Here is a 70,389-nt window from a genome sequence, read left to right on the forward strand (position 1 = left end):
AGGTTTCTTGTAGTTTAGGATAAAATTATTTTGGCTTGCCTATCAGGGGGAAATACTGGACATATTCCTGTTTGCATGAGCTTTAAATGAACACCACTGACCTCCATACTGGTGTTGAAGGCTCTGTTGACCTTTGCCTGGATGTTCACCACCTGACCTACACTAACAGGACGAGGCAGGACACCAGAGTTAGCATGACTATGTGGGTCCGTGTGTGCTCATACGGGTTGATGCTAACCTGATGGTGTGCTCAAAGTCAATATCATCCATTGAGGCGGTGACACAGGGGCTTCCAGCATGCCTCTCAGCTGAAAATACACGAGAGATATCCTCATGAAGAGTTAGGCTTCATAAGATGTACAGCACTTAAAACACACGATTTCTCAGTTGGCTTTTTTTAAGGTTTATTGGGAGGGCTATCAGAACCGTTACTGTTTCTTGACTGATCTGTGAAAGCTGTTTATTAGCATACCTACTTTTACTGATAAAAGTAGACAAGTTGTCTGATGTGTCAGTGTGATCAGGTCCATCAGTGGGCTGTACAGAGGCATTCGTGGACTGGAGAGAGGTTAAGTAACAGTGACAGTCGTTGCTGAACCGCCAATCGGGAATGCACAGCAAACTCGATGCGGTAAAACAAAGAGAACTGTTCAGTGTCCGACAAATGTTTGCAGCCACATGACTTGTTCTTTTGGCTTTCATTTCAGGTTTGCTCAGATCCGGCTCCAGAAGAGCTTAGCTGAAATTTCTGACAACAGGAACTCCAACCTCGCTTAGACCTTGAAGCCCCACTCCAAGGAAAATTGTGTTTTTGCTGTTTTTAATGTGTTCTTGTAGCATTTTTCTCATGATGGAGGACATATATAAAATAATTTAAGATTAAAACTGTTGTCGTGATGGATCACAACTACCCCTGGCTGCAGCCTGCAGAATGGGTCATCATAGTGGAATGCTTTGATTGCAGAGGAATGTGAACACGCTGTGGAATGTTAGCCCCGCCCATGCTGAGGCCGTCTTCTTCTTTGGTGGTTTTACAAGTTTCCATGTGCAATATTGCCACCTACGGGTTTTTAAGGAGTTTTTCCTTACTGTGAAGGGGGGGTCTAAGGGCAGGAATATCAGTTTAGCTTAGTCTTTTTTGTTAAAGTTTAGTATTATCCTAATGCATTCTTTGTATTCATGATCCCTTTTTCATTGTATGTGCTAAAATAAAATACAAATATTTAATTGAATTAGGGAATTTCTACCATGATTCCGGCCTTCTTATGCCTTTTACAAGTTTCCATGTGCATGCATTAGGGAGTTAATAAATTCTGTCTGGCCTCACAGACTCAAAAAAATAACTCATTGGATGAACTCAATTTAATTGTTTTGTCAGGATTTACATCCAATAAATATGAGTAAACCCACCTCAAAGAAAATTCTTCCATGTAATGAAATATAATCGAGTTAGTCGAACTAAATTTTATCAAGAAAGGCAAAGGAAAAAAAACAAGCAACAGCGGTTTAATGCTAGATTCGAACTCAGAACCTCCGAGTTGTTATCCCGCTATCTAAGCCACTGAGCTATCACTCCGAGTTGAAACGATTTCATGCCACAGTTTCGTTTTTTACGTGGAAAAAACGAACTAAAGTTTTCACTTTTGAAAAGTCGAAGGATTTGAAGGACTAATAGTCATACCAGGCATTACATTAGATGAAGGAGTTGAACATTTTAATAGTTCAATGGTTAAAATAGGTGAAAAATTGTAGCCGTGAGACGGCAAAAAGAATAAAGAGAAACAGGAAAACAGCATTCAACAGCATGCCCCTTACTTGAACTCAATTATTTTGGATTACTGGAGTTATAAGGGAAACTATTTATACATTTTGTGTTAGGTCAATTAAATGTAGATACATTCTTTTAAAATAAATATTTTTAAATAAAACAAACAGAATTTTATTGTGTTACATGAAAGAGGGGCTTGAATCATTTTTTGAGTTATACATAAAAAAAATTGCACCATTCAAATTTTCCTCCTTCTGTTCTCTTTCTTCCTCATACAATTCACAATGTCACAAAATGTGCTCCACTGATTCTTCCCCTTTCCTGCAATCACAACTGCTGTGACAAAGGTGAATCAAATGCACGGGCTCAGCGTGGGCGGGGTTAACATTCCACAGCAGACGGGCTCAGCATGGGCGGGGTTAACATTCCACAGCGTGTTCACATTCCTCTGCGTTCAAAGCATTCCACTATGTTGACCCATTCTGCAGGCTGCAGCCAGGGCTTACTCATGGATCAGGAGCAGATGAAGGTCTCAGTTGTGACGCAGCAACTGAAATGGGCAGGCCAAAGTCTCCCCACTCTGCTCCATCCTGACTCATTCACTTGCAGACAAATAGATCTTTCATCTGAGAGGCTATCTGGCTCAAAACTGTACGACTGCATAGCTCTGATATTGCTCGCCACTTTTGTTGCACCAGTAATGTTAGCGTGGGGTTGTGAGGGGCCGTAAGCTACCGGGAAAGAGTGTAAACAAAGGGATGATGGGAAATGAGTGCAGGCTTACTCTGCACCAACAAATCAGAGGTGAACGTCTAATAAACTACCGCCGCTCTGCAGAAACTATATCCTTGAATCCGACACAGGTCTTTTGATTTTGCCTAAAAATGCCTAAATCTTTGCCGCACTTGCCTCACTGATGCTGATGTAGTTTCAGTTATTTCATTACCGCTTGGGCATTCCGTACTCCCTCTTTTTTTTTCTTTTTTTTTAAAGCCATGTTCTAATGTCCATTTTGGCACCTCTAGGGTACAACAATACCAAAAGTGAAACCAAAACTCGTCCTGGGCCCATCCTTCCCAGCCCCTGGAGCTATGCCTTGGTTTGCTTTGTGTTTAAGGCTATAAGCTCTCTGTCATGGTTTCTGTGAGCAACTATCACTGCTGCTATCTGCTCGTTCGCTCGGGATGAGGAGAATGCAGAGAACCAAGTCTACTTACTTTCGGTTCAACCAACATATTTAGTCACCTTCTGTGTTAACTTACTGAAGTCAATCCCACAGTTCCACTTTTTCTAGAAATCCGTTTTAACAGCATTATACAGTTTCAAAAGTGTTTTTCTTCTTCTCGGAATAAGAGTTTGTGCATTTAGACATGTGCATGTAAATTGTAAACGAATGTCCCAACCACTCCCATCAGATAATCTCCCTTAACCGAGGCTGGTTATGCTGTTTTGTAGTGCCACTTTCAAGCATATACACACCAGAGAGGCAGGCTGTGGAGTCCATCCATTTGAGCAGCTGGCCCACACTGAGCTCCTGTCGATGGTTGCAGTGGCAAGGCATCACTATCTGACTCATCCTAACCTCTGTGGGGTTACAACTCTCTTTTTCTTGTCTGACTATTTCATCATCTTCTTCCTCCTCCTCCTCTTCTTCTTCTTCTACTTCAAGGTCGTGTGGTCCCATGGAACTCATCCTGTCGTTTAGGAAAGGTCTTCTAAACAAAAAGGGAACAATTAAGGGCAACACTGCATCATTTTCATTGTCAGGTTGCTACACACTTTTTCTTATGTTATTTGACTGTTGGCAGAATTTAACCCTGGTTCCGAATAAGTGTAAAAAAAAAGGCAGAGTACAATATTCGGAGATTCCGATTCATCCAAATTTTTAGTTAAAAAATGTAAACTTATGTATATATTTATGTGTTTTGTTTTTGCTGTTTCCTGCCATCAGATGGGTCAAATGATTACATTTGCATTAAGTCTAATAGTAAACTTACAAGAATGGGTTTTGGACAGCAGCAGTTCAACACTAAAAAGTTACTCATCAAGTTTTACATGCATGTGACTTAAACTACAACATCTTATCTACAGTTGGCTATTTTTCCAGAGACAAATAACCAACAACCCCCCCAAACATTTCCCATAAAGCTGACCCAGTCAGAACATGCAGCTCTGCACAGAAAACAGTTTGTGCAGAGTGGCAGCCAGATCCCTGCAACCACTTCCTGCAAAGCCGTTCATCTCCAATGGTAGTTTTCATGGAAGGAGAACACTTTTCCTTTAATGTGGGATCAGCTCCAACATGCAGTAACCTGCTGAGCAGCAAGAACCTCACCCACGCACGCAAAAGACAAACCCAAAAGTCCTTCTCACTTGTTAAATCAAAGCACCGAAGTGAAACCAGTGAGCTCTCCTCTCGTTACCGCCCTGTAACTTACAGTATGCAAAAAAAAACTTCAAGCTGCAATTCCACTAACTCGCAATCAAAACATGCCAGCGCGTCCTCCTGTGTGCAGAAAAATCCCCTCTCTGTCTGTCTGTGCCACCAGAGCGCATTGAAAGACACTTTCAAAATTAAAGCCTCTGCGTTTGGGGAGCAAGCTGCTCCGACAAAATGACTTAAAACCTTAGTTTCCCTACAGGTACCAACCTGACTGCAGCGAGACGCACCGACCGAAGACAACAAGAAACATGTCACTTCAAGACTGCAGTGGGGCGTTCAAGGAAGTGTCCTTCAAAATAAAAGGCCGCGTTGAGGCTCGTGTCTCCCTTCACTCTCATACCATCAATAGTAGCAGGGCCACAGCACCTAAAGTTAGAACAGAGTTACAATACTGACTTTAATCATAATGTGGGATTTGATTTAGTTACTCCTGACAAGTGGGCTTTGCATCTCCTGGACTTTTCCCCCATGTGCACCTTCGGTTCTTACATCAGTGTGCAAGCTGAAGAAAGTCTAAGGGGCCATCCGATTGGCTGAAAGCGAGCACGCCTGCTTTGATGATGAGTTTGATTGACAGATTCATTAGCCAATGGTGACATTAGTTGACCTGCAGCGTGAAGGGGTCTCAATGGTCACTGTAGAGAAATCTCTCTCTTTAAAACTCCTACACAGATTTTATCCAGCAAAACATTATTTAACTAAATTTAAGGCTGACATAAACATTAGCTGTACTTTCTGCCAGAAACAACCTGAAACCTGCTCTCATTTATTCTGGTCTTCTGAATTCACATACAAATTTTGGAAAAACATTCACAAATTTATCACCAATTCTGTTTTTGCTGATTGACAACTTTATTATAAAAACGTACTATTTGGTTTCCATAGTTTTGATCTCAAAGTCCGTGATGCTTTTTTTTGTATAAACCTTTTATTTATGGCTAAATTTCATATTCACAAAAGCAAATTTTCCAATAAAAAACTGGATTTCTTTGTGTTCAAACTGGAACTGCAGCAATATTTAAATTTAATTGCAGCTTCACAAAATACAAAAGTTCAAAAAAACAATTAACATTTGTAAATCTTTTGGACTACTGACATAAGTTTACTCTCACATTTTCTCTTTTTATTTTCTATGTTTAGTTCTATTTTCTTTATTTTTAATTTTTATTCACTTTTGTGATTGTTACTGATACTTAAAGTTTTCCTAAGGATGTAACACGTTTATTCTGTATTCAGAATTGTAATGTACATTATATATGCATAAATGTTGATTTTTTTTGTTCTGTACATTGCAATTGTTCAATAAAAAAAATAAAATAAAAAAAAGTAGAAAAATCTCTCACAACTGTGGGGAGATTTTTATAAATGAGAGCGGGTTTGTGAATGCACATTCTAACATTTGCATGATCTGTGAGTTCATATTACAAGTGTAACTAAAAGTGATGTTTGTGAAGCATATATTATGCATTTCTGAAAAATGTATTATGTTTTTGTGAAACACAACAAGCACATTTTTGCGAAACATTTAGTGTGCATGTGTGCAACACAACATGTGTGTATTTCCAAATTAATATAGCACGTTTGCGTAAAATAACAGTTGTGAATCAGAGCGTGTGTATTTGTGAAACAGGTTGTGTGCATTTCTGATTGTTGTGACTGCATTAACTCCAGCAGGGGTCTGCAATCTGAGGCCCTGCAGCCAGATGCTGCTCATTTATTCCTCCATTGAGGCTCTTTGGACTTGAAGAAAAAGGCGAACAATTTGAATAAATAATAGTTTTTGTAGTTTTGGTTAATTTGTTGTGTCATTTCTGTTTAGATTTTAAACATGTCAGATAATTGTTGTTAAAATGTTGAATCTAAAGTCAGAGAGGTTTATTATTATAAGTTTAAAGCACATACAGTTTATTTTTATTGAAGTATACACCAAAGTTGGTGGTTATATTCAATACTAAAAGGATGAAGATCCACCAAAATCATGACAAAAATGCTAAATCTGATTTGGCTTTCTTTAATTTTTCAATTTAAATAAATCTGCTGCAGCAGAAGGAGCTTATTACTCAGGGTGTATTTTATTTTGAAAGACACCTGTATTAGTATTCTTTTATAGGTAAAAAAACAAAAAAGTTAAAATGGTTAGAAACAGGAAATTATAACACTGATATTTTAAAGCTACGTATCACAAATGAATGGCTTAATGGCTACAAAAACATAAAGCCTATTTTTTCTGAACAATAAAGTGTGACTTTGCGGTTCTTTTGGGGTTTTGATATGTAAGAAACTGTTCCAAACGGCTCTTTTAGAGTTAGAGGTTGCAGATCCCTGCTGTACAGGAAACTGGAAGTGTATGAAATCATTTGTGGACGCAAGCTAGTAACAATAAATTCATACAAAAACATTGTTTTCATAATAAATACTACCCTAAAAAATATAAAATCCTAATATCTAAATGCAAAAATTAGGAAAATGCACATATAACTTGAAAATAAGCAGGACATATTAACTTTGAGGGGAGTGAAAATAAAGAAAAACTGATTGGGAATATAAGTATTTAGAAAATAAAAGAAATTGTTGGTTTTAGGATCAAGATTTAAGTTTATTTTTTTTATATATTTAACTACATATTTAAAATTCAATATTTTTATTGTTCTGTTCTTGCCTTAGTGTAATATATTTTTCTATAGGGGCTGTCTGTAAGGCTGAACAGCTGTTTTAATGTCTTTCTGGTTTCATCCATCTGAGCTGCAGTTTTATTTTCTGCCTTTTGAGAAGTAAAGCTGCATTTATTCAAGTTTGATGGTTTCCACTCCAGCCGAGCAAAAGCACAAATCCTTCAAGCCAAGAGAATTTAGACAGTGACTCATCTCAATGTTTATTGCAACAATAAAGCATTTATTGACATTGGGTTGATATTCAGTATCAGGCAATATCATGTGTGGAAGCCTCAGATCCTTGGTGCTGACAAACAGCAGAGCTTTGAGTGAGAAATGTCATTATCAGCTCGATGAGGACGAATTCAAGTTCAGAATAAATTTGCTGAGCATTTTTCAGCCAGAATAAAGGGGATGTTTTGATCCGCCGGTCCTCAGCCTTATTTTGGTAGAAATACATTTAAGTGTCAGTATCAATAAAAGCCTTTTAGGTTTTAAATAACCGAGAAGATTCTAAAAAAAACAAAGCCCTCCAAAGTGGTGTGAAGCTGTTACAGAGCAAACAGCTGAGGTCCAGTTTGTAACGGCTCCATTTCTGATGCTTGATGCGTCCTACGCGGCTCCATGAAGGTACAGAGCCAGGAACTTCCTGAAGGCCTCAGCTTTGTATCCTGACAGACCAGCTGGGACCTGCGGAGACCGAGGCAGAAATGAATCCACCAACGTAGTTAGAACTCCATGCTGTAAAAAACCGCAGATGCAAAGACCGAACTTTGACGATTGTACCTTCACTTGCTTCTTCTTGACGAGTGGCCGAACTTTGGCAAAATCGTACAGCTCCACATCTGCGTCCAGCCACATCTGCACAGGGCAAGAAAGCATGCAGGTCAATAACGCCAGAGTCACTCGAGTCGTAGTGAACGTGGGGTTCTAAAGGCGGTTCCTTCACAGACCAAACCTAAAGGGTTCAACTTTCATTCCTACAGAAATCCAGCTGTGAAAAATGCTGGTTAATTCCTTCATACTGACCGAGCATCACTGCAGAAGACGTTTAGAAAGTTCGTTTTAGAACTGATCCTTTTTAGATCAAGGAAAAGGGTCATATTTATTACAGTTTCTCTTATTTAGTTGATGTTGAGGCTTCTGTGTAGTAGAGCCTTGGCTTCATTTTTGTGGTAAAAGGTCATGATTGTTTTTTTTTTTAACATAAGAAAATACATTTGATTTAAACTGCCTGCCTTTTGGTTTTTCCGATTCTTTATTTTCCCCCCATAACGATTTCAGATGTCTTGTTTTTTATCTCAGATGCTACTTTACATGTCAATTTGTAACTCCATAAAGTGTTGTGATCTATGATCTATTTTATAAGAAGGGTTTTAGTCACAGAAAGTCTAATTAGCTGAAGAGATTCCAATTCATCCAAATTTTTAGTTAAAAAATGTAAACTTATGTATATATTTATTTGTTTGGTTTTTGCTGTTTCTTGTCATCAGATGGGTCAAATGATTACATTTGCATTAAGTCTAATAGTAAACTTACAAGAATGGGTTTTGGACAGCAGCAGTTCAACACTTGATCAAGTTTTCCATGCATGTGACTTAAACTACAACATCTGCAACCACTTCCTGCAAAGCCGTTCATCTCCATTGGTAGTTTTCATGGAAGGAGAACACTTTTCCTTTAATGTGGGATCAGCTCCAACATGCAGCTAGAAGAACCTCACCCACACACACAAATTAAATTAATTAAACAACCTCTCTTTAAAATACAAGTAGTTTGAAATAAATATTAAAAAGCTTCTGAGAGTTTTATGTCCCACAATGAGCACCCTATCATTTGGAATTTGTTCTGCTGGTTTTGCAGATATGAACAGTCAGCCAGTAGAGTTTTCAGTGTTTTCTGCTGCCCGATTAAGACAAACAGCTGTATTTAGTTTAATTAAAGCATGGAGAAAAATGCACTTCTGCACACCTTTCATTTGGACAAACAGGAACAAATTTTTGTCACGAGTTGCAGAACTAATGACATCAGGAGAAATAGATCAGAAAGCCACATTGCTTCGGCTTTCCTACCATGTTTTCTGTTATCTGGTTTATCTTTCTAGGTATAAACATTTGACTACAATGTTTGTGCAGCAGAGAAAAGTTGGAACATCTCTGCCTCCACACGCTCCTCTATCAAGGAAGGGAGGGATAAAAAGCTCAAAGGGTTACGAATCCTCACAGCAGATGAAATATAACACAGACTGACTTCCAAACGTTGACTGAACCCTCTTTTCTCAATTTCCACTGAATTCAAGCAACGGTTTATTTGAAGATCAAGGTTGTGTGAACACACCGAGGCCGCACCGCGCCACCCTGGCGTCTGAACGCAGCGTCTATGAGACCCTCGGAGGTGGCCGGGGATAAACGGGCGAGCAACTGACCTGGTTCTTGATGCCTTCATCTTGATCGAGGTCGGTGGTGTTCAGCTGGAAAACCAGGAACTGGAAGATCCTGCCGTTAGACCCCACCGCCTGGACGGTTATGGGGCGCTGCAGGAGGCTCTGGGGCTCAGTCTGAAACAGAGACGTGGAAATGAAAAGCTTGCAGTGCTGCCAGCTCCGGCCAGCAGGTTGGCTCCCATCCTCACCCCGTAAAGTTTGTGCGCCCGAGCCAAAGCATTCCCAAAGGCGAACATGAACATCTTGGCCCTGAACTGGTCCGGCTTGAGCTTCCATTGAGGGTCCGTTGATTCCAGGAAATAAAGCGTGTGAGCGTGAGGATAAAGGTAGTCGTCTCTGAACCCTGCTTGAAGGAGGGAAGGGTAACGCAGTTAGGCCTGAAAGTGGACCAGCAGTCTGAGTCTATCAAGTCAACGGCAGAAAACGCTCGCCTGTGCAGTTCATCTCCTTGTAGACGTTGACCTTCTGCAGATCGATGGTGGGAGACACGGGATAGAAAGTCTCCAGAACATGATCAACGGTGGCGGAAATGTCCTTTTCTTCACAGACCTGTGGGAGAGCGTCCATGCTGCACTGCAGCAACCCGTTTTGACCTCGAACCTGGAACAGGTCCTCCCCTGAAACACGGAGACATGGCAGAATGGCAGCTGCATGGATCATTTATGGCTTTAAAGACCCATGATAATAGCCATGTTCTTGTGGCATTTGTCTGATACGTAAAGAAGATTATTGTTTTTTTCAAATCTCTGTTTGTATTCTGCAACAAATTTCTAATAAACCACTGTTACTTTAAGAAAACTACATTAAAAAAAAAAGTCTAAAATCAGCACAATCCTATTAAAAAACCCACTGGAGACACTTTTAAAATAGATCAAAAGATGATCGGAGTGGGTCTTTAACCAGCCGAGTCACAGAAACAAAAACCCAGAAACACTAAATCAGTTTAGTGATCCAGAAGTGCAAAATAAAGGCGATGCAACACCTCTCCTCCACGTAGCGGCAAGTGAATAGTTCTCTGCAAGAATCCTCCTCCTCTGTGCTGAAGAACTGGACTGGAGGGTCGCGCACAAATGGAGCAGATTGAGCAGCAGAGTTTTACTGTAAAAACACAGCGAGAGCAGAGGAACAAAAATATCTGTTCATTCACTCAAACTCAGAGGAAAAAAAAAAGCTTGTGTACCTAAAACCCTTCAGGGGTTTAAATTTATGTGGGAACTCCTTTTTTCATCATATATATATATATATATATATATATATATATATATATATATATATATATATATATATATATATATATCTGCTGTTAATCAGCAGAAGAAGGAATACCAACCTTAGTCATTCGACCAATTATGGACCCTTTTTTATTTCACAGCATTACCTTATCACAATAACAAAAATGCTTAATCAATAATTGAAGATGGTTATATTGATTGATTAATGATATTACTTCACTTGCTCAAAAGATGGATTCAGGATTTTTCCTAATGTAACATAATTTTGCACATATTTTTAACTTTTGATACTTGATCAATTTTTTCTAAGAAGATTTTTTAAACAGTGTTATGCCTATTTTACTGATATAGTATTTTTTAATCATATGCATGATTTTTATAATTCACATAATCTGCATATATTTTAGATAACGGATCTGCATTTGCCATGTTGATTTCTAAAATAGTTGTCTATTTTTACAAAATAATTTAAGTAATTCCTCTTTGCTTTATTGATACTTCAGGATTCTTAATTCTGTCTTATAGAAGTTATGAACCGGATAATGATACATCATATAATAAAATGGTAGAACAGGGTGGGATTATACAAGTTAGCTTCCTTTCACTCCCTTTCAAGCAATATTTAATTTTATGTTTAATTATCCTAAGTTTGATACGTCATTGTGTGAATGTATAACTGCTGATTGTAATGTTTTTGTTTTGTGTTTTTTGAGCATTCCAGCTGCTAAATGTCATAAAAAATACAAATACTACATAATATGGAAAAAATCTGTCATGTATTTATTTACCTTTTGGTTAAAATCAATGTAAATCTCAAAAAAATGAGATAAAAGTTGTTTTCTCCAAAGGAGATAACCTTTCTTCTAGTGTAAGCAGACCAGAAATAAGACTTCCTCATCTTCAACAGGGCTGTTTAAGCCTTGCCCTGAACATCTCTCACCCTGCCTGTTTAAAAGTCTCTCTGCACTGCTTTCACTTAGTGAGCTGACCTCATTCTGACTGAACAAACACACCTGATCCAGGTAAAGCACAGAGTGCTGTTCTCCAGGAACAGGACCAGGGTCAGTCCCCCTGATTTACACTGCGTTGCATCCTGCAAGCACAGCAGGAACTGCTCGAATACTGAACCCATTTCAGTTTGATTCACAATTCAATTAGACTCCTGGTCCCATAAAACATTATTTGCATTTGTCCAATTTCTCTCTATGCATAACCAGTGACATAAATTGAAATAAAGTGGAATTTTCCTTAATAAAATGTCAATATTTTAATTGAAACAGTTTTTTATGCCTGAAAAAAAAACAAGAAATTGTTAAAAAAGACAATCAAGTGATAGAATTGATGATTGGATAAATCAAACAGTTTGATTTTGAAGAATTGACGTTTTATAAAGCCAGCCCCTCCATTCAAATAATCTTTGTGCAGCCTAAAGATATAATGACAAAAGAAAAGTGTTTGAAAACACGTGAGTCATAATTGTTTTACTTTACGGTCTGTGGTTCAGACATGCATAGATGTATAGAATGAGGCTCGTTTAGTGGGGCTGGATCATCCGGGTTCATAAGGTTGATGGAAATCTCCCAATTTCTCTGTTGATTTACATCTTTCTAAGACAAACTTTAAATGCATCGGGTTACTTCTGATTTAAGGATACATTTAAAACACAATATGTAATAAAATAGTTTATTAATGTTAGTAATGGCAGCATTTTTTTTTTTTTTGGTGCTTTCTTTGCCATCTGAAGCCGTTTCATCCCAGAAAAATAAAAGCCAAAAGCAGGAGAAACAGAATGGAGAGCTCCATGTTTTCTCTGTGTGCCATTCATTCATCTTTGCCCTGAGTCCCTGTGTCTGTGACACGGACCGAAGGAGCTGGAGCGGGCCTGCTTCATACCTGTACTTCTCCTTGTCTGGGCGACTTTCCGTGGTGTCCCAGAAGCGTGCGTGCTTGATGGCGTTTTGCACACGCTCACTCTGATCTTCAACTCGGCTTTCAAGGGACTCCGCCAGAGTGAGGAGGTGAGGCGGCAAACCCGAGTTCACCTGGGTTTTGGTCAACCAAGCAGCCTGACGCACACCTGAAAAACACACAAGCTCTTCCTCAGGAGTTTGATAGCAAAGCTCCACCGAGTGTATTAAATCATTTGTTGAGTATTGATAACGATTTGAGGAGGAAAAAGAAAAATCAATCCTATAGGTGGACATTGTTTCATCTTGCCTTGAAGTAATCTGCACCCAAATAGCCCATCAAGAAAGATTCACTTTGCTGTAAAACACTAAAACTGACATATCCGATTCATCTAACTACATCAGTGTTGTATAATATTTATTTCTATGTTTGAACCTTGTTTGCATTTTCTCAAATTTGTGAAAATTTTCAATTGCTCTTTTTTTCCACTTAAAAGTAGATCACTTGGTAAAAGCTACTAAAAGATGTACCGTGTTTTAAACTTCTAAAGCTCCTTTATGCAGTTGAGTTTTTTTGTTTTTGAATTGTGTGTAAATGTAGCGAGAATAAAAGTGAAACCTCACAATAAATTTGTTTTGCCTTTAATATAAAGTAGTTTCGTGGCATTATTTTACAAAAAAGACAATAAAACACAAATTATAAATTAATGTATAAATTCCATTTTAAAGATGGATTATCTGATGATTAATTTTTTACTTAATATTTGTATATTGTTGTCATAATTTAACTTAAACCCTTTAATTGTTTGTATATTTATTCAATAAAGTTGTTTTCAAAAAGCCTCTACCTTCCAGCATGCTGGTTCTCTGGTTGAACACGTAACAGGGTTTCTGTTTGTACAGCGCCATCTCCTGGGCTGGAGGACTCTTGTAATATCCCGGGTCTTTATAGTCTTTCTCCCACGGCGGGTAAACAGGTTTAGCTAATCCCGGCACATAGTGCATCCTCTCTCCGTATGTGATTACTTCCAGTCCGGGAATCTCCACTTTTTCTCTAGGTCTACGTGGAGGGGCAATCTTGGCTGCCGAAGGGCATGTCAAAGCGAGGTGTCTCCGGGCCTGCAGGAGACAGCCTCGCTGGGAATACAGTGAAGACGCCATCTTTAGACATCGCGCTTGTCTCAAAAATATTTTACTTCCTGCCATGTCTAAAATATTTTAGCAAGACTGAAGATGTTCTGAAATACCCTGCCCGAAATCAGCATCCCCTGTCACCGGACGCCGCCATGTTTGATGTTCTTCTGCTTGTTTCTCGTCGAATCGGTGCACTACCGCCACCAAGCGGCCTGGAGGGAGAATGTTCGCTGCAGAAAAGGTGAAGGACATCCAAAAAGTACCGTAAGAGTTGGGTTGAATCATAAATATATAAATAAATAAACTACTTATTATTAATATTATTTTCTGAATTCTGTCTGCTTCTTTTAGCGGTAGCAAAACAATCAATCAATCAATCTTTATTCATAAAAAAGCGCTTTAACATTTCAATCAAAATAAACAAAACAAAACACAATACTACGATAAAAACCCAACCCACCCTTTACCTTTCCCACTCCCCTCCATTAAAACATACGACCTATGACCCCCCAACCCACAATAAAAACTGATCAAGGTAATTTCTAAAAGAAAAGTAAGGCTTGGTTCTGCTGTAAGGAAACAGTATTTGGGAATCTCTTCATACCAGGAGTCAGGTTGGCCGTAGGCGCATCGCCGCAGCCCACCCAGACCGGGACACCTAGAAAGGTAAATCATTTGCCTTCACGTAATTCTATCCCCTGCCTCCTCCTCACTCACAGCAACCACCTTCATGTTTTCCTTGAAGACATCCATGAACCTCCCCTTTAGACTACCGTGAACTTCTTTCTGGTAGCTCCAACCTCAATATAATTTTACCAACAAAATCACAAATCCTCTTCTCAATGTGTCCAAGCCACCTCAACCTGCTGCCCCCCATTAAACTCCATAACTTCCAACACGAGCTGTTCCTCTGATGGATTTCTGATTCTAACCTATTTATTAATTATTCAACCAACTAAACAAAAAATATATTTGAGGAGTTCCATTCTGGATCCTTCTGTATATGTACTTTTAGATTTTTAACATATATCTAAAAATTAATCATAAACATACATGTAAAATCTGAAAGTCAAATGTTAAGTTCTGTGTAAATAATGCATTTAATTGTTAAATCTGAATGTATATTAAAATCCTAATAGTACATTTAAATGTTCAATGTTATCTTTAAATATAAATGTTAAATATAAATGTAAATGTTAAATCCGAAATTGAATCTAAATGTTCCATTAACATATTAAATATAAATACTTTAAATGATTGGGAAATATGCTAATGTGACCACGCCCCCTGCTGCAGTCCAAGCCTGCCACAAGGAAAGTTTAGTCATGAAACCTGGAGATTTCAATCGAGCCGTTGATTCAGGAGTTGGAGCTGCGCATTAAGGTGTTGCTGCACCTGGAAATTTGATGAGTTGGAAATAAAAAATGTCCAATATCTAGAGTAGGCAGTTAAGAGCAAAGCAAATCTTTTGAACGCCTCTTTAACACAAATGTTGGGAACGTAGAATAAGGGTCTAAGGGCAGGGATACCCAGTTTAGCTTAGTCTGTTTAGCTGAGCAATCATCTTTTGTATTTTTTAACTGATCTTGTGTTTTGTGCGGTTAGTGAAGCTTGTTGAGACAACTGTGTTGTAATATCGGGCTATATAAATAAAACTGAACTGAATTGCCTGGGAGGGGAGCTGTGAAAAAATAACAGCTCCAACCCAATCGTGCAGTGGTGTTCCTGGCTAGTTCGACACCTTGGGCGAAACTCTGGACACCCCCCCCCCCCCCCCCCCGACACAAATAAATTCCAGTTATTACCCGTTGGCTTCATGAAAGAACATCAATGCAAACTAAAGAACATATTCTTCTGTTTTTTGTGGGTTGGGATTGGGAGGGGCTGCTGCTCAGAGAGCAGGTTTTTAGAGGAATACTCAGACATGCCATAAAATAATTAGATACCACTTTGTGTTATTTATAATGAGGAATTAAAATCACAATACACTTAAAAGCACAGAAATTTGATTTAGCATGATATAGGCCATTTAGAGAGTATTAATTTTATGAATGAAAACTATTTGTGTTTTTATTTATCAGGAAGCAGCAGTTTGTTTGTTCTGTGGTCTGGAATCATTAGCGGTGAGTCTAAACCCTCCGGTACCTTCCTACTAAGTTGCTGCACATATCTGCAACGCCCCTCGTTTAATTGTACAGTAGAATTTGGGATCTCTCTCTACAAACAGGAAGTGTCCATACAACCTGTTGGAATAATGTATTCATATATTTATAATACAATCCCCATTTACCAAACTTTAATGACATCATTTAGTACATACAGGTTAGAGTTGATCCCCTATCCACTGCTCGATCCCTTGTTGGAGGAGCCATTTAAAATATAGCTTATAGGCATCATGTTGGGTGGAGACAGCTCTGATTAAAGAGCAAAGACTCTGGCATACCAGCAGTTCTTTGGTTTTAGACCACAAAGCCAGTTCTGAAAAGGCATCACCGTTTTGCTGGTCCAGAGTGAAGAACCTCTTCTTGTTAGTCACGTACAGTAGGTGTTGTGGGTGTGATTACACGATCTAAGAAAGAAGAGGAAACATACAGACTCTGTCTTAAATCCCAACTTCTCAAGCCTTAACACACAGGAATGGATATGAAAATGAGCTTGATCAGTGGTGGAGACCCACATCCAGTCTTCCAAAACATGACATTTTGTGTGGTGGCATTGTGGTCATCTACTAAGATACAGGGTGAAACCAGAGTAAACCTATTTTTATCAGTGGCAGAAAGAAATGGCTGCAACCAAATAGCCCTGCAACAGACTGGGTTTACCCCACCTTTGCCCAATAGTAGCTGGGACAGTCTCCAGCAACCCTGTGACCCCAAAAGGGACATAGCAGGTTAAGAAAATGGGTGGATGGAGGAAACCAGTTACAACCATCAAGGATCTGTTGAAACTCAATACATTCTAAAAAGGATTTCACAGACAACAATCAGGAGAAGTTCAGCTTGGGACCCCAACATAAACTCTATTTGACATTTTCAGGTCTGTTCAGTGGCAATCAAGGCAACAGATAAATATCATCTGCAGGGATTTGTGCCGCACAATGTGGGAGCAGGCACACCTGCAAACGGAACTGATGTACCATAACCAGTACTTTGTAGCAGAATTGACTCAAGTTCTACAAATTTATGGAGACATCTTTAATAGGTGAGAAGTTTTTGGAAATAAAACTATTTCGCAGACATGAGGGGTCACAGATCATGTCAAAGCAAAACGTCCTTCCTGTCATCATTTAGCACCACTATGGCTAGATTCTTTTCATGTCAAATTAGGGTATTTCTACACTTCAGAATGTCACTCGTGATTCATATTTGAGAATTTTATGGCGAGGGAACATAAACAAGGGAAAAACACATCCAGTCTTCCAAAACATGACTTTTTGTGTGGTGGAAAAAAAATGGATGGATGAATGAATGAATGAATGAATGAATGAATGAATGAATGAATGAATGAATGAATGAATGAATGAATGAATGAATGAATGAATGGATGGATAGATATAGATAGATGGATGGATGGATGGATGGAATGATGGATGGATGGATGGATGTTTTCGATCCCACAGCTATTCCAAAAACAGAATTTCATGAAAGTCTACGTTGGTTGTCCAGGTGTTTATGTGGTTAGTGTGTTATCTTAACAAAGTCATAGCCATTAAAAGCTCAAGTCTCTAAGTTTGAAAGTTAAAATTAAATTGTTTTGGTCATCAAACTACTTTTACGCAGCTTGTAGGGACACAAAAACAGACAGGTGGCGTTTTTGCGTTCCTGGGGCAAAAACAGTGCAATGAAAGCTTTTTTCATAGGTGTGTTTTTATCTGGTGTATGTAAACTTCTGGTTTCAACTGTACCCTTAGCAGAAAAAGTAGTCTGTTTAAGTGTACTACAAGTATACTTAGTCTATGCTAAAAGTAAAGCAGTATACTTGATGTTTTTTTTATATACTCTCTATTTTAAACCTAAAATGTTCCAGTTTAGTCTGAGGAAGTACTCGGTTAATATGTCTCCTATACTTCATCTACACATCTATAGCAGCGGTCTGCAACTTTCAGCACATAAAGAGCCTTTTACGTGAAATTCTCACGGATAAAACATCAACATAAAGAAAAAAATTTCAATTTTTTTCTCTAAAGATTACATAATTTTGACAACTAATTTTGACAGTATCTTAATCATGAATTTGTCATCATAACAAACCAAATTTTAAATAGAGCTAACTAAGTTACCCACGCCGTGTTTTTTTAAACCTGATCTCAAAGTCCTTTGATTATTTTCAGAAATGGGAAGCCCACTTTGTTATTCCTGCTCACCATATGTATGAATAATCCTTGTGCTCAGATGACTTTATGTGGTACATGACGCTCAAAAATCTGTCAAATACTTTTTTGAATGGCTTTGATAAACTACAAAGCTGCACTGCTTGACGGATAGTTGGAGCATTATGGGTACTGTAGTCAGGAGCTCGGCAGATCCATACAGTGCTTCAACTGGTTTTAACTCTGAATGAGTTAAATCAAGTTCAACAGACTGTTTTGTTTCACTTCTAATAGTCTGAAAAATAATACTTTTTAAATTTAAATATGCTTTATTTTTCTTCAACCAAAGGGCCACAATAGAGTGATAAAACAAAAGCCACATGCGGCCCCAGAGTCTCAGGATGCAGTCCCCTGGTCTATAGCATACTTGCTATACTTAAGTACAGCATTATTAAGTATACTTAATGAAATAAACTTCTAGTGTACTACTTTTTGCCAAGGTTAGTTTTGATTTTTCCATGAAAAATATGTTAATTTAGAAATGTAACCAAATATGGGGGAAAACACAAATGTGTATAACAATGCTGTCTATAGTTCTTTTTCTGAAGAGACTAAATATAAATAAACTAAAAGGATACAAAAGTTCATATAATGACCACAAATCAGCTTTACTGTCCTGTCACGCAGATCATCCATGTGATATTCCATAAAGCTGAGTGCACGCGCACCTACCCTGAAGTGCCGTGCAGAGGCGCACGTGTACGCTAACTGCGTTACGGTCACCGACGCTGCTGTTCAGCTGGTTAGCCAAACATCCCACAGAAAAAAAAGATGAGCTGAGAAAGCCCACGGAGAAAAAAAATGATAACAATGTGTTCAAACCCGCAGAAGTGTCCAAAAAGAGACAGTTGTTTAAGGTACGTCATTTACATTTAAAACGTCGCGTAGGTAGGAATGTAAAAATGTGTTTTTGTGGCGTTTCAGACTGAGAACATGAACGGAAATTCAGCGGTAGTTCTCACTGGCTAGCCAACGAGCTGGCTAGCATGTTAGCTTCCTATCAGCTGCGACCACCAGCCATTCAATGTTGCAGGTTGTTCGTTGGACTTTTACTGAACACGAACGCCATTGCTGCCCGTTCTGTGTGGGAACTCCGTGTCCAACTTCCTGCACTTTTATATCTTCGTGTCCGTTACACGTAAATGAATTTGACTGAAGTTAGCATTTAAGCTAACCTGAGGCCAAACAGAAAGTAACTGTGGCCTTAGCACAACTTCCTGTGCTGGCTGCCTGAATTGAAAGTTCAACAACACTTTGAAGGGGTTTGTTGGTAAAAAGAAAGCAATGATCTGAACTGTTGGAGGAGATAAACGGCTGTCTAAACGGATTAGGCTACTTTAATGTTGTAATTAGCAGTCTTCATTGTTAAGGTTAGCCAAATTAGCCACTGGACCTTTGGTCTAAAGTTATAACTGGAATCATTATATTCTGTCTTTTAACACTCTGACAGCTTGTATGATTCCAAATAAAAATTATATGGATGGATAGATAGACACACACATACACACACAGGGAACTAATAATTCAGATTGATAAATGGCTGGTGGCATAAAAAGATGGCAGGTACAGCAAAACAGAGGGGAGGAAGAGCCTCTCATGCATGAGGCTTGTTTCAGGAAGTTTGTATATGAAGAAGCAGCAGCGCATACGCTCCATTGATATCAGCTGGACCCTTCTGCTTTACATTTGTTTACACATAAAGTCCTTTAAAAAAAGGCTTTTTCGTGTCACAAGCCACATTGTTCTATTTTTGGTGCGTATCCACAGTTTTTGTGCCATCAAACATGGTTAAAAATGCAGGTGTTTGATTGTTTTAAACTTAATATAAAATAGAAAAAAAATAGTTGTAATGTTTAATTTTTTTCATACTGGGACAGGGATTTATTCAGAATGTGATTTGTCTGCATTTAACTATGGAAGCGATTCTGTAGCATAATTAAAAATAAAAGTCAAAACCAGAAATACACTGACGTCATCGCCCTGCCTCCCCGCTGGAAATGCTAAGTGGAATTGAATTATGCGACAGTGTTCGCAGGGTGGATGTTAAAATGAAAATGCAATCCCCTCTTTGCATTTTTGTTTTAATTATGACACAGAATAAGCAGTTCTTTAAGTAGGAAATGAAAAAGCATTTGATGCAGTTACATTTTGAAAATAAAAAGAATTTCTGTTAATCCAATTTAATTGACAAAGTAGACAATTCTAAATGAAGTTTGCTTCTCATTTACCAGAGAACTTTTTGAAAATGAAATGTCAAATACCATTTTCATTATCATTTTAATTAAGTGACTGAATAAGTGGAGTTGAAGGACTGATGTTTCATTTTAATTTTGAGTCCAAAAATGTAGCTTCATTGTGAAAATGAAAAAGCAATTCTGGTATTGACTTTTATTTTTAATTATGCTACACAATCACTTCCATATTTATCTACATAAGGTTTCAGCTTCTGCTAGCTTTTTTCAGGGGAGAGAGGGGTCATATTTACTGCTGTCGATAAGTATTAGTTTCACACGGTGCTCCAGGTGGGATGGTGGTCACCCAATACTCACCACACTTGCGGCCATTACTTTAGAAAATGCCTATAACAGCTTTTGCTGCACATTTATGAATTGAGTGTTTCTTTTTATTTCAGCATGTTTTGTTTTTTTTTATCACAGAGTCCATACAAGGACTAAAATACGTTAAAATGGTTGCACTTTAACCCATAAAAACCCATGTTGACATCAGAAGAACGTCAGAAATGTGCTCGGTGGACCACTATGTATATCCTACATCATTTTTTTAGGTTTTGTGTACCTATGGGTAATACGCATATTGTAAAAGATGGAGAAAATTGCAATAAATGGTTACCTTAAATGTGCTAAAACAATCTTATGGCAGCTTGAAATATTTAACGAATCAAATAAACACATTTATGCATTTGACCATTCAGATGGACGCCTTCACGATGTTGACCAATCGGGTAGAGTTCTTTTGTTAGATGTTGGCCTCCTGTGTAGACTAGGGTTAACTCTTATTTAAATTACACTGTAGCAGTAAAATGGAAATTATGTTTTTGATTGTTTGCTATTTGTTCATCTATCACATGTTGCATCGTCATCGCAATATTGATCACTATTATCGCATATCGCGAGTTTTCCTCATATCGTGCGGCCCTATGCAGGCCTTATTCAAAACTTCGAAAAATATGAGTGAGTGTGGAGTCTACACAAACTTAAATGAAACACCAGTTAATGAGACCACCGTGTAGCTATTATTCATAAGCTGAGTTGTTGCAGTTCTGCGACCATTTTAATTGCACAGCCTTTTTTTGTTCCTGCTGCTTTAGCTTTATAAATACTCTTTGTAGCAGAAGCTCTAGTGTGTGTTGCAGTCAGAGGCCAAACACGTGTGCATGTATTAGCTTTATAGTGGCATGGATTTTTACTTTTTCCAAGTGTAGAGAGTGTTGCAGAGACTAAATTGAGTCTGACCTGGTTTGGATGGTGTAACTAAAGGCTTGGATCGAAGCGTTGTAGCCCGGTTCCTAAGCAAACAGCAGAACTAATGCTGGATTTATTCAAGTGCTTCACAATGGTGGGATTTATTTTGTAATTGCAACACAGATTTGTTTTACCTCCTAATGATGAGAGCCTGTAGTAGTGAAGTGTGCTTTGCTGTCATCAGCTGCTGCATCAGTTTCTGTAATTTCCTCAGGAATCTTTTAGTTTTACTGTATACATTTGACGCTAATTCAAAACAGACACGTTTCTACAGGTCACAGAATGGAAATATCAATTCACATTGTTTTTAGTAAATGAAAAATATACAGAGCTGTGCCATATGGCCCAAAAATAAAATCACCTATTTTGTTCATTCCAAATTCAATTTTAATTGATTTTTTTTCTCTCTCCTTGCTTTTATTTATTTTTAAACAAAAATGAAAACTAATGGAATATTCAACAATAACAATTTTATTTTAACCTCTCATTTGGAAATTGGCGCCAACACGAAGTTCAACTAAATGCAAACTGTAAAAATGTTTGCAGAACAACACACATTGCTATACCGTACACTGTTTTGTGAGCTACCGCTAGCTTGAGCATCTCATAAAGAGAAATGGTAGAACGCACTCGGCAGAGCATTTTTGGTAGCAACAGCCTTGAAACAGATTCTTCTGCGTGTGGTTTAATGCTCCAAGTTTGATGACACAACCCCAAAGACCGAAATCTCATTTTTGACTCACCAGACAGGTTGGCTGGTAGATTAAAACAAAAAAAAAAAAAATCTACCAACCAAAGTATTATTTCACAAAGAAAAACTGTGTTATTTAAAAAAAATGATATGACGTTAAATGTAAACAGAGAGGAAGTCATGACACAATGAAAACATCTGATAAGGAACTCCTGTATTGATTTCTAATCAATCTTTGTTCTCTGCTTTTGGTGTTTTCACACTTTGTATGAAATGTTTTATTTTCAAAATGAGGTTTCTCTCTTTTCTTGCTGAAAAACTCCTCTGAGAAAAAGTGGTTTCAGTCAGTCACCTGTAGTCTGAACCAACTGTACATGGTGGCATAAATATCACTTCATACTTCTTTGCTTGCTGTGGTTTTTTCACACCCGTGCTCTGCGAGAGACCAGCGACTGACTTTAGTCCCAACAACAGAAGCGGAAGAGAGCAGAGAGCTGGGAAAATAAAATCTCCATTGTTCTGAAAGTAAATAATTTAAAACAACAAATCACCCAGCCCTACAAATATTGATTTAGTAAAGATTAAAAAAAAAATCTATTCATCTAATTTTAGAATCAATTTTACTTTCAATTACAATGGATCTTTAAAGTTGACGTTTTTTTGGGTTTAAATCACTTTCTAGTCAAATATCAAATAAAACTAGTATTTATACAAAACCATGAATTGATTGTTAAATTGTGAACTTGAGCTTGTGCAGCGTGGCAGGAGTTCATCAGAAACTCTCGGTGCAATGGACCACAAAACTCACTGTTCGGAACGTGTCATGGTTTTAATCACAGTTCGGATCATTTTTCAGATCAGTAAGGGAAAAACAAAACAACACTAGCCTAAAAAAGCTTCACAAGAAATCTTTATATATAACATGTATAAAGTACTTCAAAACATATATATGTACACATATCACATCAAAACATTTGCTCATTGAGGACTATATATGAAAACAAAACATAAATTAAATCTTTAAACTTAAGATATTACTATATATAAAAAAATACTCAAAATGCCCATATAAACAAAAGAGTGTTATGGTGCATCTTTAATAAAAACAAAAGTATTTAAAAAAAAAAAAGCAAGGGATGTCAGAATTTTCAAATTTAAATACTTTGACCGTGTCTCGTGCTGTTTATAAAACCTTTCTCACAAAAGCCCTGAAAGCTGGTTGGGGCGATTGGGAGCACGGTAAAAATGGCGAGCAATCTCGGAGTTTAGAGCCAGATACCAGCCTCGACGAGGAAAATCAAGACATTAATGTGTCCATTTGTCTGCAAGTGGATGGATGTGAATGGAGCAGAGCAGGGAGACTTCGGCACGTCCATTTCAGTTGCTGCATCCCAACTGAGAGCTTTTTCAAATGGCTTTTTTTAACCTGCTCTTGATTCATCACAATTAAAAAAAGAAATACTCAGAAATGCAGTTTAAAACTTTAATTCTTCCAAACATGTCCTCCATGAGAAAAATGCTATTGGAACAAATGATTAACATCGAGAAAAAAAAACAGGATTTTTATTGCTCTACAATAAAGTAACATTCTTTATGCTAAGTTGTGTCTTTTTAGTCAAATCTTCATTAATCAATTTTCTTACTTTGATACAAGACTCAAAAAAAATGCATGGAGGACAACCTAATAGCCAAACTTGTGTTCTTCCACCATTTTTGGAAAAAGGAACATTTCTTTTTGAGTCTTCTGACTGTTTGCACAACGTCTGCTGATTTTGACCCTTTAACGCAGGGGTGGGTCAAACTCATTTTCACTGAGGGCCACATCAGCATAGCGGCTGTCCTCAAAGGGCCACATATAACTTATACATGTAACTAAATGTAATGAAAAATAAATGTAACTACTCCTTAATGTTAAATAACTCATCATTTATTTACTTTAACTTTTTAAAGTAACAATTACAGTAGCATAGAAACATATGTTTGCGTGTTACTCTAGCATAAATCCTTTTAAATTTTGTCAGCTTATTAAAACCCACGTAACTCCATTAATGAAGGATCAAACTGTCCAAGTGAATAAAGAAAAATACTATAAAAGTGAGCTAGAAAGAACATTTATTACACGTGTAACATTTTACTAAAAAAGCCTGCACACAGCCTTGCATCCAACTGATGGTTTGATGACAATTTGTCTGTATACACACAAAACCTGCAAACATTGAATAATTACAACAGCAGCTACACGTAAATAATATGTAATCAACTAGAGAAAAATTTTATTTTAAGAAATTAAAAAATGTTATGCTCTCGCGGGCCACATAAAATAACAGGGCGGGCCACATTTGGCCCCCGGGCCTTGAGTTTGACACGTGATTTAACCCCTTCAGACCTGGCATCCACATACATGGACATCCCATTTTGGGTTGTATTACCACAGTAGTTGACTCCTGTGACTGTATGTGTAGAGGGTTAGCTCAAATATTAGCTCTTGTCTAAAGAAGTAAAGACTCATCAGTTTTAAAAATGTTTAACGTTTGTGTCGATTTTTCTGTCTTTTTCAGGTCCTGTAACACAACATTTGCACTTATGGATGAAACTCGTATTGGGATGGTTTAGAGGACTAAGCCGCCGTGTGACACATTAGCTCCTATGAAGCAAAAGTCAAGCATTTACTTTCACAAGGTTTTTTTTTTTTGTTTTTTTTTTAACCTATTGCCATTAAACTAGATGAGCTCCTGCATTGGTTCTGCGTCAAAGGGAACCTCCAAGATACGTTTTTTTTTGGTTCTTTAACATTGGTATGGGGCCTCTTTTTCCAGCTTTTTGTATCATGTTTTCTTTTTGTTCCCTTCAGAACATAATTCCTCATCACAATCTTAAAAACGTGATGCGTCTTTCCTAATAACCCCATCTCATCTTCAATTCTGTATCTCATCTCACGGTCCCTGCAGGGATAAAGGGTGTTCTTGAATTTTGACCCTTTGTGACTAGTGAAGCCTTCAGCAAACATAACTCTGTCCCTGTAGGAAAACGTTTATGTGGCAGCAAGCAGATCCTTTTCACCTCTATAGGTGAACACTGGGCAGTGATCCTTGTGGGTTTTTTTTCTTCTCCTATTTGGTTGCATGGAATCAGCCTAATCGTGGAGAGGCCGGGCTATCACAAGCTGATGGACTTTGACAAGAGGGGAGTTGGAGGTGCGGGAGGTGGAGGGAAGGGTGAGGCAGAGGAAGGGAAAAGGATGTCTGGGAAATATAGTGGACGAGGCGCTGGCTCCAACTCTGGAGTGCTGATGGTTGGACCAAACTTCCGTGTCGGGAAGAAGATAGGATGTGGGAACTTTGGAGAGCTGCGACTTGGAAAGAACCTATACACCAATGAATATGTGGCCATCAAACTGGTAAACACCTATTTTTTCTAATATCTCTGCATCTGTTTTTGTATGTAATTTGGGGTTTATTAGATGATATGACACGTAAACACCTTTTTTTTAACCATAGCAACAAGAATCAAAAGTAGCGTGGGAGTACCGGTACTTCCGGAGTTTGCTGATTATTTTATACCAGTAGCCATCATCAGACGCAGTTTGTAATTTTGAACTCTGAACACTTTTATTTAGGGCTGGGTTGATCAAATCGATTAATCTCCCACTTAAAAAGATGTACGAGGCTTGTCATCTTCATCATAAGTATACCTAAAAAATCCAGAAAATCACACTGATTTTTTTTTTTAAAGAATTTATTTGGAAATTATGGTGGAAAATAAGTATTTGGTCCAAAATGAGTTCAACTCAATACTTTGTTATATAACCTTTTGTTGGCAATGACAGCAGTCAAATATTTTCAGTAAGTCTGACACTTATTCCTCAATTCACTGCTATAAACACATGAAAAGAAAATGGTGGCCTGGGTTTATAAGGAAAATAATGTCAAAGCTTTTTCAGACTTCATTTAAAAGTTTAGAATAGATTTTAAAGAAAGTGATCAATATTGTTTTGGTCACAAAAATTTTAATTTAATTGCTTAAAATAAACCATTTCCAAATTATAATCGAGCAGAAAAGTCCAAATGATTCTTTATTCTTTTTTTTTCCTTCTGGTTTGTATGAGGCTCAGTGAGGGAAATGTTCAAATAAATAAGTGCTTTTTGGGGGGAAATATGAAAGCTTAAAAAATGATTGCCTCTTGTATTATGCGAGAGCTTTTCTTGGGTTCTTTGCCGCTGCCAGACACTGACTTTGCTGTGATCTGTTGTAGGAGCCGGTGAAGTCACGGGCCCCACAGCTGCACCTAGAATACCGTTTTTACAAACAACTGGGAAGCTCAGGTGAAGACCCGGTTCAGTCCTTTATGCTGCTCGTGTTTCTTGCAGTGACACAGTTTCTCTTTGACTTGAGTTTCTGACAACTGTGCACAGTAAACACAGTCTGGCATTGGTGCAACCACATGAATATTTTTAGTTAATTCCTGCTCTGGTAATGAACAGTTTATTGTAGAAATGTATGATTAAGGGATTACATGTATAATTACCAGCATTTTTTTGTTCTCCTCACCATAGTGATGTTTAAAACTTTTAAACAGTTCCCTGTAGATGTTGCCTACAGCAATGTTTTGATTAAGAAAAAGAGGAAGTTGGCGAGTAAAGCCAATCTATGCCGACTGTTACAACACTAAAGATTCTCAGTGTTGTCATATTTTCACCGGAAAATGCTAAACAACAATACGACACTGAGAAAATCAACCGCGTTTGTGTGGCTTTGCCTCTGAAGTCAGACTGGAAACGCTGCTGTTAAGAAAGAACATCATCTGCTACAAAGCCTTACAGCTGTTGCTGGAGCGTCTCTCACTAGGTCCTCTGTGTAGAAACAGTCACGGATGAATTCTTCCAGCAGAAAGTTGACAATATCTCCATCTTTGTAGTAGATGCAGTGTTGCTTGGAGACACAAATGTTCTTTAAAAAAAAAAGTTTTTACATTTTCTTTATTATTAGGGGTGTAACAATTCATTTTAACAACAATTTGGTTGACGTCACAATTTGTGGTAGAATATCCAATTCAAAATCGATATTAGTTCATTTTGATCCGGTTCACTGACCTAAATTCAACCCAGAACATATTTAGACAAAACTTCAGCCAGTGTGACTCAGAGAGAAATACCTGGTACTGAACAGTTCAGGTGAAGTTTTCCAGATTCCTTGAATTTATTGCAAGATAATAAAGTGTAAATTAAATATGTGGACAAACAAACAAGTAAACAATAATTAATGGTGAATCTGTTCATATTTTAGTTTAATAAAGTTCAGTCCACTGTTGTTTTTCCCACATCAGAATAATCCAAAGGGAACATTTTTATGGTCACATGACTTTGCTAAATTCAAAGTGTTTCACACATTGGACTGGAATGATGGACTGATCAGTTCTTGCTGCGTCACGTGTGTGTTGTCTGCTGTGATGCATTTGGTCGTTCTTATGTTGCAGTGAAATAAACCTACCGTGCCTCAGTCCAAAGGGTATTTTCCAATATAATATAATTGATTTATTTCATTTTGAAACGATTTTATAGAGGTGTAGGTCAATTCGATCAACAACTTGCCTCAGACTGATGGATCTGGTTGGATGGCAGGATTATAAATTGATTCATCGTTGAAGTGGATTAACTGTTACACCCCTAATTGTTTGGGTTGTGAAAGCTGTAGGATTCATGCTACATGTTTCTAATAAGATGTTTGACTTCTGTCTGCTGCGTATCCAGAAGGCATACCTCAGGTGTTTTACTTTGGACCGTGTGGTAAATACAACGCCATGGTTCTGGAGCTTTTGGGACCAAGCTTAGAAGATCTGTTTGACCTCTGTGAGAGAACGTTCTCCCTGAAGACTGTACTCATGATAGCCATACAACTGGTAACACCTTCATACTCTATCTTTGTTCTTTTTATTTTCTGGCTCTGAAAGTGAACTTTTTTTTTTGTCCTTTAGATAACTCGCATGGAGTTTGTTCACACCAGGAGCCTCATTTACCGCGACGTCAAGCCGGAGAACTTTCTAGTGGGCCGACCCGGCTCCAAAAGGCAGCACACTATTCACATCATAGACTTTGGCTTGGCAAAAGAGTACATCGACCCAGAGACCAAGAAACACATCCCATACAGAGAGCACAAGAGTTTGACGGGGACTGCCAGGTACATGAGCATCAACACGCATCTGGGGAAAGGTGAGGCTTCCTGCATCTGGTGGAATCGTCTTCTTCCACATAAAAAATTGATTTAGTAAATTGACACGAAGACCAATCGATCTCCCATTTGTTTTCCAGAGCAAAGCAGAAGAGACGACCTGGAAGCTTTAGGCCACATGTTCATGTATTTTCTCAGAGGCAGCCTGCCCTGGCAGGGATTAAAGGTCCCAAACCAGATTACGTCATTCCATTTTATTCCAGCCCTTTCTATGTAGCGTCAGCTTTTCCTTCAACCTTTAGCGAAAATCCTTCTATCTGGTTCTCCTCTCAGGCTGATACTCTAAAGGAACGCTACCAGAAGATAGGAGACACAAAGAGAGACACGCCAATTGAGGTGCTCTGTGAGAGTTTCCCAGGTTTGGAAACACTTTACTTATTTAGAACTACAAGAATGATCTATGTTGATTAGGTTGTCTGCCTCTAAAACATGCATAACCCACGTCTGTGTGTTTGCTGCAGAAGAGATGGCCACCTATCTGCGGTATGTACGTCGACTCGACTTCTTTGAGAAGCCAGATTATGACTACCTGAGGAAACTCTTTACGGACCTCTTCGACAGAAATGGATATGTGTTTGATTTCCAGTACGATTGGACTGGGAAGCCACTGGTTAGTATGGGTGAGGGACGACTTTTAGCCTCAGCTGAGGCTAGCATGAAAGCGGCTAAAAGTCTATTTGTATTTACCAAAAGTCAAAATTGGTTTTATTGTGATTTATTAAAATGGTAAACAACTTTAAAGTCTTTTCTTTAACTGTCATTTACTAAATGAACTTTTTAAGGAGCGGAGCCGGTTAGGTTGATATACCAGACAAATCGTGCATTTTGTGATCCAAGCACCAAATTTGACATGGATGTACCGTATTAGAAAAGCCCATTTACCTAAGAAAATCTTTAATAATACTGGCCATTTTTAAAGACGCCTAACTGTTGAAAAATATTTGATTTCTATTTGTCGCAGTCTCAACAACATGGGCCGATAATGCATAAAATGCAGGCTTTTAATTAAAGGGGTACCTACAGAATGCTAATATACTACCGTAGATATCTTAAAACCTAAGATTTTCTTGTGTTAAACATACCTTTTCTTTATAGAGGGTATTCTAAAGTACGTATATGGCAAATGTGTTACTTGTAACACTGTTTGTTTTTTTCCTTTTAAATAACTGGTTCCACTAGATCAGTAACATTTTTCTTTTTTTAAAAGCATGACAACAATGGTTCTCAATAAAGAAACAATACGAAACAATGCTAAGAGCTCAAGTAAATTTGCAAATAATTGCTCGAACTCTTTAAAGCAAATTCTTCAAAAATGTAACAATAACAATAAAGTAGTACTATGAGACGGAGCTTAAAAGATGCTTTTTTTTCCCCTGATGATTCATCTTCTTAGTTTAAACCAAAAACCCAGAATCTTGACATACTTTTTGCACTATGGACAGAAAAAGACACGTTAAAAATCAACATGTAGTAAATCCCAGAGCTTCAGAGTTGAACTATTTCTATATGGACGTCTAACGTCATTGTAACAGGAAAACAAAGTCCAGATCTTGTCCTGTAACCCCCTTGTCTTTGATTTCTGTGCCGATCCTGTTTAGCCCACTCCCATCGGTCCAGTGGCAACAGAGACTCCACTTCCAGCAAGCAGTCGAGAGAAAGCAGCACAGGCCAAAAACCAGGTATGCACTCTCACTCTGAAAGCCCTTCAGGAACTGTGTCGCTCTTTGGTTTGTAGAGGACACAAGATGATTCACTGTTTCTTATTTCAGTTCTTCTAGCAGCTCTTTTGTTTAAGAGCGGACTGTAACCCCCCTGCTTTTGAAGAGAGCAGCAGTCTTTTTATGGCATTCAGACTTGCAACAAAGACTTTTGCACCGACGGTTCTTATTGGGCCAACAGTTTTATCTGAGTCACATTTTGGAACAAAAAAAGTCCATTTTTATCCTTGGCCAGAAAGTGATCTGGAATATCATCAGTTTTCTATAATATCTGATCAAAACAAAAGCTGTAACTGCTGTGGTCATTTTTTTTCTGTCCAATGTTTAGGTTTTGCATGACTGTGTGCTTCATCACTCAGGTGTTTATAAAGAATGTTGAGATCTGATTCTTCTCAGCTTTTCCATTTTTTCAGGAATGGTCATTCCAAATGGCTATTTTACACCTAAAAGAAATACCAATGAACACATTTCTGTAATTATTTAGCTTCATTTATTTTGTATAGATCTGATCACTGGCGTGTTGTTTTTTTAACTCCTCCCAGGTGATGAGTTCAACAAATGGAGAACTGAACACGGATGACCCCACCGCAGGACACTCGAATGCACCGATTGCAGCTAATGTGGAGGTGGAAGTAGCTGATGATACTAAGTAAAGACGCACACTGGCTTCTTCTCTTGCCACACTAATTGAAAGACATAACAAAAGCATTTTGTCGGTCTTGGATGAAAACCAAAAGCTCAGCAGAGATATTCGCACACGGCTCAAATGAGATGGTAGATGTAAAAAAAAAACAGTATCTTAAGTGAAGACATTTAATAAAATACAATAGAAAGATTAAAACAGGATGACAGTGATGTGAAAACAATTTAATGCACACCAAAAATCTGAGTAATATAAAAAACATACACGTATATTAGACCTTGAAGAGAAAATGAATCCAACAGATCCGTCTTCACATTATGTCCAAAGTCCCTCATGTACAATGATGCTACAACACGTTAAGAATCGTTGTCAGTCCTCACATCAAGGCTGACATCCTTGTGTCTGCAGGAAGGCTGAGGGCATCAACTTGTTTTGCTCAAACGAAAAAAATCTCTCAAGATTCCCTCAACTGTTCCACTTCTTAAAGCCCCATTCCAATCATCTTTAATCTATTTTCCACTCATTCCCTGTGGCCTTTTAATAATAATTATGCCAAAATAAAAACTAAAAAACTGCAGTTTTCTTGGAGACGATTCACCTCTGAGTTCTGAGTAAGTCCACCCCCTCCTCCTGTCATCCATCTGTCTACACTCTGTCCCTCTAGCTTACAGCCCCTCAAACCTCCAACTTAACATTATTGGTGCAACAAAAATGTTGCGCAACATTGGAGCTGTCCAGCAGATTCCAGCTCAGACGAGGAAAATCAAGTCGTACATGGATCTAGTCGTCTAGGTGCCCATGCATCAGAATGGAGCGGAGCAGAGGGCTTGTGGGCCATCTAGTGCGTTTTCTATATAACAAATGCGCTCCTTTTTACACCGCTTTTTTTTTGTAAGCTCCTCATTTACAATGTTTTGAACAAAGAAATACTCAAAAATGACAGTTTTAAGCTTAATTTATAAATAGATATGTCTATCTATCTATATATAGATAGATAGATAAAGATAAAGATCTATATCTATATATATATAAAAAGATGGATAGAAATCTTTGTAAATGGGTCTTTTAAATATAGTAAAAAATTAAACGTTAAAAGGAAACAGATGCTGTGTTGTTCAAAAGAACATCAAGAACAGGAAATGAGAACGGTTTATAAAGTCTGTGAATGACTTGTGTTGCAGGTGCTGCTGTTTCTTCAAGAGGAGGAAGAGGAAAGCTCTCCAGAGACACAAATGAAAATAAGATGAAAGCGAAACCTCGGCTTTCGTCCTCGTTTTTTTGTCTCCCATCTATTCTTCTCCTCCAGCTTGTCATCTCTCCTCTCCTGTGATGTGGGAGGAGCAGCAGGCTAAAGAAGCATTTCCTCCGCTGATCTGCTGGTTTTTGTCGCTGTGGGCTGAGCAAACCCAGAATAATGGCTATCCATTCACCGCAGACTGGAACCCTGGGATAGAACTGAACAGCAGTGAACTTCACATATTTATGGCTGCAGAAAGGACTGAGTATGGAACTGCAGAGGCTGTGTCTGACTGAATAGATGGATTATATTAAATGCCCTTTTTTTTTTTCTTCCTTACTGACTGGCTCAGAGGAGAGAAAAGCATTTCTGAGGAGAAAAAGAACGGACTCCAAAAGCGAGGGATCGCGTGACATGCGCTCTTAGAAAACACAACACAATACTTGCTGCACAATATTGACCTCCTTATGAAGAGACTCCATGCAGTTGAGGTACAGTTTTATTTCCTCAGGTCAAAAACCCACAGTAAGCGACTCGGTCTGCACCGACTGGAGTCCCTGTAAAACTCATATACCGTTAGTGGAAAACACCAGGATCAAACATTTTACAATGTTTATGTAAAACCTTTTTGTTTTTCATATTTTAATTTGGATCTAAAGTTTTTTTCAGCACAGGTTTTGAGCTGATAAAACAATATGGAACCTTTTTATTACCTGCCCCCTCAATCTTGTTTCAAAGAGGATATTTTTTGTAGTTTTTAGTGTGTTCTTCTGTTATTTTAAGTTTATTTTTTTCTTCTTCTTTTTCTCCTGTTGGAGCTCTCCAAGTTGGATAATGACATTGGAAAAATAAACAACCAAACATAATCTGTGCTCTTTATTGAAATTTTTACTTGGAATAATTTATATATTTGCAAATTGGTTTTAATAGGCTAAAACATGGTGGGAGTAGAAGTGCTGGGAAAAACTGTGTGACTGGCTTTTCTGGAAGGAAATAAACATAACACTTTTCAGACAGAGAGCCGAAAGAAGCTTTGTGTGAATGCAGAAGGCAAAATACTGAAGTGTCATGGGTGGGTCAGATTGTCCTCGCCATATTAGCCAATTCGACTACAATTGTGCATCTTGGTCCGTTTGAATCACTTAAAAGGAACAGCTAAAGTTTCTGAAGCTGTTATTTTTTTGCATTTACACCAAAAATGCAGTGAAAACTGAATTTCTCATTTAAGGAAAGATTGCCTTTTCTGTTCAGGTTATTTAGATTTACTACAGTTGTCAAACTGGGTAAATGGAGTTAGTATGAAACTTTTCAGAGAATTGAGAATTTGTTAATCTATCTTTGAAGATCAAATATATGCTATCATAGAATTGGTTTCTAAAGACTACGTTACCAACGAAGAAGTAAGTCTAGAGGTTAGCTTAAGGAATGTATTAAATATTTTGATTATATAAGTTTTACACTTAAATTGTTTCTCGTGCAAATGAACCAAACGCACATGTGCTGACCATAATCTACACAGCGCCTCACATTTGGCTGTTTAATGGCGGGGACGTGTATCAAAAACGGCTAAACATATGGAAGGAAAAAAAATGTAAAATAAAGAAAAATAATTCATACTCAGCAAAGTAAGTATTTTTTTTTTAAAGTCATGTGATTTTACTCTTAAAAAAAGTCACATGATCATCCCCGCCTCTCAACGATGGTATCGCCTGAAAGCAGTGAGGCGCTCTGCCATTGGCTGTTTTTCTGTGTACTTCCGTTGTGACGTCAGACACCGGAGCGCCGCTCTTATAACGTGATGACGTGTATGTTGTGTGTGTTTTCTTTCGGAGCCGGTAACTGCGGGTCGTTCTGCTCCCTGGGCGTTTCGGTGGCGCTGTCATTCTAATGTTGGGTTCCTAGAGTTGTTAGAAGTTAGCCGCCGTTCGTGCTGTCGAGCGGCGCGCGCCCCCGTGAGTTAGCTTCACTTAAGTGGAGACGGACAGATGGAAGCCGTTCCAGTCAGACTAGAGAAAGGTCGGCAGAGGTGTTTTTCTTTCTTCGCTGTTGCCATTCTTCCGTTTTGATTTTGGTTCCTCCTCTTACAATAGATTCACGGTTTCTCGCTGTCACCTGATCCTGAGAGGATATGGGTACAAAGATTGAAGTCATCAATGATCATCCCGCCTCCCGCTGGAGCCCCTTGCTGCAGAGCGGCAATGCTTCAGTAGCACATTAAAGGGGGAAAGGAGCCTCTTGTCATTATTTTCCTCCTCCTTTCCTAAATCAATGAAAGTTCGCGGTGATCTTGTGTGAACTCCTCTGACTGAGCCGTCATGCCGGACAGCGTGCGGCGCTCTCTGCCTGTCATCAGGAAGCTGAGCTACGCGGTGGGTCACTTTCTGAATGACCTGTGCGCGTCCATGTGGTTCACCTACCTGCTGGTGTTCTACCACTCCGTGCTGGGCTTCTACAACACCAACGCAGGTGAGTGAGTGAGTGAGTGAGGGCGGACGGACGGAGAGCAGCGCGGTTTGTTTGGTCAGAGGTGTGAACGTGCAGCTTAACACTTTCAGTTTCTCCCATGGTGCTTTTCTCTCAGGTATAATAATCAAGCTAACAGAATAACCCCCTGGCATTTCTCATCATGATTTCCTTTTCTTCTGGTGGTGTCCAACCTACCCCAACATCCATAATGCTAGGTTTTTGGCTGGGAGTCTTTTATTTAAACATTTTAAATATTATTTTCTAAAAGTCCACCAGAATCTCCAGATGATACTCAATTCAGGACCTGTGTGTTTAATTAGTATTTGAATGTTACCAGTTGTGCATTCAGGCGTTTATTATATTGGTAGCTTTTTCTTTTCTTTTCTCTTCTTTTTTCTTCTTTTTAATTCAATCTCAGGTCTTTTGTTCTTTTTGAAATTCCAGCTGAAATCTCACAAAACTAATCATTCCATCTAATTTGTTCTAATATATTAATTTTAATGCATATATATATATATATATATATATATATATATATATATATATATATATATATATATATATATATATATATATATATATATATATATATATATATATATATATATATTATTTATTTATTTATTTATTGTTGCCGATAGATTCATAGTTGATGTTGGTTTATTTTTGAATGATCTGATTCATTGACCTAAAGTTGATCCAGGACATCTTTAGCCAAAACCTCAGCCAGTGTGACTCAGAGAGAAATACCTGGTCCTGAACACGGCAGGTGAAGTTTTCCAGATTCCTTGTATTTTGTTCAAGATAATCAAGTGTAAACTAAATATGTGCACAAGTAAACACGAATGAATGGTAAATCCATTTACATTTTAGTTTGCTAAAGTTCAGCCCACTGTTGTTTTTCCACATCAGAATAATCCAAAAAGAACATTATCACAATATTCTACCACCCTGTTTGCTCACATGTCGTTGCTAAATTCATTGGACTGGATGATCATTTTTTTGCTGCCATCACGTGTGTGTTGTCTTCTTTGATGCACGTTGTCATTTTTACGCTGTAGTAAACAAACCTACTGTGTCTCAATCCAAATGGGATTTTCCAGTATCAATTATAAAAAGTTTGATTTCATATTGAAACGACTTTTTAATGGTTTAGTTTGATTCTATGAATAAGTTGCCTTAAACAGATGAATCTAGTTTGATTAATTGATTTATCGTTTTCCTGTCATGGTCATCAGTCTCTCTTCCTTAAAGCTTTTTACATTTAATCCCATAAAAAATACATTTTCCAGTGAATGTAAACAAATGAGTGTTAATTCATTGAATTTGTAAGCGCTGACTGTCATTAATGCCTGTGTGTGTCTGTGTGTGTGATGCAGGTGTGTTGTTGCTGGTCGGTCAGGTCGCAGATGGCATCTGTACGCCTTTAATCGGCTACGAGTCGGACCAAACTCCAGGCTGTGGAAACTATGGGAAAAGGAAGACGTGGCATTTAGTTGGTGAGTTAAATGCTGAGCTGGACGAGTGACTCTTGAGCACAACCTCTCCGTGTCATGAGACGTAGAAATGATTTACTTCTTGGAATAAATTGTAGTGAATTTATAGTCAGTCATGGGAGTTTTCAGAATCAAGGACGGATGCTCTGCATGTTTATGGTTTCCTAGAGTTATGTATTTTCTGTGTAGAAACATGCTGACTCATCGTAGCTCAGGTTTTGGGCATCATTGTGGAAAACAAATCATCACATCTACAAACTCATAACATTTGATGTGCGGATCCTTCAAAGAAAAAGCCTAAACTAAGTCTGAATGTAAAAGGAATTGCAGCTTTTAGTTCAGGACAGTATTTTATTTTATTTTTCGTTGGGACATTAGTGAACATCCTAGTCCGTTTTTTTTCTACACCTTTACCCACAACTCTAATTATACTGGCTGCCATCCAGCTAGCATCAAGCGTTTTAAAGTCCTGATCATCTGTTGATCTGCTGTAAAAGTGTTCCCAATGGTCTTTTAATTATGATTATGCACTTTTTAGTCCAAATAAAAAAAAAAAAAAAGTTTTCTAGGACATAGTTTCTGCAGAGCAGCAGGAGTTCATGAGACATCAGCCTCTGAGATGTGGACAGGTTCGTTGCTGCAGAGTAAGCCTCTCCTCCTTTCCCATCATCCCTTGGTTTTCACTCTCTTCCACTAGCTCACAGCCTCTCTCAAGCTAACATTAGCGGTGCAACCAAAAAAGGTGAGCAATATCGGAGCTATCCAGATTTGATCTCAGACGAGGAAAACAAAGACGTTCACGGATCTATTTGTATTCAAGTGGATGCATCAGAATGGAGCACAGCGGGGAACTCGTGGTCTGCTAACTGTGGCTCCTACGTTGCTGCTACAAGCTTTTTCAAATGGCTTCCTTTCCTTGATTCTTGGTTAACAATGATTTAAACCAAGACATACTCAAAAACGTCATTAATCTGTATTTTCTATATAAATATCCTATATCGTCAGAAAAATGCATCAAAAACATGTGAAAAACAGCAAAAACACAATTGTCTTTCAAATCTGGACAATTCATTGTTGTCTAATTGTTAGTTTACTGTGAACATCATCCAGACAGACGCATTAATTCATGTAAAAAACTAAGGATGGCAGTCAAAGTCATTAGGTCTGCCTCCAACAAACCAGCCGTACGGAAAAGAAGAAATAGAAAACAGAAGAGCAGGGAAGCTTCACTGAAAACCACCACAGCGTTAAGTTTCCGCTTGCACAGCTTCAATACGCCTCACTGTGGATGTTTCCATCAGCAGACACACAGCGTAGTAGTTTGTTGTTTTTGTTTCCACGTGACCCGACTGAGGCAGTTCAGGTAACCTGGCTACGCTTTGAGTGGCAGCATGCACTTCTCAGAACTCACCCACGTCTGTTCCCTTTTCAGAAGAGCGGCTGTATAACGAGGGTTTAACGGCGCTTGTGTAGTAAAGTGAAAGACGACCCCGTGACTCCAGCTGATACAGAAATGATGAAGCATAGAGCTTCTGAAGCTTAACCAAGACTTTAATGTCTCACTCCGATTAAAAACTGTATATTAGGTGATTTTAACATCTGCTTGAGGCTTTATTTCTGATGATGGAGGACTTGTGTTAAGAAAATTAACTTTAAAATTACATTTCTGAGAATTTAGTTGTTGTGAATCAGGAGCAGAAAATGCTGTTTAAAAAAAAAATCACATTTGTGGCGTAGAAAATACGCTGGGCGGGCCACGACTTCCCTGCTCTGCTCCATTCTGATGCATCCACTTGCAGACAAATAGATCTGTGTTCGTCCTCTTTTTCCTCGTCTGAGCTGGAATCTGACTCCAAACTGTACGGCTGGAAAGCTCCACTGTTGCTCAACATTTTTGTTGTTGGTTAGGGGATGCGAGGAGCTGTAAGCTTGCAGAAGAGGGTTTAAACAAAGGGATGATGGGGAATGAGAGCAGGCTTGCTCCCCCGCAAGCAGTCCACCCACAATTCAGAGGTGAATTTCCAGTAAACTACTGCCGCTCTGCAGAAATTATGTCCCAGAAACTGAGACGGGTTTCTTGATTTTGTCTAAAACCAGCATCATCCTAATGAAAAGACCTCTGGGAAAACGGATCAAAAGGATCTTAAGTCGTGAAAATGCACAGGGGTCATAGTTGGAGGATAATTTGTTTAGTTGGAGAATCAGAAATCTTATCAGTCCAAATAGCATAGAAGTCTTTCCTTGTTTCTGTGTGTCCTCTTTAGGCACGCTGAGCGTGGGAATCTCCTTTGCCTTCATCTTCAACCAGTGTCTGGGCTGCACCGCTGACACGCCTCAGTGGGCCAGCCTGCTCTACTTCTCTCCATTCATCATCATATTCCAGTTCGGCTGGGCCGCCACGCAAATCTCTCACTTGTCGCTCATCCCTGAGCTGGTCTCCTGTGAGCACGATAAAGTGGAGCTCACGGCGTACAGGTAAACCTTCAGACCGCCAAGCCCACTGACTGTAGAAGAGGACTGGACTGAGTGAGAGTGATGTCATCGGTAACAGAATGAAGTCGACTCAGTCGACTTTATTTCGCGATAGCGACGCCGGCATGTTGGAGCCAGACGGTGTCTGTAAGCAGTGATTGGTCAGAGTCTTTCGAGTCACTCGGTCCAGTTCTTATGTACAGTCAATGGTTTAGCCAGGGCGGCGTGTGGTCCAGGCTCTGATTGCTCGGCTTGTGTTTTGGGAGCAGGTATGCCTTTACAGTGATTGCCAACATCACAGTGTTCGCCATGGCTTACCTGCTGTTCCACGTCCAGGGGGGAGGGGGCGACCCTCTCAGTGACTCTCTGGGACCGGCAGACGCCCCGGTCTTCAGGGTGAGGCGACCTGACCCTCATGCTGGCCGTGAGGATAAGATTTCTTTTCACACTTCAGGAGAAAAAGCAGCTCTTCCTCATTGATTTTATGTGTGACGGTAGAATCTGGCTTTGATCGTGCTCGGCATCGGCGCCCTCTTCTCCGTCTTTTTCCACCTGGGAACCACAGAGAGCAGGAAACCTGGACTGAAGGAGGAGGAGGAGGAGGCAGAGGGTGAGCGAAGGCCCCTGCTGCCATCCTCCAACACTTCTCCTGTTCTCCAGTGGAAATGTTGGCTTCAGCAGCCTTCCTTCTACCAGGTTGGGCTATCGGCTGATTGGAAGCAAAACTCCTTTATCAGCTTCCTTCTTCAGCGGCTTAAACGAAGGCGTTCCTGCGTGTCTCTGCAGGTGGCTCTACTCTACATGTCCACCAGGTTGATAGTCAATCTGTCGCAGACGTACATCTCCATGTATCTTCTCAACACTCTTCAGCTTCCTAAGGTAAAAGCTTCTTCCATTCTTCTTCTGTTAAGGCCTCTTTGCTCATTTTCCACCCATGAAAATCCGGTCCTTTGTGATACATGCGTGATCTACATGAGTCATAAGTGTTTCTTGCGTTAGTCGCAGATGTCCGTCATGGTTTTGGGTCAACTGGTCTTTACCTGAATTTAGTTTTCAGCTGTTTAAAACTTTTGGCTGGTTGAGAATTATGCAGGTTATGCATATTTTAAGTAGTTTGAATGCAATTATCACATAAATCTCACTACTCTCACTGTTTCCACGTATATTCATGTAAGACCAATATATATATACGGCTGTGTGACGCGACCTTTCGCCACTTCTCACAAAGGGTTTCTGTTCTGGTTGTGCGTCTTCCCTCTTTTGCAGAATTTCATTGCAACGATCCCGCTGGTCATGTACCTCAGTGGCTTCCTGTCCTCGTTCATCATGAAGACCCTCAGTAAACGCATCGGGAAGTCTGTAAGCAATCGAGCCAAGTTTGGGATTCAGCTTTCCATAAACAGAATCGTGGTGTACAACTTTTAAAAACAATTTTTTCTTTCACCTTTGTCTCTCTATTTTTGCCAGAATTAGCTTCTTCTTTTTTTCTTTTAAGTTTAACAAAACATTTTTAGTTTAAAGAAATGATCAGTGCTGGCAGAGTTTTTAAGTGTCGTCTCATCACTATTTTAAACGGAAATGTACTTGTTCTGTAAAAGCTCCAGTCTGTAAAAGGAAGTTAACTTGCTCTCATTCTGCTCATGTTTTTTTTTGTTTTTTTTGGATATAGAAGGAAGTGGTTTACCTGACTTGTGGAACTTCTTTCTGCAGCTCACCTACTTTGTAGGGCTGCTGCTGATCATGGGGTTCTCCTACTGGGTGCTGCTGGACGCCAGGATGGGCCAGCGGATCTACGGCGCGGCCGTGCTGCTTGGGACGGGCTCCGCGACCATCCTGGTCATATCGCTCGCCATGACCGCTGAGCTGATCGCAGACCAGACGGTGGGAGTGTGCGGCTGCTTGTGTCGAGTTTCCTCACCTCTTTGTGCGTGTGGACCTGACCCGCCCCTCTTTGTCTCTGCAGCAAAGTGGAGCGTTTGTGTACGGCGCCATGAGTTTCACCGATAAGTTGGCTAATGGGTTCGCTGTGATGGTGATCCAGGCTCTACATCCCTGCCAGTCAGTACACACACAAACAAAAGCAGAATTTCAAGTTGTCATTAGTAGTAAAAGGCTTTGGGACACTTTTGATGGGGATGCTTTAGAACCCATCCCATAATAGCTGCATTAGTGTGATGTTTTGTCATTATAAATCACTTATAGACGGGAATATTGTTGCTTCTGCAGACCAGGAGGTAGATATCCTTAAGGAAAACCGGGTCCAAACTAAATATTTTGGAACCACTTATAATTACTTTGATAAGAATAGTAGGAAAGCTTAAAAATGATCCTGGAGATAAACTTTCACTACTCCCCACCTACATAGTATTAAATATTTAAACAAGTAAGTGCATCCGAAATGCACAAATCTACGGTGGCCCACAAGTGCAAATTACACTTACAAGTCACTCAACGCAAAAGCAGATTAAATATCACGCCGAAAATGTAGAAAAGCAAAACAAATAATAAAAAAAAACCAGCATTACATTTCAGAACTTAAATAGAATGATGTTAAAAAACAAACAAGAAATACTAATAAAAGTTTAATGATTAGTACAGAGTATAATCAGTAGATTCACTTCATGCCGTCATCCAATCATTGATGTCCCATAGCAACTACCTATTCCTCTTTCGTTTCGTTTCGTTTTTTAACATTTTGATTTCTAGAAGTTAGTTTTGTTTTAAGAAAAAATTCCTTTTTCTTTTGCTTAATTTTTTTTTTCACAGTTGCTTTGATTCCCAAAATGTAATGCAGTTTTTTATTGTTTGTTTAGCTTTTTTCTTTAATCTGTTTTTGCATCATGTGATCACCCTTCAGGGCCCCCATACCAATCTGATCACCCCCCCCCCCCCCCCCTGTTAATGAAGTAAAATGTTGACCATTTTACCGTCTTCTTATCCGTTTAAGTCTCAGTCACTCATTAGAGCAGGAAGGAAGGGCCTGAAAAGCCCAATAGTGATACTAAAGTTCTGTGTTTCAGTACTGTGGTGTGCTGCCCGGCCTGCGTATGGTTCTATCATTACATCATGGTGGTGGTGACGGGAGGCGTGGCCGTGGTCGCAGCGCTCGCCCTCTGCTCCATCCTCATTTGGCCAATCAAGATCCGCCCACGTGAGTCAATCGCATTAGCTCGCATCCTGTGCACGAAGCTCCAGATGCTCATGTGGTATTTTGCTGATGACGGAGTACATATATATATAGAAAGTTGAGCTTAAAATTGCATTTCTAAGAATTTCTTTATTCAAATTGCTGTGAATCAAGAGTGGATGATAAAAATGCTGCTTGAAAAAGAGCTTATTTGTGATGTAGAAAAAACTCAAACTCCCTGCTTTGACCTCGCAATAATGAAGAGTGAGGGCGGGGTTTCTCTGCGCCAGCAGTCCCGCCCACAACTCAAATGCAAATTTCTGATGAACTCCTATTGCTCTGCAGAAACTTTGTTCTAGAAAACGACTCAAGTTTTTTTATTTTGCCTAAAACGTCGTCTTTATTATTAAAAGGCCACTGGGAACGCTTTTAAAAGAGATGAAAAGATAATCGGAGTGAGAAGAACAAAAGAAAAACATCCTTAAATAAGGAACTTTTTCCATTTGAAAAGGCTGAAAACAATCATCCATAAGCCTGAAGTAAAACAACTAGTTGATAAGTAAATCTGCATGTAAAAAAAGTGTAACCTGTTAAGTTTTGTTTTAATGTAACAAGCTCATTTCAGTACTTTTGTGTGTTTGTGTGTGTGTGTGTTTGTAGGTGGCCTGCAAGTAACGTCAGAAGATGCAGCTTCAGTAAACTGACTACCAACTCCCTGAGATGAACTTTTTCCAGGAAAAACAAGGGATTCATCCGAATGACCCTCAAAGCAATGCATTGTGGGAAACAAAGGGCAGGAACATATTTTGTTTAACCTTTATTTAATCAGGAATGGTGTCACCAGCAAAGACTTTTTCTCTTTCGATCTAAAAACAAAAATAGATTTATTGATTTATAAATTTATTGAAGTCGTTTATCTTTTTGTTTTGTTTTTTTGGGAGAAGTTCTTTAAAACTGAACACACACACTAAAGCTCCCCACAGCCATTTCCCCTACATTTTTCCAAACACTAGCATCATAGCGAGAGCGTCGAACCAGGATGCAATGGAGGGGGGGGGTAGACGAAGCACACATGCGCCCTTCATCACATCACAAAGGTGTCATCACTAAAAGGATCAGAAACTACTGGGGTTCTTGTTTTTCTGACAGGGAATAACTACAACTGGTAGAGGTGCACTTTCACTGAAGGCAGTCGTACTTCTGTATGTATATTTGGGTGTAATTACTATTTTTGTGCTTTTTCGTTCCTGGCTGCTTTTAGTGAACTGCTCCAGTAAATGTGCAGAGCCCATTCCTGCACCACGGGAAAACGCGATGACCGGGCTGACGTTAAAAGCACTTTACTCTCTGAGCTTTAGTCTTTATGTTTAATTGAAATTGTTGGGTTTAAAGGGAAATCTAAATCGGCACCAACAGAATCTAACCCCCCCCCCCCGCACAGATCAAAAAGGGAAGCGCGTCAATCACAGGATCGAATCTTCCTGCTTTTAGTTTTTTATTCTTACATTAGTAGACTTTAGTACGCACAATTTCTGCCTTTTGTGTAACTGTTAGCTGCCATCTTGTCAGGTCTTTGGGCTTCACTCAAAGCAAACTTTCTGCACATGTATAATGATTCTCAAGGCTGACGTGAGCGCAGCCGACTCATGCCACATGTGAGAAGGGACTAAGTGTGAGGAAGGGAGCAAACGTGGAACAAATCTACAGCTTTGGAAACAGCAGCAGCAACGTTTTCCCATGGAGAATCCCCTGAAAAACCAGTTCACCTACTGCAACGCTAATATGAAATAACATAGGGAGGGTGAGGGAGGAAAGCGAAGGCCGCTCAGAAACGCACAAAGTGTAGAACCGTGATTGGGTTGGTTCTGTGGAACAATAACTGGCCATTGTGTGAGATTGTTTTTTTCTTGAAATACTTTTGTGTTGTTCAAACTTTATGGTTTTACCAAAGAATATGAAAAAACACAACAAAAGGGATTCACACTGTGAAGCATTTGAGTCAGTGGTGATGCAATGGAGTACTGGAACATCCCTGCAAAACTCTTTGTTGTTTTTCTTTTTGGCCATCTCTTCTGTAATTATTGTGTTTAAATTGATGCCTATTAAAAGCATTTCTATCAGGTTAACATTGAAATGTCTGTTTGACTTCATTTCTTTCTTATTATTTTTGATAAATCTAGGCAGAATATGAAGGTAATAAATAAAGTTGATCTAATTAAAGTAGAGAGGAAATAAGCTTAGCAACAAAAACAAATGAAAATACTTATTTTAAATGGCTAAATAGACCCAAGAAAATAAAATCTGTAAATATGATCTCTGGATCATGATGGTGTTTACATTTTCCCAAAAGTGACCCAATAAAATTCATTCATTCAATTTTAGATGTCTGGAACCTAAAGATGAAGCTGCCAGATGAATTCACCTGCTCTGACTCCACCACACTTTCTGGAAAACCTTTTCTTTGTGTCACATTTGCAGAGCAGAAGTTTTAAAGAAATGAATCCATCTGATTTGTGTGCTCTTAACATCCATAGCTGATCATTTGAATTATGTTTTTAGGAAGTCCCACTCAGGAATGATTAGGCTGTTCTGGAGCTTCAAGCCAAAACTGATCAGTTTTAAACAAACTATTTGAAACATTTGAACTGAGAGAGACCTTTTTTTTTTCATTGACCAGCAGCTGAGTATATTCATGCATCCAGTGATGGACAGAACATATTTTCACAGCTTTGGTTACTGTTATGGATTTTAAAGGAAAACCAGTAGTGTATTTGCAGGTCTTTAATAACACCAACAACAACTATGTACCAGTGTTGTCAGCAGCTGGTTTGACTTTGAAAAATCATTGTCATCACTTTTTAAAAAAATGTAAAGTAGATTGTTGTAATTTTTGTCTTTAAATTGAGTCATTGCTTGGACTTAAAATAGTTTTTCTTGAAATCGTTTCACCTTCCCCTACAAGCAGACTGATGGAACCACTTTGATGATTCAAAGGAATGCCCTCTGTGCACAACAGGACTTTGGTGCTAAAATGGCTAAAAATATATATTTAAATACATAAAAAATCATCTTAAAAAGAGATGAAATGAAAAGATTATCTTGAACTTTTCAGCAGCTGGGAAGCTATCAGGTAATGATCAGACCAGAACCATTTCAGACCCATAAAAACGCATCCCATTTAAAACATACCAGCTAACTACCAAAGATGGACTTGGTCAGAATTTGGGTTAACTCCATAGGTGCGGATGTTGTCAAAGTTTCTGAAACAAACTAAATCTATTACCAATGAAGATGTTAACATATTTGGGAACAATGTTTATCGCACAGACAGGCCAAAAAAAGGAGGCGGTGTAGCTATCTAAGTCAAATCAAGATTCAATGTTATTTTGTCCCAATCTATCTGCAAATAGTTGGAGTTTATGGCTTTGAATGTAGACATAGTAAAATCTCTACTGCTGTTGTTGGATGTCACAGGCCTCCATCTGCTTCAAAAGAGGCATTATTTTCACTAAAGCACCTTGTGACTAAAGTAAATTACACTGAATTACTACATTTGTTCCTTAATTACCAGGAGAAGTGTGGAATCTTACTCCTTAAGGTCAAAAGACCAGTTGGGGCTTTCTGTTTCATTGGTCTGCACAGAGCTCGGGGAGAAAAGCCTTTGTCCACTCTGCTCCTTTTGCTTGGAATATGCTGCAGAAAGACTGGAAACTATCTGAACGGGTATCTTTAAATGTGTTTAAAAATAATGTCAAAGCATTAGAGACTGCAACAACGATGAGATTTTCAGGATTTGTGTGATTTCAATGATGTTTGTTTATATGTATTTCTTGTGTTGAAATGTGCTGCCTCGTGGCTAGGACTCCCTTGGAAAAGAGGTTTTTAAACTCAATGGGACTGTCCTGGTTAACTAAAGGTTACATTTTTGGTTAGATCGAAACCAAAACAACCTTTAACAAAAAGGTTCATATAAAATTCAGTTTTTAAACCTTTTTTTTTGCGATTTATTTTCCAATAACATGGCGCAGTGGTTCAAGTCCCGGCTGGGGGACCTGAAACAGAACATCAATGGGGGACATTTCTGTGTGGAGTTTGCATGTTCTCCCCGTGTATGCGTGGGTTCTCTCCAGGGTCTCCGGCTTCCTTCCACCGTCCAAAAACTTGCTTCATAGGTCAATTGGCAACTCTAAATTGTCCATGAGTGTGAGAGTGAATGGCTGTGTGATTGCAGCCCTGCGACAGACTGCCGACCTGTCCAGGATGTCCCCTGCCATCGCTCACAGGTAGCCAGGATAGGCTCCAGCAGCCCCGTGACCCCGAAAGGGATGAAACAGAAGATGAATGAATGAATTTTCTGACAACTAAAAATGTCCATCAGCAATGGACTGGTGACATGCCCAGGGTATACCCCACTAGATGGCAGTGTCCTCCATGAAGTGTCAGCAGATTTCAAAGGGCCTGAAGGACACTAAAAATCAATTAAAGGAAATGCCGTTTCTTATATTTTTAAAAAACACAAATTATATCATAAAGAACATGCATTTTTTCTAGAGAGGGACAGATAGAGTTGTAAAAATATATTTTTTTTTGTTTCATGTTTATAAAGAGTTATTTTTTTTTTCAGAGGGTTTTTGTTGAGTCTTCATCAAGTTTCTGAGAAATAAGCAGCTAGATCCTTTGACGAGTCACTTAGAAATGACAGATTATAAATGCACCTTCCATGCTGGTGCAGTGGAGTCTTCTTCCATTCAATTTCAACTCTATTTTATTTGTATAGCCCAAATTCACAACAACAGTCGTCTTGCGTCTCGGCTTTGTATAGGTAATTGAAAAAGTAAAACATACAATCAAAAGGATCATTAATACACAGAATTAAATATAGGAAAATACTAAATTGAACTAACAAACTGACTAAACTAAACTGGACATCCCTGCCCTTAGACCCCCCTTCGCGGTAAGGAAAAACTCCTGAAAAAACAGATTCCTGAAAAAATGAAGAAACCTCAGGGGTGTCCACATGAAGGAGGGATCCTCCCGCAGGACGGACAGGCGATTTACCAGAACTCTTAGAGAAGAACTAACTTATCTAAAGCTACAGCTACATATTTAAAGTCCAGCAGACGAGCTTCATCCAGATGGAGTTGGGGGGACAGTCGGGGGCGCGAGTCGAGCCGGAGACAGGAACCATAGCCAGGTGTAGGAGCACAAGCAGAGGTGAGCCAGAGACGAGGTACAGGAGGTCAGGTACAGAAGCATGGATGAGCCAACTGGAATCTGGAAACACATGAGGGACAGTAAATGAATCGCACAGCACCAAACAGAGGCATGGAGAACTAAATGATGAATAATGATCGAGAATAGAGAAGAGAAGGAGGGTAGAAGTAGATGAGAAAAGAGGACAGAACCCCAGTGCACCATAGTTACCCCAACTTCAACTTCTAGCAGCCTACTAACAACTAATAGTTATTGTTAAGTTTAATTTAAACACATTAACATTAAATCAAATAATCTCTGAATACTAACTAGTCTGACAATAAGCCTGTCCAAAGAGGAATGTTTTGAGCCTAACTTTGAATGTAGAAACTGAGTCAGCCTCTCTTACATGAGCTGGGAGTTTATTCCATAAAACAGGGGCTTGGTGGCTAAACGCTCTACCTCCAACGGTACTTTTACTAATTCTAGGAACCACAAGCAGTCCTGCATTTTGCCAGCGGAGTGTTCTGTTTGGATGGTAAGGCACTACGAGGTCTTTGATATAAGATGGGGCCATACCATGTAAGGCCTTCTGCGTGAGCAGGAGAATTTTGAACTTGATTTTAGAATCAACTGGGAGCCAGTGAAGTGAAACCAACACAGGAGTGATGTGATCTCTTCTGCTAGTTCCTGCTAACAATCTTGCTGCTGCATTCTGAACAAGCTGGAGACTTCTTAAGGAACTTTTAGGACACCCTACTAACAAGGAGTTACAGTAATCCAGCCTCAACGTAACAAATGCATGGATGAGTTTTTAAGCATCACTCTTAGAAAGTATATTTCGCAGGTGAAAAAAGGCAGGGTAATGCTTTATAATAATTTATTAAGGACTCTTATAATAAAGCGTTACCAAAGGGGGTTCTAAACGCCTGAGATGTGTGAGCCTTAAATGATAAATCCTGGTCAAATAAAACCCCAAGGTTTCTAACTGTGGAATTGGGGGCTATACTTATGCCATCCAGGGAGACTATCTGATCAGACAGAGCATCTCTGAGGTTTTTAGGACCTAGTATAATGACCTCTGTTTTTTCTGGGTTCAGGAGGAGGTAATTAATTGTCATTCAGGTCTTGATGTCTCTGATGCAGGCATTCAGTTTCTCTATATTGTCATTCTGGTCAGGTTCAATGGATAAATACAACTGGGTATTGTCAGCATAACAATGAAAATTAATGCTGTGTTTCCTGATTATGTTTCCTAAAGGGAAGCATGTAGATCATAAACAGGATGGGTCCTAAAACTGTGGGACTCTGTAGTTAACTCGAGTGCACTGAGAGGAATGTCCATTTACATGAACGAACTGGTACCTATTGGATAAATAGCATTTAAACCACTGAAGGGCAGATCCTCTGATCCCAATTTCATGGTCTAATCTTTGGAGTAAAATACTGTGGTCGATAGTGTCAAAGGCTGCACTGAGGTCCAACAGGACCAGAATAGAAAATAGTCCCTTTTCTGAGGCGAATAACGAGTCATTATAGACTGAAACTAGAGCAGTCTCCGTGCTGTGGTGAGGTCTAAACCCTGACTGAAAGCCTTCAAAGTGGCTGTTATCCTGTAGGTGGCAGTAAAGCTGCCTAACTACAACTCTTTCTCGGATTTTAGAAATAAAGGGGAGGTTTGATATTGGTCTATAGTTGGCCAAGTTGCTAGGATCTAAACTGGGCTTTTTCAGAAGACGTTTAACAACTGCATATTTAAAAGACTGTGGCACGTAACCCATTTCCAGAGAGGTATTTATCATCGTTAATATGGAATCATTAATTAGGGGGAAGGTTTCTTTAAAAAGTATAGTGGGAATTGAGTCTAACAGACAAGTTGAGGATTTTGAGGACGTAATAACTGATGCTATTTCCGCTGAATCCACAGCAGTGAAGCAGTCCAATGTTGCAAAGGTTTCTATGGATGCCTCCACTTCTACCACTTCAGCGTGCTCTGGGCTGATAGTAGGAATAATTTGATTCAACTTATGTCTAATATTTGAGATTTTACTATCGAAAAATGTAAGAAAATCATCAGAGCTGAGAAACAGGAACATGTGGTTCTACTGGGCTCTGACTGCGAGTTAATCTAGCAATAGTACTAAAAAGAAATCTTGGATTATTTCCATTCTCTGATATTAAGGTTGAATGGTACTGGCTTCTAGCTCTACGCAGAGCTTTTTTATAATTTGAAAGGCTATGTTTCCAGGTATTCAGAGACTGCTCTGAACCGGAGCGACGCCATTCACTTTCCAACTTACAGGTTACTGGTTTAAGAGAACATGTTTCATTTCATCATGATTGCAGGTTCGATTCCCGTCTTGCACGCCCATGTGTCGAAGTGTCCTTGGGCAAGACACTGAACCCCACCTTGCCTCTGGTGGGAGGTTGGTGCCAGTGTTCGGCAGTGGAGCCACCATCAGTGTGTGAATGTGTGTGTGCATGGGTGAATGGGACTGTGACTGTAAAGCGCTTTGGGCCTTCTTAAGAAGGTAGAAAACGCTATATAAGTATACGCCATTTACCATGGTTAGTAGACTAAGGTTGTTATCATTGATTAACTCATTGACTTAGAGGGACTTAGAGGAAATGGATCGAATGTTTAATAAACCATATTTAATGAAATCATAATTCTGCTTGTGAGTACTGCTGTTTGTCACTTTAAAGTTTCAATGACGCGCTCCTTTCACTTGTCTTTCAGGACATAAGCTAAAGCTAGGACCTGCTTGACTTTCCCTGCATGGCTTTTGCACCAGCACTAACCCTAAGGGAGGCTCAGGGGAGTGTTTTACTCTGCTGCTCTTCATTAGGGTCTCGTCTCTGGGTTGTCAGGTTGACCGACTAAGGCTAGCAGAAATGTTTCTAGAAAGAAGAGCGGCACCGTCCAGAGTAGGATGGACACCATCTCTCCGCATGAGACCGGGCTTCCCCCAAAACTCGCTCCAATTATCCATAAAACCAACGCCGTTTTCTGGGCACCATCTAGAAAGCCAGCGGTTAAATGATGAAAAGCGGCTGTACATTTCATCACTGACAAAGTTCGGCAGGGGACCAGAGAAAATTACAGTGTCGGACATCGTCTTAGCCAGTTTACACACCGAAGCTACGTTTAACTTAAGAACCTCTGATTGTCTGCGTGAATCACGACTCGACGGAACCTGGACTTACCCTGAGCTAACATCCCAAGGTGTTCTTCACTTTTCTTAACTGGGAAAACCTTCCAACAATGCAAAAAGTCTGTTACGCACCTTCCCTGACTTATTTACTTGGACATCCTTGCAGCCTCACTTGAGTTCTGGTTGACAAAACGTAGCTGACATGTGAGGCTGGCAGTTGCTGGAAGGCTGTACTTGAAGGTACGTGGAGGGAACAGACACATTGACTTGGAGCAAACAAAAACTGCCCCGGGACAATGTCTCTTACTCCTAGTATTTCCAGGAGGTTGTGGGAAAGAGAAAGAAAGCTATGGAAGCAAAGCTAGGATGGATAATCAGTTATTTGAAATGAAAGGTTCTCTTCTAATCGGTAGTAGTGGTAAATGTCCAGTAAGAGCGTGGTGAAAAGGGAAGATTCAATGAAAGCCATAATCTGCAAGAAGATTCAGGTTCTGTTGGATAAATCTGATGAACATAACCAATAAGAAGCAAAAAGAACTGAATATAAAAGCTGGAACGTGCAGGTTTACCACCATGATGTGGTCACTTGATAGACTGACTGAGCATTAAGAAGTGGAGGACTTGCATCTGGAAAATCAGCAAACAGAAACCAAGAAAAAACAGAAAAAGGGTTTAGAAGCTGAAAGGTCTGACAGATTCATGCAGAAGCATGCAACTTGTCAGAAAAAAACAATTTCTACTTTTAATTTTGGTGTTGCAGCCAACAAAGTCTGTACTACTACTTTCAAAAGACATTTTTTGAGGGAATTTAGAAATTCTAACTTTTTTCCCAACGTGGTCATGAACCCCTCATTGCAAACATTTTATTAAATCATTTCAATCAAAATCTTGGCTTTTTAAAATCATTTTTTAGACTAAAAATAAAAAAATAATGGTTCTTTCTAAGATATTTATATAATTACAATTACATAATCCTGTTTTAAGATCAGCTGAATCTGTTCACTGGCTACAAAAGCAGTCAAGGATAAATGAGCAGAGCTGTAGAAAGTATCATTCATTAAACTCAACCGTGACTTTTTTTTTGTTCCAAGAACTGATCAATATGTTGCAAAAGAATATGATCAATATGCAAAACCTTTAATAATATTAATAAAATAATTCCTTCCATTTCCAATTTTGTACCTGAATGAGCTGTCTGCAGCTTCTGTCAAGCATGAATTCATCAAATAACCAGTTCTACTTACTTATGGAGGTACAAGTGCTGGAGGCTAAACAGACTTTCAGACGCTCAGGAATTGACTCAGGAATTTTACTGCTAAGGCTTTATTCGCACCTGTTGTGTTACAACCGATCACAATGGAATGTCCTGGCATGCTTTATAAACACACAGACATGCAAATTAAAAGTGACAAAAAAGGAAAACCAATCAGGATTGATTGCAGAATGCAAGCTCACCCAAAAATTACAACTTGTGCAGAGAAGTGCTTTACTTTCTTCTCTGATCAAACCATAGCAGTGTGCACCACCAGATATAAAAGACACATTCCACAGGAAGCTCTTATTGACAATTTATCAAAACAAAGATAAACAAATGCACAAAAATAGAATTTGCATTTATTTACATAACCTGGTTTCTCAGTGAGCATGAATAAATTTACACTATGTACAACACAAGTTCAGTCCCTCTGGCCAGCAGAGACTACACCTAATGGTCCGCTTTCAGCTTGTATCTGAAGTCCACATCATAGGTTGGCTGGAGGACACCAAGACCAGCGCGGGATTGGTCGAGAGGCGGGACTCTGGCTGCAGGGTCCAGCAGTTCCATGTCAAAGAAGGACAGCATGAGAGTCAGGAACTGCTTGATTTCATACACGGCAAAGAACCTCCCAGGACACTTTGTCACTCCAGAGCCAAAGGGCATGTAGAAGTAGCGTAGCCGCCGTCCGTTGCGATAGAAAATGTTCTTCTCTTGACCCTTGTTGTCCAAGAAACGGTCAAACTTGTACTCCTGCGGGGTTCGAGAAAAAAAGAAAGATGAAAGACAATGAGAAACATCAGAGACAGCACCCTTTTCCTCCAAAAGTAGAGACAGAGCAGAACTCTGGGAACGGGTTCAGTTCTGACTAACTTATGTCCATGCCTACAGATTTGTTCTCCGCCTATCTGTTACCAGCTCCTGCTTACACTAATTTTGGTTTTAATTCTAACTGCTGATTGAAAACTGTTCATATAATTTATGACACATAGAAAGCTTTGCTTACTGGACTCTAGAATGTGATTCTAGAGTACTCTGTAAAGCTAAATTCACACCGGGGATGTGATGCATGTTCAAGAACGCGCTACACATAAGTTTTCTTACCCACATGCGGCCCATGGTGTTCACACTGGACAATTGGGGAGGGCTTCTTCTTTATTTTTATCGTTTACCAATGCATGTCCACTACCTACAGTTGGAAGAGGCTTGGTGCGAAATGTTGAAGCGGTGCAAATCTCATGAATCTTGCTCCAGGCTTTGTCTTTTACAATTAAAAAACGTGCACAGTTACACATGAACACAAGCGTTTCAAACACAAAAGCCCGAAATGTCCGCGCCTTTACACAGACTCTTCATTGATAGTGGCCACTTGAACGCATGTAGCTTAGGGCGGTGTGAGATCTGTGTTGTCATCAAAAGGAGGTTAGTTTCACATCCCACCCATCAAATATTAAATTCAGCATAGTCACCAATTTTCTCCTTTTAGGTTCTGAAATGGCGTTAATCAATGTGAACGTGCTCAAAACAACGACAATGATCCACCATTGAGGTTTCTGTGTAACTTGATGCAGGGAGAGTCAAGGTGGATGTGCACTTTTATTGTACAACTTGGCAACCTGATAACTAGAGGAAAGCATGGTGAGGGGCTTACATATGGATCTTCATAGATTTCTGGATCATAGTGGAGTAGGGGTGGGTACAGGGCGATCACATCATCTTTTCTGATGTGGTAGGCCTCCTGGTTGTCGAGCTGGAGCAAGAAGTTCTCCTTAGCGATGCGCACGTTCAGGGAGGCGCTGGAAAGCCGCATAGCTTCTTTGATGATGCTGTCTGTAAGCAGAAAGGATCCAGACACAAATATTTGATCGATTAATATTATGTGTTGACCCTATATAACCAATTGTATCATATCTGATATTTCTGAGACCCTATCTCATTAGCAGGATCAAACTTCCCTTGTAAAACCAATTGTATATAACCACGTTTTCTGCCTTGTAGTTCCTCGTAATTCCACTAGGGGCAGTAATCATCATTTCAAAATGGCTGCTTAAATCTTAAGGTCATAATGAGTTATATCACTAGAGGAGACATCATGTGATTCCTCATGGGAGGTGAGCACCGCCATCTTGGTGAGGTCAAGTTACTACTGCAGTGCATGCATTTGAAAACATTTTTTGCAAAATGCCAGTTCATTGTGCGGGTTTCAACTGCCAAAATCAGATAAATGAGTCCACGAAGGATGAAGGCATAACATTTCACAGGGAAGTGCTATAATTTTTTCCTTTTAATGCTGCAGGGGCTTCATTAATAGTACACATGTTGACATGTATGATGCTGCAGGGCTATTATCAACATGCTGCATGATGTACGCATAATTTGCTAACAACATAAATGTAAACTTTATTGTGTTAAACCTATATACAGTGTACTAGGACTAGGCTATTATAATAATATAGATTTATACATTTCTGACTCAGTGACTGAACTTTTCTTGCAGCTTAACCAATGGATTCAGACTTAAGGAAAAAGTGGGTCTTAGCAATAAAAAGAGCTAACCCAGATGGATCACTGTGGTACCACTAGTAATACAGTCTGGCTATGTTCAAAACATTTTGTGGAAACACATTTTGATAAGACTGTTCGCTTGAAACCCGGCACCATACCATCTGTGTTACACAAATATATATATATATATATATATATATATATATATATATATATATATATATATATATATATATATATATATATATATATATATATATATATATATATATATATATATATATATATATATATTATATATCTATAATATAAAAGCTACTTTAGATGCCACTAAAGGCAATAGAAATCATTGTCATGTGGGCGCCAACGACCTCACCAAGATGGCGTTGCGCTCCGCCACCGTTGGCCAGGCTTCCCAAGCGGGCGTGTCTCCTCTAGCGATATAACTCATTGTCCAAAACACTTTTGGCAGGAAATAGTTTATTATTAACCAATAACTCATCAATTGTTAATCACTTTTTAAAATGACAACTAGCTGTACGGAAAGAATAAAAAAAAAGTTGAAAATTAATTATTTATAATTCAGGTACACCATGTTAAAAGTGTGTGGATCAAATTGAAGACAGTAGGTAAATAAGGTGATTTTCCCTGAACTCTCATGCCAATATATTTCACATCTTAAACTGTGAGCAAAAAAGAAAATCATCATACCTATCATAATTGACTGTATAACTTAACCCATCTGATAAAAACATTGACATCACAAAATGTTTGTGTGGATTTCATCAAAATGTTTGTGTGGATTTCATCAAAATGTTTGTGTGGATTTCATCAAAATGTTTGTGTGGATTTCATCAAAGACTTTAAAAACATCTTCATTTAAAAAAACTTACATTTTCTGTCAAAGCTTTGAGGAAATGGCTTTACAGGGTCAAACGTCGGAGAATGAAAGTCTGGACTCTCACAGTTAACACTTCTTACCCATGATAGGCAATTTGTCCAGCTGGTCCCGGGTCAGGTTCAGGGTGGAGTCCCTCAGGTTAGTGGTTAAACCTGACTCCTCTAGGACTTTCTGTACTTCCTGCTGAGCTGCTTTCATAGCATCCGGACTCCTAAAAACAAAATACAAATAACAGAGAGTTCAAAACCAGATCAATTAAACTTTCTCTTTTCATTTTTGTCTGATTATGCAGCAGCGATGTCACACAATGTAACAAAGAGGCTTTTTCTTCTTTTCAAAAAGAATTCTTCCGGAAATACCAGCAGTTGTGTTTAGAAATAACATGGAAACCTAAATGTTTCAGCTCGCTCAGTTAGAGCATAAAATGTTTGCAAATGATGCTTTTTACATCAACACCTTCATTTGTCTACCAAAGGAGCAAATTGACGCCATATTTAAATAACCCTAAAGCTTATGAATGGAGGTTATTGTGTGCATTACGTCAGTACTGATAATTTAGAAATACTATTTTATTTTACATAGTTCATGCTTACTTTGTGCCCTTGTTGAACAACCTTTAATAAAAAAAAATCACATAAGCACAGTTTGACAAATCAATACACATTTCTGGCTGTCTGGTCTGTATTCCACAGGCAGATTTTCTTTACATAAGCAAAAAAATCTACAAGAAATACGTTTTTTTCCCCTTTTTTTTCCCTTTTTTTTTTTTTTTTTACCAATAATGACTATTTTAAGAAAACATATTCTAGTCACTAAGACATGTTGTTTTAAATTAAATTATTTTGCCAATGAAAACTTGCATGTTAAGATTATTTTTCTTTCTTTTCTTATTTTCAAGACAGAAAATACTACATTTTATTCGAAGCAAAGGTCTTCTGTTTTATTTTTTTATTCCGTTTTTGCAGTGTAGGGCCAAACCCAACCACCAAATCAAACATGGGAGGATCGGGATGTACGGGTAGAGATTTTTCCAGTCTTGTGACGACTCATGCCACGTCTTTTTCTCCATACAGGGGATGGTGGCGATGCTGTCACAGTAGAATACAGAGGATGTCTGCTCACCTTATCATGTAGAAGAGGCTCCAGAACGTGGCGGGCAAGGTGTTAGCCTGAGACGCCCACAGCAGAGCCACATGGGTCCTGGCTTTACTGACATCGTTAAAAGTGGATAGGGAGTCGTTCAGAATCATCCTCATGGAGATGAGATCTGACATGTTCTGCCTCTTTGACAGGTTTTCAGCATACATGGTTTTTGCGAGGTTCTGAAACAGGAAAATGGATTGATGACAATAAGCTCATAAGAAGCTGATGGGGCTTAAAGGGAGGTGGAGACACTCACCTCTCTGGCACTGTAGGCGCTTTTAAAGACATGGATGGGCAGACCAGCCACCAGAGCGGGAAAGATCTTGTCAAACTCCTTAAAGTTCTCCAAAGCATTGAGCACCAGCGCTTTCTGCGCTGACTGACGAGCCTGGCTCTTGTCTTCACCGAGCTCTTTACCAAACAGGGTCAGGTAACCAGACTCGAACATCACCTGGCAGTCAGACAGAACGTTGTGAGAACAGCTTCATCTCCAACCCATACCAACAAGTCTGTAGATTTGAGGCGGACCTTGTAGCAGAAGGCAAAGATGCCATCCACCTGCCATTGGTCCTTGCTGTGGCTGAGGGTGTCAGACTTTAGCAGGACATCTTGAAGGTGACCCATCATGGTTTCTATGAGGGAGGGCAGGGCTCCACCCTGCAGGGTCTTTAGAAAGGTGTGATGGAGGTTTTCCGTGGTGTGCCCGTGGCGTGGGTCAAAGCTGTCGTGGCCAAACGCCTAAAGAAGGAGCAGGAAGGTTGTCACCGTCAGGAAGAACCTAATAGCTGCTACAAAGAAACGTTTATTCACTAAACTTTGTTCACACAAAGAAAAACATATTCTTTGTTTACCTTTGCAGAAGTTGCAAAGTGGAACTTCATCCAGTCCAGGTGTCTGCCCTGCCTGATGACTGAATGGTAGGAGAAGGGATCACACAGGAAGTGGATGTATTGGCCTGCAATCTTGCAGGTGAAAATGTGACCGTGCTTCTTCTGGCGACTACGGAGGAACTGGAGGGGGTTGGCTCCGAACTGTAGAGCGCAGCCAAGGTAGGGGATGAATCCATTTTCCACGGGAGGCTCTCCGAGCTGCCTGTTATAAAATGGAGGGAGGATCAAACTGGGAAGAGACCAGCTAATACCAGTACGGCACCAACATGTCCATCCTCTAATGCTCTTCACGCAGAAACCCGCAAACAAAAGATCAAGTTTATCAGTAACCTATGGTTTTATCAAAACGTCAATAAAGCTTTAGGTTTTGATGGACCGAAACGCCGCAGCTTCCAGGGCGACTACGGGAGGAAGACGTCACAACCTCCTCTGCAAGGCGACCTCAAATGAGCAACGCCACAAGAGAGACTGCTGCATTCCACGTTCTTTGGACTCCAATACCTCTTTATCTGTTCATCTTTCCTCTGAACTACACACAACAACAAATCTTACTTGTGATCTTGTTATTTTAGCGAGTTTTTTTGTATAGAAAACATGCAGAAGAAAAACGTGTCATCAACTTGAAACCAGCTGATGAAGACTGATAAGGATGTTTAAGCATTGGGAATCTTCCTAGCAACACTAGTTTTCCAAAACAACTCAAGACACAGTTTCATCAGGTTGTCAGATTGTCACATGTCATTACAAGAAATATGTTACAATTGCAATATTTCTTTACGCACCTTCCTAGAAGAAAAACAAAACAAAGACAATGTCTGTGAGTCACATTCGCACCTGACAAAGCCACTACAACAGTGTTGTGTTGAGTTGTCACGACAAGCATGACAGTTTAATTATTTTTTGAGAACATGATGACTGCTGAAAACAAACTGTCTATTGTATGCTATTTTATTCCCCTTATTTGTCACGATCTTCCAAAACTTTCCTCAACCTTTTAGTAACAAGATGCATCAGATAAAAACTCAGCTTTTCAGTTTTTCTTTTTGTATCCTGACCAGAATTTGGCGGCTTGTCCATGCGTCATTTATCAAACATTAGAGTGCAACTGCATTTCATCTGATTCAAATGGCTCAAGTACACAATGATACTGCGCTCCACACTTACCTGCGTCTTATCCCCAAAGCAAGCCACAGGATGCTGCACAAGGCCACCACCACCCCCCATATCAGAGCAATGCTAATCATCACTGGGATGGAGAGAGGAGGATCCAGAAGAAATGATGGCAGACTTGTCAGAGCTCTTGCATACAATGAAGGAAGCTGGAATGTTTGCTGCCAACAGCCTATGTCTGTAGTGCAGGCGATGAGTGCTGCTGTCTGTCAGTGTGTGTTAGTCAGTGTGGGTGTCAGTCGGCAGGCAGCTGGAGGTGTGTGGCAACAGGCAGCAGGCGGCTGCTTTTATACACGTCCGGGTTGGAGGGTGGACCCTGAAGTGGTTCTATTGCAAATGACAGTGGGTTTCAAGCAACCCACATCTTCCTACTGTCTCATAGGGAGGCTCAATTTTTTTTCTAAAAATATCGTTTTAATAGCCCACAGTAAGGGAATTTCATGAAATTTACAATAAATAGATTCAAGAAGATACATCCTCATTAACCAGTTTAGATATGTTTGACTGATTTCTTTTCCTAAATGAGAAACATTTCATGAAAAATCTTTAGGAGGAGGGTCCTGGGTGTTCACACTTTTGGGATCTCTCTAGGAAATTCAGTTCCACGCAAGCCATGTTGTATGTGTGCATGTTTGTGTGTGTGTGTGTGTTTGATGGCCTTGACCAGAGTCCTTACCTGATATTACCTGGTAACCAGAGTCAAGGTCTTGCTCTGTTGTGTTAGTTTGAGTGTGTGTAACTATGTGTGTGTGTGTGTGTGTGTGTGTGTGTGTGTGTGTGTGTGTGAGGGAGGGATGGGGAAAGTGCGAGGCCGTAGTGTGACATGTGTTCAGACCTGCTACGCTGTGGGTGGGGATCCTGCTAATCAGGAAAGACCATGGCCACATATATAAGATCAAAAATGTTGTCTAGCGGCAAGGAGAGGAGGAAGTCATTAAAAAAATAAAATAAAATAAAATAAAAACATTAAGCAGGATGTAAAAGGTCCATTTGACTAAAGCTCCAACGTGAACTCAAACTCCAATCATTTGAATTATTTTTTGATTAAATTTCTTGTTTTAATGTATTTTGATATTGCTATATGTCATGAAACAAGGCCAAGAAAAATAGTGTCAAAAAAAAGTCTATTTTATTTTTATTCTCATCAAGTACAATGCATCTGTGAAGAAAACCCGACAACTTAAAGGCCAACAGAGCGGCTTAAGTAAAGGCATGGCCTCGGGTCACCAAGGCCAACCTTATCTATAGCCTTTATCAAAAGAAAAGTTTGAAGTCCAGTCCCAACAGTAGCAGCCAATAAAGAAAAGCATAAGCTGAAAAACGGCAATCCTAAAAACCTTTCCTGGAAATCTTTAAGCTGTAAATTAAATTGGAAAAATAAAAAAATATTTGGTATCAAAGGTATTCTAGAAACTTCAAATGTATGTTTGACTGGAAGGGAACATCCTGGTCCTGGTCACAGTGTATTCCTGAGCTGCTCAGTTTAATAAAACACACCTTGTTTGACTCCAAAATAAAATAAATAAATTGTGAGTTTAATTTAAAAAATGTTTACCTAATGTGATTTTACTCCTGACAGAGTATTAAAGCAAACACAGTTTAGGGGTGGATTGACCTTTGTTCACAGCTTTGTTATTTTATTGGCACACTGAATGAATCTTCAACATACTGCACATTTTTGGGAAAAATGTCTTTTGTAATGAAAAGCTAAGATGCTGCTTTAAACGTCTAGCAGAGATTTGCCAAGTTTGGGATGATCGTCAGAAGTAAGGCTTTGTGCGTGGCTGTTTTTGTTGTTATGGTACCTGTGTCCTGACCTTGGCCTTTAGAGCTTAGGAATCGATCTCATAACATCCCACTGTAGGCGTGGGACCTCAGCCCAGCTGTGACCAAATCCTGCAAGTTTTCCCTTCACCCTTCAACTTGGGGACAGGACAGTAGTGCTGTGAGCTTTATTTGGTTTTTCTTTGACTTTTACTTTACTTTCAGCTTGTTTTAATGCTTTTCAGTTTTTCCATGGGGCTTTGAAGACTTCTTCATCTAAATAAATGTACACAAAAGTAAAAGTTCCAGTTTGAGCTTTTACTCTGATTTACACAAACATTTCGGGGCAGAGAATACGACTGTGTATTCTGTGTGGTTTCCAGGCTAAGTAAAGCTTTACCACAATATTAATTCCCAATACAGAGAGCTAAATAACTGACTTTTTCTGCATGACTGAAACCACTATGTTGTTGTGGGTGACTTGAGGTCAGCACTTTTATTTTGAACAGCATAAAACAAGTAGATAAAAGGTGTGACAAAAATAAAAATATTGCCACTAAAAAAGACAAAATTGCTAAAAAAAAAAGTGTTATTAGTAGCAAAACTAGAGGAAAAAAAATCTCAAAATTAATAAAAAAAACGTATTAAAATGATCAGTTACAGACATTAACTGCATACATATCAGACATCCTAAAATAACACATTGTCCATTTACTATAGTAAACATTGTCATAAAAATATTATATGTATATTTGTTACTTTAGTAATTGTACAAACGTTATAAGTATTTGAGAACCTTTGACATTATTAGTAACTGATAGGCGTTGCCCTTTATTACGAATAACCACTTCTTTTTAGCAGTAATATCTAGTTTTCCTTTGAAAAATATAAATATACAGTTGAACATAAACTTTTGTTTTCTTCATGTTTTTTTAATTTGGGGTTTCATTTTCCCCAAAAAATATTTAATTTCTCATACCACCTTAAACTTTCATGAAAGTGCATGTAAAAGTCCAGAATTATAAACCATAGCAGTCACTCAAAGACCTATTTGAAATCAGGAAGGGACAATTTCTATGTATTCTTCTTCCTCTGAAAACATATAAATAGGTTGTTGCAGACTGTGGCATTTCAGGAAAAGGAAGTAAAGTGTTGCGTGACATGGTTAGCATAAAGTTCATGACCATTGCATGTGATCTACAGTGGATCAGCCTTCAATGAAGGAATCCACAAGTGTTATGGGAAAAAGATTTTAAACTCATGTCTGGGTTTTTCCCACTGTTCATTTCTTTTTTGCAGGAATTGACTTTTAACCTGCAAATTCAAACAAGTTTTAAACTGGCTGCATCCAATTTTTCTTAGGGAAAGCTAAAGACTGACTACTTTGTTTTTACTTGTTTTAAATGTTATTTACTGAAGATGTTTTATCTATTTATTTTAGAAAATTTGTATTGCCTTTTTATTTTACTTTGTAAAGCACTTTGTGGTATTTACCTGTAAAAAGTGTTATATCAATACATTTCTTTTTCTTCTTTTTTTTAATTTTTTTTCCCAGTTTTGTATAGTAGAATAAACATCTAAAGAAATATCAGATTATTAAAGTTTAAAAGGCACATGTTCACCAAAAAAGCAACAAAAAAAAAACATCAAACAGAAGTTTATCAGATAGGCAGTATACAATAAATTTCAAAATAAAAGTCCAAAGGACAAGAAACTTCAAATTAAATTAATGATAGCGGTGAAAAACACCTAAGACATTAGGTTTTAAACTCAACACCTATCCACTTGAAATGCTAAAACAGATGGTGATGTTCACTGAAACCATAGAACCATAGCAACTATCAAACATTCTCTTTGACTAAGGGAGGACGCTGTCAAGATTCAGGTCAAATATAGCAGCTTATAGTCAATATATACAATTCAATATGGATTACCATATATTCAAAATGCTATTCATTTAAAGGGCCTATGTCATGCTTTTCTTAAGCCTTTAAGAGTAAACCATATCCATATAATATATTACATTTGGCTCACTAAAGAACGACAATTTTATTTCAAAAAGTTATTTTCACCATTCAGGTTAGACCACTCGATCTCTGAGGCACCGCCCTCTGCTCCGTGTGGATGCCGCCCATGTCATGACATCATCCTAGAGCCGGCCTCTACATCATGTCTGTTTCTCCCACGAAAACAAACAACATCCAAACTTCTGCATAGATGGATGCGCATACCGTATATCTGCCTCTAGTGGCCCTGGCGTTTATTCCAGAAATTTGGCAGCCGTGCCGGCGTTTATTAGAGATGGACCGGCGTTCATTCCATCACAGAAAGAGTGGTGATGGCTAATGGGTTCAATATGCTGTGAAATTTGGTCACAAAATGCAGACAATAACAAGAACAGTTCAGGATTTATTGAAATGATCAGAATATTGTCTTATGTTCTGATCAGCACTGGCTGTCTTTTCTCTTTAAAGCATCAGTCTCTGTATCAAAAATCCTTTTTGCTTTCATGCAGATCATTTAACTGGAGATCATTTTCTGTCTTTGCTCATTAATTCATGCTCAAACCAGTTCCTCTTATTCGTTGCTCGCTTCCTTTGCACCTCCACCAGGAGGTGCAGCCATGTTTCAATTTCACCCATCCGCTTGTACCATTCTGGCAAACATTTAGGATCCACCCCTAAATGTTGCTTAGATTCCTCACCAGAATGTTCTTTGGCGTTTGGTAAAATCAGTGGGGGTCGTCCTTTTAGAGAGCCATTTTTCTTTTGTCCTCATGGTAATTTGAATTTATGTATAAATGTATCTTTTTCACAAGCTGCACTGGTGGTTCCTCAGCTTCTCTGAGCAGATTTTTAAATGCTAACTTGACGTTTCTTCATAGTGTTATATGGTCTCTGTGTCTTTTTTCATGATATTTAACAGTGATCCTCATGAGTGACCCTCTCACAAGTATCCGGTGAGTGAGTTCATCTTGACACAGAATCACTGAAATTGAACTACAACCAAAATTGGAGGGTGGGGGGTTTGGCTGTTCGCCCATCGGTCAGCAAACAAAATGGACAAACACAGACACACGCTTGTATACACACACACACGTGCCTCTGCAAACCTGCTGATAAGCAGCTCAGCCAACAACGTATCTGGGGAAAAGCCAACCTGAAAAATATTTTGATCTCATCCTTCACAACTTCAAATACTTCTCAAGCACAGAGAAGTTCCAGGAGGTTGGAATCAGTTGGGTTGGGATGAGAGTCAGTACCTGATACCAGAGACATGTGCTGCACCATGAAGGGATCGGCAGAAAATACAGCTTTTACAACCCTTTTTCTTTTGTTTGAGGTTCAGCTCCACAGTAAGGTGGCCCTGACTAAGAAATGTACAGCAGGTTAGGAGTTATTATGGTGTCAAACTTGTGCACTGAGACATTGTGGTCAATTCCCAATTTTGAGCCATTTTGTGTGTTCAGGTTGGTCACTTCTTCTTTCACTTTCAGCTTCTCCCCATCAGGGAGAAGCTGAGGGTGAGTTGCATGGTTAACTTGGCAATGTTTTACGCTGGATGCCCTTCCTGACACAACCCTCTCAATCCAACTGGCACAGCAGCAGAGAAGGGAATACGGAGCAGCCTGGATTTGAACCCAGGTTTTATGGATGGAAGGCGCTGCAAACCAGCATGAGCTAAACCGGCCCCCGGTTCAAGTTGGTCACTAATTGGTCAATTTTTCCTTAGATGCATGAAACGTGTGATCACCAAAGTGTAGTTTGGTTGCACCCATAGAGCCAAAGTTACTAAGATAATCTGTGTAAAAAAAGTGTGGAAACTTGGCAGCCTGCCCTAAAAACATATTCCCAGATTGCATCTGTTAAATGGGGACATTTGGCATAAATTAATATTAGGTTAAGGGATTTCTGGCAGAACACACCAAAACCTGGAAGGGGAAGATACAAGTAAATCAGTTTAGTGTGAGGAGTGAGATTTATCAAACGTTACATAACATTTTAAAAAAGTGTTAATATGGAAATTTAGAACGAGCCTCACAAAAGCTGACTGGAGTCAACTAAGGACCGTGTCACACAGCCACTACTTACATTTTGTGCATTTTCCACTGAAGAAAATTGGTCATATGTGAATTTACGTGGAAAAAGGGAGAAACGTTGTGGTCTTTACCTTAAATTTTCTCAGATGTATCACGAATGTACCATGTTAAAACCATGGAAGAAGTACAAATAAACCACACAAAGAACACGTAAATAAACGTAGAACATGTGTCCCTGGGGTGCGGGTTCTGGTCCTTGCCCTTCAGAGTCGGCCTTCTCCATAATTCCAAGTGTGGGTCTGCCTGGTGGGGGCATATTTACAACACTCCCTGGGGACCCCCAATTCTCTTGGGTGTCCTCCTCCTGGGCAGGAATGGTCTTCCCCTGCCTTTTTCTCTCCTGGACCAACCGTGGGCCGGGTGGGTGGCTGCCTGGAGCGTGGGGAGGGTCTCCCTTGGGGGACCCTGGCTCATGACTGGGGTTGGGGTGGGGGGATGCTCAGAACTCCTGGGTGGTGGTGGGCTGCTCGTCTGGGGCTGGGGGTGCTCTCTCTGGGCTAATTCTTCAGGTCGGGCTGAAGCTTGCAATCTCTGTCCCCCCATGCCTCCCTGCTCTCTGGCATTGGGGGCCTCTGTGGCGGTCCTGCTGGCCCTGGCCTGGGTGGCAGATTTGAAGCAGTTGTTTTATATCTGCCACCGTTCGGGTGTTGGGGGGTTCTGGCTGCCGTTGCTGCTACGGGGGGGGGGGGGGGGGGGGGGAGGGGGGGACCTTTCTTTTTACATTCCATCATCCATCTCAGAAGAACATAAACACTCACTTGAGCACAGGTGCCATCTCACCTTTGCACAAATAGTTTGTGTGACTGAATGAAACTTTTCAACAACTATTATTATGTACATGTTTAGGTGTTTGTATGTGAACATTTTTGAAGCCAACAGGTTTGTTTATAACATTTGATTGTGTGGACAGGCCCTGCCCCTTTTAGATTTGTATTACATCTAAACCTGACAGTAATAATTATAAACATCCAGCAACTTGTTGCTTTATGCTACTTCATGATTTTACCCCCCCCCTTCCATAATTACCCCTACTACCCCCACCATCTCTCTCTTCTTCCCTTATTTTCTTTTCTGTCTGCTCCAACAAAAACTGTTATAAATATAATTAATGTGAATAAAGTTTATTCTAAATTACAAAAGGGATTTATTCAAATTTACACCTTGTGTGTCAGAAGATTCATGACCCCATGTTGTGACAGTAAAACCCAACACAAGAGGCCTTCAGCTCTCATTTGTTTGTCCAGCTATTGGACAGGACAAGTTAAAAAAAAATCAATGTAGAACACGAACCACGTGTAATTATAGTTTTTATATGCAATGCCTTAGTAATTTGTCCATCAATTACAAAATATCAACTTGATATTTGCACCATATACGCGATTTAAAAAAATGAATCGGTGGTACAAGCGAAAAAGTCTGTCATATGTGGAATGGTCATAAAAAGCCACAAATTTGCGTAAGCATCTTACAAAAATCCCACACAATTGCGCAAGATTTCTTAATAATTGCAGATAAATTACGATAAATAGGCATAAACTGCGTAATTCTCAACCGACCAAAAATGTTAAATAACTGTGCTCCCCCAGAGGTGACTGAGGGTTGTGTTTTCTCCAATGGAGCTGGACTAGCCAGGAATTGAACCACCAACCCAGACAACCGCTCCACCTCTAAACCAAAGTTGCTCAGATGTTATGTACCAAAAAAAAGTTTCCACTTAACCAATAACTGGAAATGGAGAAATTCTTGGGTTTATGTTCTGTGCAGACGCAGTTCCATGATTCAAGGTAATGACAACAATGACCAAATATGTGAAGCCAAACAGCCTCATTGAAGGACTGAATAAAAAGATTTACATCTGTAGAAGCAGGTAAAAGCAGCTTTGCGCTGACATGCATCTCTTAAAGGGCCCATATCTATCTTCTAAAGCCTTTTATAGTAAACAATATCCATGTAAATAATAATATATTACCTTTGGCACACAAAATATTGAATCTTTTATGTATGGAGTCAATTCAGTCTCAATATTCAGACATGCACACAACCTATTTCACAAATACACACGCTCTGATTCACAAATGAGACTGAATTGACTCCATATTTATGTAATAAGAGTTCTTTTCGCAGCTAAGTAAGACGACTCGATCTTTAGTCCCTTTACATTATCAAAGTCTTCAACTGCTGCAAAATTCAGCAGCACGCGTTCTGACGAGGACCAGGGGGCGGGAACACATTACACCGATTTTAAGATCGCTGCATTGGCTCCCTGTGCAATTCAGGATTGATTTTAAAGTTCTTTTATTGGTTTACAAATGTTTTTATGGTCTTGGGCCTTCATATTTATCTGACATGATTTTAAAGTATGAGCCCTCGCGGACCCTGAGGTCCTCTGATACAGGCCTTTTGGTTATCCCAAAAGTTAGAACAAAAACGTACGGCGAGGCCTCATTCAGTTTTTACGGACCTCGCCTGTGGAACAGCCTCCCAGAGAGCCTCAGGGCTGCAGAGACAGTTCATGTTTTTAAGGGAAGGCTTAAGACCTACCTTTTTAATTTAGCTTTTAGTTGAATTTTAGGATTTTTAAAATTTTTTTTTATTGTATTTATTTATTTATTTTTTATTATTAGTATTATTTTTTTAATTTATTATTATTATTATTTTTAAATATTTTAAATAATTTATTTTTCTTTTAACTAGTTTTATATGTGTATGTAAATACATTTATTTATTTATTCTATTAATTTTTAAGACGCTCTTACTATTTCATATGCCTATTAAGGTTTATGTAATTATTTGTTTTTTGTCCATGTTTTATATATATTCTAATTTTATTCCTTTTACATTTTATTACACTCCGGTGTTTTCCTCTGAGGGATCCTCCACATCAGTGACCGACCCTTCTCAGTGAGCGGGGTCGCTGCAGTGGGATCTCCTGGGTCTGACTCTTTTGATCGGATCTGGGGGGTTCTGTGGTAGTGTACTCCGTGAACTTGGGTTGGGGGGTCGCTGGTGTGGACATGTCCCCAAACTATCGTTTTCCCACCTCAGGACAAAGCCAGGTCTCTACATTCTATCATTCTATCACTTTTTTATTTATTTATTTATTTATTGATGTGTGTGTGTGTGTGTGTGTGTGTGTGTGTTTTTGCGGGGGGGGGGGGGTTGTCTTGTCATCTTGTTTTTAAATTTTATTGTATTTTATGCACAGCACTATTAGTGACATCTGTTGTCGAAAAAGTGCTATATAAATAAAGGTTGATTTGATTTGATTTGATTTGAAAGTGCTTACACTATCAACGTAAATCAGCTGATTCTGTCTCGGAGAAAAGTTTCTTTGTGCCGATTACAAACATAAATGTTGTAAATTGGTGCAAGGCTGATATGAAAAGCCGATATTCTCAGTGTAGACTCAGCAGATACTTGTTGATCACAGAAATTGTCAAAGAGCTTGTGTTATTCAGGTGTTAAAGGGTTAATCAAATCATCATGGATCAGGAGCGCATAAAAAAAAAAAATCAGGTTTGTGATGCAGAGACTCACATGGATGGGCCAAAGTATCACTACTCCACTTCTCCTCCTCACAGCCTCATGTGGGTCTTTGCTTTCCTCGTCTGATCTGGCTCATAAACGGCTGGGTAGCTCCAATTTTGTTCGATATTTTTCTTTTTTGCGCTGCTAATGTTAGGTTGGGGCTATAATTTGTATATATTCTTTCAAATGTGTGTCTGTCTAACTTGTCATTACTGTTCTGTACATACTTGTGCCAAACTCCATGCTACTGTGACAAGGAAATTTCCCATTCGTGGGATTAATAAACAAATCTAATCTAATCTAATCTAATAAGCTTGCGCAGGAGCGAGCCAACAGAGCTCTCGGTGACGGGAAGGAAAGGAGGTGGTCCCACCTACAACCCAGAGAATAAGTTCTAATAAGCATCTGCCGATGTTCAGAAAATTATGTCTTAAAAGAGAAATGAGCAACAATTTAAACCTTATTCAAACCTGAGATGGAGACATATCTCGTGAAGGTGGTTGAATGAAAGATTCTCCACTCTTTTGATACTATTGACTTTAATTGAAATATGTTGGATCTGGACTCTAGACCTGGGTATCACACAGGTAAACACTTCTTTGGCCATCAAATTACCAAAAATACAGTTTGGGGAATTACCCTCTAGACTCTAGTGTTTGACAGCTTCCTGCGATCACCGGAGTGTCCCTGCAAGGGTTTTTTTTAGGGATCCAGCAGAACCCATCAAAGATGACCGAAAATGATTTTCCACTCCTTTAAAGGTTGTGCTAAATAGTAGACAGCAATTCATTGGCTCTCAGTCATGGCCATTTCCGAGAAATTTGTGTCATTCAGAGAGCTGCTTGAAAGTCTGACATGGGTCAGACAAGTTGTGCAATTATCAGTATATTTAACCAAAAATCTTTCTTTCTCAATAGCTGCAGTCACTGGGATTCATGAGCCGATTCAGGACTGCAGCAAAAAAAAAAAAAAAGGACAGATTTACTTAACCCTTGTGCCATCCTATGACCCCACCCTTGCATAGACGTGTTATTCCTACCATGACAAATGTGGATAAGGGTGGAAAGATTTCATGTAATCCATGGACACCAGTGAAGATCACAAATCATTGAAGAAAAAAAGGTTCAACACACTGTCTAGTGGGTCTAGATCAGTGTTTTTCAACCTTTTCTGAGCCACAACACACTTTAACCTTAAAAAAAATCCTGCGGCACACCAGCATCCAAAAATTAAAAAAAAAGGAGAAACTCAGTCTGTATTGATCTACAGCCCCTCCCTCCACAGTCTCACATGCATTTTTGAGATAATTGTTACAGAAAAAGCTGGAAGCTGCAGCTGTTTTTTTCTCTCACAACCCAATGCATCATGGGAGATGTAGTGAATTAAACGGCCGGCGGAGATCGCTTTTCGGATCTTCACTGTTTTGTTCACTTGTTCCACGGTCTGATACCGGACTCTGTGGAAAGCTACACCGCTAAAGACAAGCTTTAGCTGGTATTTTTGTTAGAACTGAGCGACTTTACGAGCTAAATCGGGACAAGGAAGTGAAGACTTTAACCACTTCTGATTGGTCAGACTGATGACATGTGATTAAGCTCCCCAAGAATGATTGGTGGAGACAGTTAAAGCGACGGGGCTTTTCCAAAATACAGCCGGAGCTGCAGCTGAATCGTGGTACAGTCATTCTTATCAAATGTCTTTAATAAAATAAAATAAACGCAAAGGAAAAGTATTTTATGATCTTTTATATTCCTAACTCCTCAGCGTTTTATCAGGGCCTGTTTGAATGAACAGAGAGCTGAAATCCTGGAGATGGGAAATGTTGTTAAATCAGTTAATGAGGGCAATTTTCCACGGCACACTTGACCATCTCCCACGGCACACTAGTGTGCCGCGGCACACTGGTTGAAAAAAACTGGTCTAGATGACCCAACTTCCAATGTTAAAGTGCCTAGGATAGCACAAGGGTTGAAATGAAACGTCTAAAGAGAATCTGTTTAAACATCAAGTTTGATCATTAATATTTGAATTTTGAATCTTTGCAGATGTCTGAAGGTTGCTGTGGTTCCAGTGGAACTACAGCAACCTGTAGTTACTGTAGTTCCACTTTTCTATCATTGGGTTTAATCTGAGCTGCTGAAATGCTGATAGAAAGCTGCAGGTATTATCTTAGATTTATGTAGTCGAAGGTCAAGGTCAAGGTTAGGGGATAACGAGTAGCTTTCGTATTAGTTGTAAGTTTTTATCTGAGAATTACACAGCAGTCAGACCTTTGCACCATTTTTAGAAAAAGCTGCATGTGCACCTTGTACAGGAATTTTATTGTTTGTTTCAGGTGAAAAAATATTGAATTTGAAGTGAGGCAGAACTGTAAAGTAATAAGAAATGCCACTCTTTGTGTCTTCAGACTTGTGGTAAAAAAAATCGACCTTTTCTTTGCTGCAGTATTGATCACAAAGGAAAAAAAATCGGTTCATTTAGTTCTTTCTTCTCTTTTCTGGTTCCAATTACAAGCAGACATGCTGAATTAAATACCGTCTCCCTTGCTAACAAAGTTTTTCTTAATTATTTCTAATCTACATTTTCCCAACTGCAACTCATGCAGCTGCTCCAAATTAGGCCTTGAACTGGATCTTTATTCCGTTTATGGCAGGAACCACTGCAGTCCGCAGAAACATTTCAACATGTTTGAACTGTGTTTGAACTATTAGCGGCATTTCATTGATTTGTCTGTCTCAGTTTAATATGAGTGCGTTTTAGTTTACATCGATCATTGTGGTTAATTAAAAAGTTAATTTTTTTTTTATGTAACTTTTAAAAGTTTGAAGTACTTCTGATGGATTTAGGCCGACAAAAATTGCTCGCCATGTAAGAAAATATGTTGCTTGGTGTCATGGCAACAAGGAAATAACAAACTCCAGGCTTACTAAAAATGAAATTAAAAAGTACGGTATTCAGAAATGGTGACATTTTGTTTTCACAACTCACCCCAACCAAGGCATCTTTGTTAAAGGTAGGGGGACATTCAGCTTATGAGGTTCATTCATTATTTATCAAATTACACAAACATTTTGACCAAGAAGCCATTGGACTGATTTGGAAGTTCTTCCTGGTTTCTTCAGAAAAACAGAAAAAATCAAGAGAACCTGGTTGTAGACATCAACGGCCAGAACTGGAAGTCCTTGATGCCTTTATTTTAACTGGCGACCCTAACAGTTACCTTTTTTCCCCCATTTTAAGCTTTAAGAAACAATTTTAAACACTTTTGAGTAAGGGTTTGGG

The 70,389-nt window shown here is 39.1% G+C and overlaps 5 protein-coding genes across 14 annotated transcripts in view; 2 read left to right on the forward strand and 3 right to left on the reverse strand.

Annotated features, from left to right (window-relative positions):
- Nucleotides 1-4,723, reverse strand: part of LOC101159853 (acyl-coenzyme A thioesterase 11) — a 14,059-nt gene extending 9,336 nt beyond the window's left edge. Inside the window, exons 1-5 of one of the 4 annotated variants that reach the window (XM_011486347.3) lie at nt 4,647-4,723; nt 4,419-4,577; nt 3,248-3,483; nt 239-308; nt 102-162 (exon numbers count right to left, since the gene is read on the reverse strand). In XM_011486347.3, coding sequence (XP_011484649.1) covers nt 102-162; nt 239-308; nt 3,248-3,461 — 345 coding nt within the window. In that variant the 5' untranslated portion in view covers nt 3,462-3,483; nt 4,419-4,577; nt 4,647-4,723. The other 3 variants (XM_020710832.2, XM_011486346.3, XM_011486349.3) reach the window with 3 other exon arrangements.
- Nucleotides 4,724-7,058: 2,335 nt separating this feature from the next.
- On the reverse strand, nt 7,059-13,776 carry mrpl37 (mitochondrial ribosomal protein L37). 2 transcript variants are annotated; one of them, XM_023965289.1, is made up of 9 exons: nt 13,692-13,776; nt 13,293-13,581; nt 12,431-12,614; nt 10,288-10,403; nt 9,737-9,922; nt 9,494-9,648; nt 9,288-9,419; nt 7,649-7,723; nt 7,059-7,552 (listed from the first exon to the last, which is right to left on the reverse strand). In XM_023965289.1, exons 1-9 carry the CDS (start codon nt 13,707-13,709, stop codon nt 7,475-7,477), a joined length of 1,233 nt encoding a protein of 410 aa, XP_023821057.1. In that variant the 5' UTR covers nt 13,710-13,776; the 3' UTR covers nt 7,059-7,474. The 2 variants fall into 2 exon arrangements, with proteins under 2 accessions (XP_023821057.1, XP_023821056.1); XM_023965288.1 differs by having other exon boundaries at nt 13,293-13,767.
- Nucleotides 13,777-18,626: 4,850 nt separating this feature from the next.
- LOC101160101 (casein kinase I) lies at nt 18,627-32,809 on the forward strand. 4 transcript variants are annotated; one of them, XM_020710834.2, is made up of 12 exons: nt 18,627-18,804; nt 24,679-25,517; nt 26,373-26,442; nt 27,868-28,016; nt 28,092-28,326; nt 28,426-28,511; nt 28,619-28,703; nt 28,807-28,828; nt 28,907-28,955; nt 29,944-30,024; nt 30,606-30,712; nt 31,888-32,809. In XM_020710834.2, exons 2-12 carry the CDS (start codon nt 25,287-25,289, stop codon nt 31,940-31,942), a joined length of 1,170 nt encoding a protein of 389 aa, XP_020566493.1. In that variant the 5' UTR covers nt 18,627-18,804; nt 24,679-25,286; the 3' UTR covers nt 31,943-32,809. The 4 variants fall into 4 exon arrangements, with proteins under 4 accessions (XP_020566493.1, XP_020566494.1, XP_011484652.1 ...); XM_020710835.2 differs by having other exon boundaries at nt 28,810-28,828; XM_011486350.2 differs by having other exon boundaries at nt 28,810-28,955.
- A 922-nt stretch (nt 32,810-33,731) lies between these two features.
- Nucleotides 33,732-43,638, forward strand: mfsd12 (major facilitator superfamily domain containing 12). Of its 2 annotated transcripts, XM_023964864.1 has the most exons (12): nt 33,732-33,959; nt 34,034-34,409; nt 35,789-35,908; nt 38,170-38,380; nt 38,647-38,773; nt 38,876-39,073; nt 39,164-39,256; nt 39,644-39,736; nt 40,088-40,258; nt 40,341-40,435; nt 41,398-41,528; nt 42,165-43,638. In XM_023964864.1, exons 2-12 carry the CDS (start codon nt 34,259-34,261, stop codon nt 42,206-42,208), a joined length of 1,434 nt encoding a protein of 477 aa, XP_023820632.1. In that variant the 5' UTR covers nt 33,732-33,959; nt 34,034-34,258; the 3' UTR covers nt 42,209-43,638. The 2 variants fall into 2 exon arrangements, with proteins under 2 accessions (XP_023820632.1, XP_023820631.1); XM_023964863.1 differs by having other exon boundaries at nt 33,732-34,409.
- A 7,509-nt stretch (nt 43,639-51,147) lies between these two features.
- On the reverse strand, nt 51,148-57,989 carry LOC101160349 (cholesterol 7-alpha-monooxygenase). Of its 2 annotated transcripts, none has more exons than XM_004078870.3 (8): nt 57,711-57,790; nt 56,508-56,748; nt 56,185-56,394; nt 55,913-56,107; nt 55,636-55,835; nt 54,594-54,724; nt 52,759-52,937; nt 51,148-51,860 (listed from the first exon to the last, which is right to left on the reverse strand). In XM_004078870.3, the coding sequence occupies exons 1-8, from the start codon at nt 57,788-57,790 to the stop codon at nt 51,558-51,560; spliced, it is 1,539 nt and encodes a 512-aa protein (XP_004078918.1). In that variant the 3' UTR covers nt 51,148-51,557. The 2 variants fall into 2 exon arrangements, 1 of the variants encoding a protein (XP_004078918.1); XR_910401.3 differs by having other exon boundaries at nt 51,744-51,860; nt 52,212-52,937; nt 57,711-57,989.
- Nucleotides 57,990-70,389: the final 12,400 nt, after the last annotated feature.

Source organism: Oryzias latipes, chromosome 17, assembly GCF_002234675.1.
Source record: "Oryzias latipes chromosome 17, ASM223467v1".
NCBI classification, from domain to species: Eukaryota; Metazoa; Chordata; class Actinopteri; order Beloniformes; family Adrianichthyidae; genus Oryzias; species Oryzias latipes.

Excerpts from the sequence above, each read along its gene's own strand:
- mrpl37 (XM_023965288.1), bottom strand. The coding sequence starts at position 13,650 with ATGGCAGGAAGTAAAATATTTTTGAGACAAGCGCGATGTCTAAAGATG. Across the intron at positions 9,420-9,493 it reads GGGCGCACAAACTTTACGGG|ACTGAGCCCCAGAGCCTCCT; the intron begins GTGAGGATGGGA and ends TCTCTGTTTCAG. Across the intron at positions 7,724-9,287 it reads ATGAAGGCATCAAGAACCAG|ATGTGGCTGGACGCAGATGT; the intron begins GTCAGTTGCTCG and ends TGCCCTGTGCAG.
- LOC101160101 (XM_004078869.3), top strand. The coding sequence starts at position 25,287 with ATGGACTTTGACAAGAGGGGAGTTGGAGGTGCGGGAGGTGGAGGGAAG. Across the intron at positions 26,443-27,867 it reads CAAACAACTGGGAAGCTCAG|AAGGCATACCTCAGGTGTTT; the intron begins GTGAAGACCCGG and ends CTGCGTATCCAG. Across the intron at positions 30,713-31,887 it reads GAAGTAGCTGATGATACTAA|GTGCTGCTGTTTCTTCAAGA; the intron begins GTAAAGACGCAC and ends CTTGTGTTGCAG.
- mfsd12 (XM_023964863.1), top strand. The coding sequence starts at position 34,259 with ATGCCGGACAGCGTGCGGCGCTCTCTGCCTGTCATCAGGAAGCTGAGC. Across the intron at positions 35,909-38,169 it reads GAAGACGTGGCATTTAGTTG|GCACGCTGAGCGTGGGAATC; the intron begins GTGAGTTAAATG and ends TGTCCTCTTTAG. Across the intron at positions 40,436-41,397 it reads CAGGCTCTACATCCCTGCCA|TACTGTGGTGTGCTGCCCGG; the intron begins GTCAGTACACAC and ends TCTGTGTTTCAG.
- LOC101160349 (XM_004078870.3), bottom strand. The coding sequence starts at position 57,790 with ATGATTAGCATTGCTCTGATATGGGGGGTGGTGGTGGCCTTGTGCAGC. Across the intron at positions 56,108-56,184 it reads TCTTTGCCTTCTGCTACAAG|GTGATGTTCGAGTCTGGTTA; the intron begins GTCCGCCTCAAA and ends TCTGACTGCCAG. Across the intron at positions 51,861-52,758 it reads AAATCTATGAAGATCCATAT|GAGTACAAGTTTGACCGTTT; the intron begins GTAAGCCCCTCA and ends CGAACCCCGCAG.